General features: G+C 49.6%; 1 protein-coding gene across 1 annotated transcript; it reads left to right on the top strand.

Annotated features, from left to right (window-relative positions):
- The first annotated feature begins 13,227 nt into the window (after positions 1–13,227).
- On the top strand, positions 13,228–59,758 carry cdh15 (cadherin 15, type 1, M-cadherin (myotubule)). The gene is made up of 14 exons (XM_070898363.1): positions 13,228–13,527; positions 30,703–30,864; positions 33,876–34,028; positions 34,108–34,252; positions 35,891–36,048; positions 39,549–39,677; positions 41,052–41,237; positions 42,755–43,008; positions 46,614–46,756; positions 47,786–48,022; positions 50,154–50,393; positions 54,227–54,363; positions 55,352–55,519; positions 59,258–59,758. The coding sequence occupies exons 1-14, from the start codon at positions 13,318–13,320 to the stop codon at positions 59,456–59,458; spliced, it is 2,523 nt and encodes an 840-aa protein (XP_070754464.1). The 5' UTR covers positions 13,228–13,317; the 3' UTR covers positions 59,459–59,758.
- The last annotated feature ends 6,734 nt before the right edge of the window (positions 59,759–66,492 follow it).

Raw genomic sequence — 66,492 nt, forward strand, 5'->3', positions numbered from 1 at the left:
CAGTTTATCATGAGGTGTGACCGTTGGCTGATGCAATGGAATGTCCTGAGGATGGGCTATCTATAAATGTAGCTTGTTTCTCCTCCTACCCGGAGCTGTTTGCGGTGAGGGTTACAGATTGAGGCGATGCTGCAGTAATACCCACTGTAGAGTGGGGTTAGTGGGAGAGAATGGCCAGCCGGTCAGTTGTCTTCATGCTCTCGCTGTGAGCAGCGTCACACAGGAAGTATGTGATCTTGCTGTGCATGGTGTGTGTTAAACTCCCCGAGCATCACTGCCCAGTTCCACCCACTCACAGACTGGTCAATCCTGACAATTCTCAGCACGGGCTGGGGAGGGGAGGGGACTGAGGGTGAGGGGGAGGGAGGGGAGGGGGCTGAGGGCGAGGGGGAGGGGGCTGAGGGAGGGGAGAAGGGAGGGGGCTGAGGACAAGGGTGAGGGAGAGGAGGGGGGCTGAGGGCAAGGAGGGGTGAGAGGGGAGGGGGCTGAGGGCAAGAAGGGGAGGGGGCTGAGGGAGGGGAGATGAGGGGGCTGAGGGCAAGAAGGGGAGGGGGCTGAGGGTGAGGGGGAGGGAGAGGAGGGGGGCTAAGGGCGAGAAGGGGTGAGAGGGGAGGGGGCTGAGGGCTGGGGAGGGGAGGGGGCTGATGGAGGGGAAGGGGCTGAGGGCAAGGAGGGAAGGGGGCTGAGGGTGAGGGGGAGGAAGTGGAGAGGGGCTAAGGGCGAGAGGGGGGGGAGAGGGGAGGGGGCTGGGGAGGAGAGGGGGCTGAGGCCGAGGAGGTGTGAGAGGAGAGGGGCGCAGTGGAGGGGGCTGAGGGAGTTGAAGGCGAGGAGGAGTGAGAGGGGAGGGGCAGAGTGGAGAGGAGCGGGGTGAGAGGGGAGGGGGCTGAGGGTGAGGAGGGGTGAGAAGGGAGGGGGCTGAGGGGAAGGAGGGGTGAGAGGGGAAGTGGCGGAGTGGAGGGAGGGGAGGAGCGGGGGGTGAGGGGCGGAGGGGCAGTTCCTGACCACATGTAGAGTCTCGGCTCCAGGGAGCAGTGGGGACGGGACAGGTGCTGGCCTTCAGCTTACAGTGAGGAGAGGGAGATCAGACAGCAGCTCCACTGTCAGACCGTTACTGCCGGCACTTCTGATAAACAGCTGCATGTGGGAGAAATAAAATCCTTTAAACCACAAGCAGCGGGATTGTGTGGACAGCTGAGGCAATGCTCGCCCACTTCCTCACCATCGAACCTCGCGCTTTCCTGGCCAGCCGCAGTTTGCTGAGCTCCGCCCAGCTTTCCCCACCCAGTCGGAAAGCTCAAGGTCTCCGAGACACTCCTGCAAGGAATGGCCCCCGGCTGGTTCTGCTTCGAGCTGCTGCCCTGCCCGCTCCCTGGCACCTTTGGGGCAGGGTGGGGGAGTGGGGTGGGGTGGGGGAGTGGGGCGACTGAGTGCGGCAGGGCAGGGTGGGAGTGGGGGAGTGGGGCAGGGGAGTGGAGTGGGGGATCCAGGCCTGCCCTGCTCTGTGGGTGGGAAAACCCCCATGTCCCAGTGACATCACTGAATCCCCTCGAGCCTGTTACACAGGAACAGGAGGAGGCCATTCAGCTCCTCGAGACTGTTCCCCTATTCAACTAGATCATTGCTGATCTGTACCTCAACCCCATTCACCTGCCTTATCCCATCTCCATTGATACCTTCAGTACCAACGGAATCCCTCCTAACCGACCCTCACTTTTCCTTTTGTGATGATTTTAATTTATTCCCACTAGTTGCCAACTCCCCGTGGGAATCATTTGTTCCTATTCCCTTTATCATAAACCCTTTTATCAGAGATGCTTTGAACCATATTTGTTCGAATGAACAGATCCTCAGTATCTCTAGTCTCCCTGGAGTCCTCTCCGTGACTCCCCATCTCCCTCCCCCCGCACCCTCCATGTTCCTAACATCCCTCCTACAGTTGGGTGACCAAAACTGGACACATTATTCTAACAGCAGCCGAGTCAGTGATTGTACAAGTTTAGCGAAACCTTTTTACCTTAATACCCTATACACTATTTACATGAATATCCTATATCCCCAATTTATAAAACATAGGACCAGATATGCTTTTTTTAGTTTTATAAACTGCCCTCCCACTTTTAAACATTTGTGTATCTGACCTCCGAACTCTCTCTGTAATTCACTATCTCCACTCCTTATTCGTCCTCCCAAAATCTAACATCTCACATTAAATGTTATCTACCTGTCCAATCTACGGACCCACCTATGACCTCCTGAGTCACTAACAGTCCTCGTTAACCACACTCCTTGTTCAATGTCTTACTGCCAGGTCGGCCGACAATGATGGCCCCGGGTTCGGCCGGGCCGCCAACAGGCAGCCTGGTACCCCCTCTTGGGTGCCAGGCCACTGGCCGGGCCGAAACTCTCCCTGGTGGCCCAGTGGACCTAACTAAAATAATCTCAGAGCTCGTAGCGGCTCTCCGCTTTAAGTGAAGGGGAGAGATGTGGTGACACACACATTTAATAAGATCAAGGCTGATCTGATCATGGACTCAGCTCCACTTCCCTGCCCGCTCCCGTAACCCCTTATTCTCTTATCGTTTAAAAATCTGTCTATCTCCGTCTTAAATATATTCAGTGATCCAGCCTCCAGAGCTCTCTGGGGTAGAGAATTCCACAGATTTACAACCCTCAGAGAGAAGAAATTTCTCCTCATCTCAGTTTTAAATGGGCGGCCACTTATTCTGAGACTATGTCCCCTAGTTTTAGTTTCCCCTAGGAGTGGAAATATCCTCTCTGCATCCACCCTGTCGAGCCCCCTCATTATCTTATGTGTTTCGATAAGATCAGCTCTCATGCTTCTGAACTCCAATGAGTATAGGCCCAACCTACTCAACCCATCTTCATAAGTCAACCCTCTCATCTCCGCAATCAACCTAGTGAACCTTCTCTGAGCAGCCTCCAGTGTAAGTATATCTTTCCTTAAACACGGAGACCAAAACTGTACATAGTACTCCAGGTGTGACCTCACCAATACCCTGTACAGTTGTAGCAGGACTTCCCAGCTTTTATACTCCATCTCCCTTGCAATAAAGGCCAACATTCCATTTGCCTTCCTGATCACTTGCTGTACCTGCATACTAACTTTTTGTGTTTCATGCACAAGGACCCCCAGGTCTCTCTGTACTGCAGCACTTTGCAATTTTTCTCCATTTAAATTATAATTTGCTTTTCTATTTTTTCTGCCAAAGTGGATAACCTCACATTTTCCCACATTATACTCCATCTGCCAAATTGTTGCCCACTCACTTTGCCTGTCTATATCCCACCTATCTTTGTATCATCAGCAAACTTGGCTACATTACACTCAGTCCCCTCATCCAAGTCCCGCCTCTATTTCTATCTCCATTATGACCGACTTCTGGTCCGCTCGAAAAAAAATGACAAAGAGCTGAATTTCGCGCAAGCAACCACCTCATCCACCGCGGTGGTGAAAAGCAGTCGGTGTGACCCGTTTCAGGCAGCGGTGAATTTTAGCCCCAAGAGCTCATGGTGTTGGGGGTAATATATCAGCATACATAGAGGATTAGCTAACTAACAGAAAACAGAGAGTCGGGATAAATGGGTCATTTTCCGGTTGGCAGACAGTGACTAGTGGGGTGCCGCAGGGATCAGTGCTGGGACCTCAACTATTAACAATCTATATTAATGACTTGGATGAGGGGACCGAGTGTAAAGTAGCCAAATTTGCTGATGATACAAAGATGGGTGGGAAAGCAAATTGTGAGGAGAACACAAAGGGTCCTCCTCACTAAGTGAGTGGGCAAAGATTTGGCAGATGGAGTATAGGGGCCGAAATTCATCACCTCAGCACCCGCTGCCACACTGCTAAAAACATTCCTCTGCAAGATCTGCCCAGTGCCACTTTTGGGGTGGCCTGGAGAGGGAGGGAGGAGAGAGCCGCCAGGAACTGCCCGCTAACGTCAGCCGACGGTCGAATGGCGCAACTGACCTCCCGCCCCCTGAGCTCCCACATTCCTGTGGGTGGGAGTCGGCAGCAGATCTGTAGTGGACCGCTGCTTGGAGGCTGGTCTGTCCCCAACGGTAAGTGGGAAGAACCCAAAAAAAGGTACGTGAACATTTTTTTGTTAATTTTCAACAGCGACTTACCCGGATGGGGTCCCCTTAAGGCTTTCCGATAGTTTTTTTATTTTTTACGGTTGATTTTTTTTCAGGTCTTCGACCCTCCGTGGGCCCGACTCCATCCTCGGCGGCACTTGGACGGCAAGCGCCTCTGCCGCCGAGAATGAGAGCTCCCGCCCGCTGCCACCCAGATTGGCGGCATACGCCGATCATGTTCCGCCCACCGATCTTCGAGGGACCTCAGCGATGAATATCCCGCCCAAAGTACCATCCGGTGGTCATCGGCGACACTTGGGCGCGCGGAGGCCTTGATGAACATCGGCCCCATTATGTGGGAAAATGTGAGGTTATCCACTTTGGTAGGAAGAATAGCAAAGCAAAATATTATTTAACTGGGGAGAGACTACAGAATGCTGCGGTACAGAGAGACCTGGGGGTCTTCGTACATGAAACATAAAAAGTTAGTATGCAGGTACAGCAGGTAATTAGGAAGGCAAATGGAATGGTGGCCTTTATTGCAAGGGGGATAGAGTATAAAAGCAGAGAAGTCCCGCTACAACTGTACAGGGTATTGGTGAGGCCACACCTGGAGTACTGTGTGCAGTTTTGGTCTCAGTATTTAAGGAAGGATTGGAGGCAGTTCAGAGAAGGTCCACTAGGTTGATTCCTGAAGGGGTTGTCTTATGAGGAAAGGTTGAACAGAAGAATGAGAGGTGATCTTATTGAAACATATAAGATTGTGAGGGAGCTCGACAAGGTAGATGCAGAGAGGATGTTTCCCCTTGTGGGAGAATCTAGAACTAGGGGACATAGTCTCAGAATAAGGGGTTGCCTATTTAAGACAGAGATGAGGAGGAATTTCTTATCAGAGGGTTGTGAAACTTTGAAATTCTCTGCCCCAGAGAGCTGCGGAGGCTGGGACATTGAATATATTCAAGGTTGAGGTAGACAGATTCTTGAACTATAGGGGAGTCAAGGGTTACGGGGAGTGGGCAGGAAAGTGGAGTTGAGTTCGAAGATCAGCCAAGTTAAGTATCGAATAACTCCACGAGGCTAAGTACGGTGAGCTAGTTCAGGCATGACCTTACTCCGGTTTATTTATTCTCAAAGTGAGGATTCAACATGGCTGTCAACATTATATACACGGCTTGTACGTGTCTGCCAGTGACCATTAGGACTCCGACAGTTGCGCCCTCCGGTGGCAGGTAAAACCCAGTTAACATGCATAACATCATTCCCTCCAAAGTCCTTGGTACAGGTTGTAATTATAAGTTGAGACGGTTCAGGGCCTTCCGCTCCCTGGTTGATCTTCTCAGTTCGAACCCAAGCTTGGGTGAATTAGTAGGACTATTGCTACGCTGCGGAGCAGTCGGTCTGACAGGACTGTTGGGGATGGTAGGTTCGTCTTCGTGAATGACACAAGGGTCAACTGATGGTTAGATGTGTGTTGGTTGGTCGATGATGATGTTCTGGGTTGTCTGTGAATCGCAGTTCGGTTTGGTCAATGTGCCTCTTGCACGTTTGGCCATTTAACAGTTTGACTACAAACACCCTGTTCCCCTCCTTGGCCAAAATCATGCCAGCAACCCACTTTGGACCATGACCATAATTCAGGACAAACACAGGGTCATGAACAGCAATGTCACGTGATACGGCCACGCGATCGTGGTACCTTTGCTGCCGTTGCCTTCTGGTTTCGACGTGATCATTGAGATCCGGGTGTACAAGGGAGAGCCTGGTTTTGAGGCCTCTCTTCATGAACAGCTCGGCAGGAGGAACCCCGGTGAGTGAGTGGGGTCTCGTCCGGTAACTGAGCAGAATGCGGGACAAGCGGGTCTGTAGGGAGCCGTGAGTCACGTGTTTTAGGTTCTGCTGAATGGTTTGTTCAGCCCGCTCCGCTTGACCGTTAGACTCGGGTTTGAAAGGGGCAGACCTGACATGCTTGATGCCATTACGGGTCATAAACACGTGAAACTCCGAACTGGTGAAACACGGTCCGTTGTCGCTGACAAGGACGTCGGGCAGGCCATGGGTGGTAAACATGGCCCGGAGACTTTCAATAGTGGCTGTGGACGTGCTAGATGACATGATTACGCATTCAATCCATTTGGAGTAAGCGTCCACTCCCACTATAAACATTTTGCTGAGAAAGGGGCCGGCAAAGTCTATGTGGATCCTTGACCACGGTTTGGATGGCCATGACCACAGACTCAGCGGAGTCTCCACAGGTGCGTTACTCAGTTGCATGTAAGTGTCACATTGGTGCACGCATGACTCCAAGTCCGAGTCAATGCCGGGCCACCAAACGTGAGACCTGGCAATGGCCTTCATCATGACAATGTCTGGGTGGGTACTGTGTAAATCTCACACAAAAGTTTCCCTGCCTTTTTTTGGCATAACAACGTGATTACCCCATAACAGACAATCAGACTGAATAGACAATTCATCTTTGCGGCGGCTATAAGACTTAATTTCATCCTGCATTTCCGTGGGAATGGCAGACCAATTTCCATTTAGGACACTCCTTTTTACGCTTGACCGTACAGGATCCTGGCTGGTCCAGGTCCTAATTTGGCGAGCCGTGACGCGTGACCCCTCGCTCTCGAAGGCGTCCGTGACCAGCAGCAAGTTTGTGGGCTGCGGCATTTCCACCCCAGTTGTGGGCAATGGTAGCCAGCTAAGCGCATCAGCACAGTTTTCAGTGCCTGGTCTGTGGTGGATGACATAATCATAAGCGGATAATGTCAGTGCCCATCTCTGGATGCAGGACGAGGCATTGGTGTTTATACCTTTGCTCTCAGAAAACAATGAAATGAGAGGCTTGTGGTCTGTTTCAAGCTCAAACCAAAGCCCAAACAGGTATTGGCGCATTTTCCCAACCCCATATACGCATGTTAAAGCCTCTTTCTCTGCCATACTATAGGCTATTTCAGCCTTAGACAGACCTGTGGATGCATATGCAACTGGTTGGAGTTTGCCTGATACATTGGCTTGCTGGGGCACACAACTGACCCCATATGATGAGGAATCGCAGGCCAGCACTAACCGCTTACATGGGTCATAGTGTATCAGTAATTTATTGGAACATAGCAGGTTCCTGGCCTTCTCAGAGGCTCTGTCTTGAGATTTGCCCCAAACCCAGTCGTTACCCTTTCTCAGCAACATGTGCAAGGGCTCTAGCAATGTGTTCAAACTAGGTAGAAAGTTACCGAAATAGTTGAGAAGACCCACGAATGAACGCGCTCTGGAGTCTGGGTGCATTCTTGATGACCTCTGTCTTCGAGTTCATAGGCCTGATGCCATCTGCTGCAATCTTTCTCCCCAGGAATTCGACTTCTGGTACCATGAAAACGCATTTGGAGCATTTTAGCCTGAGTCCCACTCTGTCCAGTTCGTTGGGTATATTCAAAAGGGAGTTAGATGTGGCCCTTATGGCTAAAGGGATCAGGGGGTATTGAGAGAAGGCAGGAGTGGGGTACTGAAGTTGCATGATCAGCCATGATCATATTGAATGATGGTGCAGGTTCGAAGGGCCGAATGGCTTGCTCCTGCACCTATTTTCTATGTTTCTATGTTTCTATGTCCAGACGACATAGTACCTCTTCCAGGTTGTGCAGGTGTTTGGTGGCGTCGCGACCGGTGATCACGATGTCATGTTGGAACACAACAGTTCTCTGGACTTCAGCAAACTCTCCATGTTTCTCTGAAATAAGGCTGCCGCGAGCGAATTCCGAAAGGGCATCTGTGGTATATAAACAGTCCTTTGTGCGTGTTGATGCACATCAGTTTTTTCGAAGATTCAACCAACTCCTCTGTCATGTAGCAGAGGTCAGGTCCAATTTGGTGAACGACTTCCCCCTTGCTAGCATTGCAAACAGGGTTGGGTAACGGGTACTGATCCTGTAGCGAGACTCGGTTGATCGTTACCTTGTGGTCGCCACAGGTCCTGACCGTGCCATCACTTTTCAACACCGGAACAATTGGACTGGCCCAATCGCTGAACTCGACTGGTGATATGATTCCTTCCCGTTGGAGTCTGTCCAGTTCAATTCTCGACCTTCTCCCTCATCATGTACGGAACCACCCGAGCCTTGTGATGGACGGGTCTTGCATCCGGGCCTAGGTGGATCTGCACCTTGGCTCCCGTGAAGTTGCCGATGTCTGGTTCGAACAACGAGGGAAACTTGCTCAGTACTTGAGCACACGAAGCGTCATCCACTGATGATAAGGCTTTACTATCAGTCCAGTTCCATTTAATTTTCTCAAGCCAACTCCTGCCGAACAGCTGTGGGCCATTGCCTGGAACGATCCACAACAATAAATCATGCACAGCTCCATCGTATGATGCCAATGACTGGTATGAGCTCTTTGGTGTAGGTCCGTAGCTTCGGATTGAAAGGTCTTTTTGCCTCAGTGTCCCACAGCTTTTCGAAAGCCCTCTGGCTCATTATTGACTGACTCGCACCCGTGTCCAACCTCATTTAATTTAACTTCCAGCATTATCGGAGGACTTTTGGTAAAATAATGTACCCCATACACATCTTCGTCCCGTGCCTCGGGTTGAGTTGCCGGTGCCGCTTGATCCACGCTGGATCAATCATCCTCAGCCACGTGGTGTGTCGCAGCACGCTGCTCAGTTACGGACACATTCACTGAAGGTGCCCCATTGTTGCACAGCCTTTGCACATGTATCGCTTGAATTGGCATTGATGGGCCCGATGATAGCCCCCGCAACGCCAACAAGGCGAGATTTGATTCACCCCCCGATGGCGGACTTTGAGCAGTTACAGGTCGTACGAACGCGGACGAGTAGGCCCTGCCATGTGCAGCTCTGCCTGCCGACGATATTATTTTATGCACAGTAGTTGCCGGTGAGTTTCGATGCTGGGACGATATCTGTTTTGAGTTTTCATCCGTGGACATGCATGCCTGGGCGATCGTGGTGGCCCTGCTCAGGTCTGGAGATTCAGCAGCCAGCAGCTTTCGAAGGATGACCTCGTGGCCAATGCCAAGCCCGAAAAAGTCCCGCAGCATTTCCTCCAATGTAGCTCTGAAGATGCACGGCCCAGTTGCACGGTCTCAGGTCGGCAACAAATTCCGCCACGTCCTGGCCCTCGGAGCGATTGTGTGTATAGAAACAATACCGCGCCATGATGATGCTTTCCCTCGGCTTAAAGTGGTTCCGAACCAGCGTACACACTTCATCGTCAGTCTTATCCATTGGTCGAGTCGGTGAGAGTAGATTCTTGATAAGGCCATAAATGTTTGACCCACAAACGGTGAGGAGAACTGCCCAGCGCTTAATTGCGTTATCGGTTCCTTCCAATCCATTGGCTACGAAGTACTGGTCGAGGCAATCAGTGAAATCCTCCCAGTCTTCCCCTTCCACGGGTCTCTCCAAAATTCCAACAGACATGGTTGCGTGAAAGTTCATATTTTTAACTTGTCGCCAATTGTTAAGTATCGAATAACTCCACGAGGCTAAGTACAGTGAGCTAGTTCAGACATGACCTTACTCCAGTTTATTTATTCTCAAAGTGAGGATTCAACATGGCTGCCAACATTATATACACGGCTTGCACGTGTCTGCCAGTGACCATTAGGACTCCGACAGTCATGCACTCCGCTGGCAGGTAAAACCCAGTTAACATACATAACAATGACGTTATTAAATGGCGGAGCAGGCTCAAGGGGCCGTATGGCCTACTCCTGCTCCTATTTCCTATGTTCTTATTACTGCGTGAAGCTACGTATCCGCTCCACCCCTCAGCGCGAGTCTGGTCCGCTGGTCATGATCCGGCCTCAGCTCCAGCCACAGGCACCCGAACACTCACTTGCAGGAGCTCGAGGTTCCTGGAGACCAGCTTTAACTTGGATGCTTTCAAGAATCTGGATAATTAGGACCTTGTCTTGGATTCATTCGACATCTGAAACTTGACCCTGGGCTGGGGAACGAGGCTGTTACTGAGGGACTGAGACCATTTCCCTGCACAGTTGGCGAGAGGCTGGTTTCTGCAGCATTTATTTCCGATAAAGAGAAAAAAAAACTCGCATCAGTCCAGGAATGATGAAGCAGAAGCCAGCTATGTATAAACAGGCCACGGACAGACGAGCCTTTGCTTCACCTGCTCCACGTTTACAAGTCATGTTTAGTTTAACTGAGCAAGTGTGGTCTGTAAATTTTGTGAATAAGGAATTTTTCTATTTCTGAACTAGCTGTGGGCTGTAGGTCAATTTTAGCTGTGCCCGAAACTTGGACGGGTTATTGTTTGGAGAAGACAGTGCATCTTCAGTGCCAGCCAGTGGCTCAGTGGGCAGCACACTCGCCTCTGAGTCAGAAGGTAGTGGGTTCAAGTCCCACTCCATGGACTTGAGCACAAAAATCTAGGCTGACGCTCCAGCACAGTGCTGAGGGAGCGTTGCACTGTCGGAGGGGCAGTACTGAGGGAGCGCCGCACTGTCGGAGGGACAGTACTGAGGGAGTGCTGTACTGTCGGAGGGGCAGTACTGAGGGAGTGCCGCACTGTCGGAGGGGCAGTACTGAGGGAGCGCCGCACTGTCGGAGGGGCGGTACTGAGGGAGTGTTGCACTGTCAGAGGGGCAGTACTGAGGGAGCGCCGCACTGTCAGAGGGGCAGCACTGAGTGAGTGCTGCACTGTCGAAGGAGCAGTACTGAGGGAGTGCCGCACTGTCGGAGGGGCGGTACTGAGGGAGTGTTGCACTGTAGAGAGGCAGTACTGAGGGAGCGCCGCACTGTCAGAGGGGCAGTACTGAGGGAGCGCTGCACTGTTGGAGGTGCCATCTTTTGGATGAGACGCTAAACCGAGGCCCTGTCTGCTCTCTCAAGTGGATGTAAAAGATCCCACGGCCACTATTTCGAAAAAGGGCCAGGGAGTTAAACCTGGTGTCCAGGCCAATATATATCCATCAACAAACATTACTAAAACAGAATATCTCGTCAATATTACATTGCTGCTTGTGGGAGCTTGCTGTGCGCAAATTGGCTGGCACGTTTCCCACATTACAACAGTGACTACACTCCAAAAGTACTTCATTGGCTGTAAAGTGCTTTGAGATGTCCGGTGGTCATCTTTGCCTTTCTTCAGCCTGTGTCTAAGTCAGGATGACGATGTTTCATTCACCTCTCTGTGAGGGGAATTTTATTTTGATTCCCTAAAGGACATTAGTGAATTGGTTGGGTTTTCACGACAATCCGACAGCTTCATGGTCACTTTTACTGACTCCAGATTATTATTTCCATTTTCTTTAAACTGAATTCAAATTCTCAACTTGCCCTTGTGAGATTTGACACTCACCTTCTCGGGATTATTAGTCCAGTGAAGAACTACTACACTCACATTCCCCCCTGTAACACTCACAGCCCCCCTGTAACACTCACATTCCCGCCTGTAACACTCACAGCCCCCCTGTAACACTCACATTCCCCCCTGTAACACTCACAGCCCCACCTGTAACACTCACATTCCCCCTGTAACACTCTCAGCCCCCCTGTAACACTCACAGCCCCCCTGTAACACTCACATTCCCCCTGTAACACTCACATTCCCCCTGTAACACTCACAGCCCCCTGTAACACTCACAACTCCCCCCTGTAACACTCGCATTCCCCCTGTAACACTCACATTCCCCCCTGTAACACTCACAGCCCCCTGTAACACTCACAACTCCCCCCTGTAACACTCGCATTCCCCCTGTAACACTCACATTCCCACCTGTAACACTCACAATCCCCCCCTGTAACACTCACAGCCCCCCTGTAAAACTCACATTCCCCCCTGTAACACTCACATTCCCCCCTGTAATACTCACAGCCCCCTTGTAAAACTCACATTCCCCCCTGTAACACTCACATTCCCCCTGTAACACTCACAGCCCCCCTGTAACACTCACATTCCCCTCTGTAACACTCACATTCCCCCCTGTAACACTCACATTCCCCCCTGTAACACTCACATTCCCCCCTGTAACACTCACATTCCCCCCTGTAACACTCACATTCCCCCCTGTAACACTCACATTCCCCCCTGTAACACTCACATTCCCCCCTGTAACACTCACATTCCCCCCTGTAACACTCGCATTTCCCCCTGTAACACTCAAATTTCCCCTGTAACACTCACATTCCCCCCTGTAACACTCACAGCCCCCTGTAACACTCACAGCCCCCCTGTAACACTCACTTTCCCCCTGTAACACTCACAGCCCCCTCTAACACTCACAGCCCCCTGTAACACAAACAGCCCTCCTGTAACACTCGCAGCCCCACCTGTAACACTCACATTCCCCCCTGTAACACTCACATTCCCCCCTGTAACACTCACAGCCCCCTGTAACACTCACATTCCCCCCTGTAACACTCACAGACCCCTGTAACACTCACAGACCCCTGTAACACTCACAGACCCCTGTAACACTCACATTCCCCCCTGTAACACTCACATTCCCCCCTGTAACACTCACAACTCCCCCCTGTAACACTCACAGCCCCCTGTAACACTCACATTCCCCCTGTAACACTCACATTCCCCCCTGTAACACTCACAGCTCCCCCCCCCACCCCTTCCGTGTAAGCACAGACAGACTCCCATCAGTCTAATTTGATGACAGTATGCTTTGGCTGGGGGCAGCAGTTGTTGGATCCTGTCACAGGACGGTTAATAATCAGTAACTGTGAATATCAGTGTGTGCATTAATAATCAGACAAATTCATCATCCTGCTCATCAAGTTAAAATGTGAAAATCTGAGAGGTTGGCTGTGTGTGCAATGAGTGCTGGGCTGGAGCGAGGCAGGGTGGGAGGCTGGAGCTGGGGGCTGGGGGCAGGGAAGCTGGAGCGGGGTGGCAGGGTGGGGAGCTGGAACGGGGGGCAGGGCGGGGAGCAGGGTAGGGGGCAGAGGGCTGGAGCGGGGGCAGGGTGGGGGCTAAGGGCGGGGGGCATGGTGGGGGGGGGTAGGGTGGGGAGTAGGGCGGGGGGCATGGTGGGGGGGCCGGAGCGGGGGGCAGGGGGCTGAAGCAGGGGGCAGGGGGAGTTTGGGGGAAGGGCGGGGGGCAGGGTGGGAAGACTCCGGGCCCTTTGCTGGGAGCAGCTGGTTCCTGTCTGTCTGTCTCTCCACAGTTGCTCGGACTGTGTCAGGGCACTAATATTTCAGTCCGCCTCTCGCTCTCCCCTCAGCACATGTGCCGTCACTCAATTGGTTTTCCTGCACCCTGGGCAGCTCGTCAGCTGTCAGTGAATTGGTGTCCCAGAGCAGCAGCCTCTCACACCCGCTCCCACTCAGCATTTCTGTGGGGCTTTCTCTCGCTCTCTCCGATGATCCGTCTCTCCAGCATTGGGATGTGGGCTCAAATCTGCCTTATTCTCCTGGCTGTGGTGGCACTTCTCCAGGTATGTGCAACGTGTGTGTAAGGTGTGTGTGTGTTAAGGGATGTGTGTATTAACGGGTGTGTGTGTGTGTAAGAGGTCTGTGTGTGTGTTAAAGTGTGTATGTTAAGGGATGTGTGATTTAACGGGTGTGTGTGTTAAGGGATGTGTGTAAGGGGTATGCGTGTGAGTGGTGTGTGTTTGTTAAGATGTGTGTGTAAGGGATGTGTGTGTGTGTTAAAATGTGTGTAAGGGGTGTGTGTGTGTTAAAATGTGTGTAAGGGGTGTGTGTGTGTGTTAAGATGTGTGTGTAAGGGGTGTGTGTGTGTGTTAAGATGTGTGTGTAAGGGGTGTGTGTGTGTGTGTTAAGATGTGTGTGTAAAGGGTGTGTGTGTGTGTGTTAAGATGTGTGTGTAAGGGGTGTGTGTGTGTGTTAAGATGTGTGTGTAAGGCGTGTGTGTGTGTGTGTTAAGATGTGTGTGTAAAGGGTGTGTGTGTGTGTGTTAAGATGTGTGTGTAAAGGGTGTGTGTGTGTGTGTTAAGATGTGTGTGTAAAGGGTGTGTGTGTGTGTTAAGATGTGTGTGTAAGGGGTGTGTGTGTGTGTGTTAAGATGTGTGTGTAAGGGGGGTGTGTGTGTGTGTTAAGATGTGTGTGTAAAGGGTGTGTGTGTGTGTTAAGATGTGTGTGTAAGGGGTGTGTGTGTGTGTGTGTTAAGATGTGTGTGTAAGGGGTGTGTGTGTGTGTGTGTTAAGATGTGTGTGTAAGGGGGGTGTGTGTGTGTGTTAAGATGTGTGTGTAAGGGGTGTGTGTGTGTGTGTGTTAAGATGTGTGTGTAAGGGGGGTGTGTGTGTGTGTTAAGATGTGTGTGTAAAGGGTGTGTGTGTGTGTTAAGATGTGTGTGTAAGGGGTGTGTGTGTGTGTGTGTTAAGATGTGTGTGTAAGGGGTGTGTGTGTGTTAAAATGTGTGTGTGAGGGGGTAGTATGGTCTTTACATGTGTCAGATATTAAGGTTACTTGGGCGATGCCGAGGGTTCCCTGGCAGTTTGTGAATGTGTTTGAACAGATCTATCACGGTCTGAAATATCTGCGTTGTGAGGCAGATTGTGACTGTGGATCGTGTAAAACGGGCGATCGTGAATCGACAGGCAATTTTACTTCTCTCCACAATTGTATTTCAATTGATTTCAATGGAAGCAAGAATGGGGAGATGTAAAACGGGCGGTCGATTGGCTGCTGCCTGGTTCACACCAATCCCGATGTGCCCCCTGTGTCCGAACTAAAGGCAGGTGAGAGCACTCGCTGTGAGTAGACACTTGGAGTCAGTGCTGGATGTCTGCACTGAACTTTTACAATCCCAAACTCCAAACCCCACTCTCTGACTCAAGTCCCGAGGCAGACTCGGAGAGACCTACAATATATCTGGGAAAGATCAGCTCAGTGACACACTGCATCCTGCTCTGTGTTAGGGACAGGAGGCCATCCAGCCTTCTCCGCCATTCAGTGAGATCCTGGCTGATCTATATCTTAACTCCATCTACCCACCTTTGTTCCGTAACCTTTAATACCCTTACCCAACAAAAATCTATCAGTCCCAGTTTTGAAATTGTCAATTGACCCCCAGCCTCAGAAGCTTTTGGGAGAGAGTTCCAGATTCCCACTGCCCTTTGTGTGAAGAAGTGCTTCCTGACATCACCCTGAACGGCCTGGCTCTAACTTTAAGGTTATTTCCCCTGGTTCTGGACTCACCCACCAGAGGAAATCATTTCTCTCTATCAACCCCATCAATTCCTTTCACCATCTCTAACACCTCGATTAGATCACCCCTTAATCTTCTAAACTCGAGGGAATACAGGCCTCGTCTGTGCAACCTGTCCTTGTAATTTAACCCCTTTAGCCCCCTTACAGTCAGAGAATGTTTAAAAGTCAGTGAAAGCCTCCATGTTGGGTTTTGAGGGGCACCTTCCCCCTCACAGACTGATCTCCACAACAGGCAACCCACACAGAGCCTCTCACCGGGAGGCTAAGGGCTGGAGTTAGGTCATTCGTAGCCTTTACACCCACCCCACCCTCACTGCCATCCTCACCCTCACCCCCCACCCACACCCTCACCCTCACCCTCAACCCCCACCCACACCCTCACCCCCCCAAACCCTCACCCCCCACCCACACACTCACCTACACTGCCATCCTCACCCTCACCTTCACACCCCCCCCACCCACACCCCCATCCTCACTCCCACCTTCACTCACACACCCAACCCTCACCCACACCCCCACTCTCACCCTCCACCCACACCCTCACCCACACCCTCACCCACACCGCCATCCTCACCCTCACACCCACCCACACCCCCACCCTCACTCCCACCTTCACCCACACACCTCACCCACCCACCCACCATCATCCCCACCCTCACCCACACCGCCATCCCCAACCATACCCTCACCCACACCTTCACCCCTTTTCCTTGCTCCCCTCCCTCTCCCTCATCCTCTTCCTCACTCCTCTCCCTCATCCCTCCCCCTCGCTCCTTCCCCTCTCTAGCAAACATTTGGACAGAGGCATTGAGGAAACACTCAGTTCCGCCGTTGACGCATAGTATTGTGGTGGAGTCGGGAATGTAGGCATAAATAAAGTGCTGGTGATCTGGATTCACTGGGGGAATGGCTCTATCTGAATGCAACAGCTGCCTTCAATGTGGATAAATGCTGTGTGATGGGTAATTCCAGGATTAGCAATTAGGCTGCAGAGCGGGAGACTGGAGGAAGTTGCTGACAAAACATTGATGGTCCATAACCAGAGCCAAGAGGCCACAGGAGCAGCCAATGGGCCCACAGGAGCAGCCAATGGGGTCACAGGAACAGCCAATGGGCCCACAGGAGCAGCCAATGGGCCTACAGGAGCAGCCAATGGGGTCACAGGAGCAGCCAAAGGGGTCACAGGAACAGCCAATAGGGTCACAGGAACAGCCAATGGGACCACAGGAGCACCAATGGGGCATCGGGTGTGTGGCTCAGATACTTCAGTATGAGGCAGACTTGATGCAGGTCCTCAGTAAAGCCACACCTCGAATTCTGTTTCCAGTTTAGGCCTCTCACTCGGTGAAGCACCGCGTGGCTCTGGAGAAGATCCTGAACAGGGGAACCAGAACCACCATGGCAGCTGGGGAATTTAAATTCAGTTAATTAAATAAATCTGGAATAAAAAGCTAATATTAGTAATAGTGACCATGAAACTACCAGATTGTTGTAAAAAAAACCCATCTAGTTCACTGATGTCCTTTAGGGAGGGAAATCTGCTGTCCTTACCCGGTCTGGGCCTCTATGTGACTCCAGACCCACAGCAGTGTGATTAACTCTTAACTGCCCTCTGAAATGGCCCAGCGAGACACTCAGTTGTAAAACACCGCTACGAAAAACAATAAGAAGAATAAAATCGAACGGACCACCCAGCATCGACCTCGGCACCGGCTACAGACATGACAATGGTCCACCCAGCCCAGTCGACCCGGAAAAATCCTCCTCACCAACATCTGGGGACTTGTGGAAAAATTGGGAGAGCTGTCCCACAGACTAATAAAGCAACAGCCTGACATAGTCATACTCACAGAATCATATCTTTCAGCCAATGTCCCAGACTCCTCCATCACTATTCCTGGGTAAGTCCTGTCCCACCGGAAGGACAGAGGCACCAGAGGTGGCGGCACAGTGTCGGGATGAAGTGGCCTTGGGAATCCTCAACATTGACTCTGGACCCCATGAAGTCTCATGGCTTCAGGTCCAGCAGCGGCAAGGAAACCTCCATTTGTAACCATCTTCAGCTAGAAGTGCCGAGTGGATGATTCATATTGACCTCCTCCTGTCAGAGCATGTCAGAGGCTGGGTATTCTGCAGCGAGTGTCTCACCTCCTGACTCCCCAAAGCCTTTCCACAAGGCACATGTGATGGAATACTCCCCACTTGCCTGGATGAGTGCAGCTCCAAAACCACCATGATTGGTCCCTCATCCCCCACCTTCAACATTCACTCCCTCCACCACCAGCGCACCGTGGCTGCAGTGTGTACCACCTACAGAATGCACTGCAACAACTCGCCAAGGCTTCTTCGGCAGCACCTCCCAAACCCGTGACCTCTACTGCCTCGAAGGACAATGGCAACAGGTGCATGGGAACACCATCGCCTGCAAGTTCCCCTCCAAGTCACACACCATCCTGACTTGGAAATATATCGTCATTCCTTATCGTCGCTGGGTCTAAATCCTGAAACTCCCTCCCTAACAGCACTGTGGGAGCACCTTCACAACAAGGACTGCAGCAGTTCAAGAAGGCGGCTCACCACCACCTTCTCGAGGGCAATTAGGGATGGGCAATAAATGCCGGCCTTGCCAGCGATGCCCTCATCCCTGGAACGAATTTTTGAAAAACAACCCAACCGACACCAGTAACACTACTGACAGGCAGGGACAGAGCTGTGGGTTTTTACTGTGAACATAACGACACAAGTGCAGATTATTCCCAGGAAAAGTAAGGAATGCAGCGTGGGGCAGGACAGGTGTATTGCTTACAGAATGTGGAATAGTCAGTGGTCAGAAATAGCTGGGGGTTTGTGCTGTCTCCTGGCCCTCTCCTCACTGTATTGTGGCTGCTGTGATTCTTACTGCACAAGTGCTGCTGATGTAAGATGTCACTTCTAAAACTAGAACGTAGACAAATACTTCATGTAAAATCTCTTGCTAATTTTACAGAGATTGCCCATTGAAAGTGTTTGTGTCACAGTCACGGTCTACATTAACCAGGAATCCAGACTTCCTCGCTCACAGTCGCTTCTGATCCTTACCCAGAGTCTCAAGGTCTGCCTCCATATTCCACCTAGTCATTTGGCTGAGAATTACTAAATTTCACTCTAAACACTGGAAGGCTCAGGAATATTTAGATGATTCTCCGAGGCACTACGGTATTATTTTAGGTAATTAAGAAGTTCCAGTAGCTAGAAATAAGCTCTGACCTTTGCAAAGGTTTATTTCCCCTCCCTGATAAATGTCTCCCCATCGGTCCTCGGACTCTGTGATGTGCAGCTCCTCTGGTATCCTCGGCCAAAGAGCCATTCTTCATGTCTGACCCCAGGCCCTGAGGGGCGGTTGGATATTCAGTGCAGCCGCCACTAAACCAGCCCTGTTACTTCACATATAAAAGTTTTTACCCTCTTCAGCCCAGGGCCACTGGAACTAACCGTAGCTGCCGCAACATCTAATAACACCAGCTTATAGACACACAGGTACCAGAATCTTTCCCGGTCTCTGTCAGTCAGTGTCCCACTAAGCACTACATTTTATAGAATCTTACAGCACAGGAGGATGCCATTCGACCCATCGTGCCAGTGCTGGCTCTTTTGTAGAGCGATCCAATTAGTCTCTCTCCCCAGCTCTTTCCCCACAGTCCTACAATTTGTTTCCTTCAAGTATTTATCCAATACTCTTTTGAAAGTTACTATTGAATCTGCTCCCACCGCCCTTTCAGGCAGCGCGTACCAGATCACAACAACTCTGGTTCTTTTGCCAATTATCTTAAATCTGTGTCCTCTGGTTACCGACCCTCCGGCCACTGGAAACTGTTTCTCCTTATTTACTCTATCAAAACCTCTCGTAATTCTGAACGTCTCAGTTAAATCTCCTCTTAACCTTCTCTGCTCTCAGGAGAACAATCCCAGCTTCTCCAGTCCATCCGCATAACTAAAGTCCCTCAACCTTGGAACCATTCTGGTCAATCTCCTCTGCTCCCTCTCCAAGACCTTGATATCTCTCCTAAAGTGCAGTGCCCAGAATTGAACACAATACTTCAGCTTTGGTTTAGCAGAACTTCCTTGCTTTTGTCCTGGATGCCTCTGTTTATAAAGCCCAGGAGCCCGTAAGCTTTTTTAACCAGTTTCTCACCCTGCCCTGTCACCTTCAATAATTTGTGCACATATACCCCCAGGTCTCTCTGTTCATGCACCCACTTTAGGATTATACCCTTTAGTTTATATTTCCTCTCCTCATTCTTTCTACCAAAATGTATCTCTTCACACTTTTCTGCGTTAAATCTCATCTGCTACGTGTCCGTCCATTCCACCAGTCTGTCTATGTCCTCCTGAAGTCCTCCTCATTTGTTTTACTACATTCTCGTCAGCTTCTTGAGTTTTGTGCTGAGGGCAGTTTAAGACTGAGAGGTTTGTGATAACAGGACCCCGCTGTGTATTATATTCCACCAACAGTGGGCAGATATTTCACAGTGGGGCGGTACCACAGGCAGCACAAACAGTCTGTGCGTAAATCTTTCAAAGGGAGCAGAGGATGTCCGCCTGCGACAGGCTGTATCTGTGAGTGTGCGGCACAGTGTGATATTCTTATATTACCGCCTGTGGGAGGTGGCCTGATTCCACTGCTAAAAATACTGAACACAGAGCAAAGAAAAGTCATCTTAAACTAAATTTAAAACGTTTATTAGTACTTTATGTTCAGATTCAAATTGTCCCTATTTCTAATGAGTGCCACAGTTTCTCCTGAACGTTGTGATCTGTCCCAGGGATCTAAACAAGTGTCTCCCACATCACTGACTCACTGCTCACTGCACTGTTTCCCAAGGGTATCTACGTCAACACCAAGCCCACCTCTCAGTCTGACACCGCTGTGTTTGAAACTTTCCACCTTTATATTTTAACATATTTTTGAACCTGTAATAAGATGACCTGAGTAAGAACAATAACTCACATTTATATAGCGCCTTTAATGTAGTAAAACGTCCCAAGGTGCTTCACAGGAGCGTTATCAGACCACATTTTCCACCGAACCACATCAACATCATCATCATAGGCAGTCCCTCGGAATCAAGGAAGACTTGCTTCCACTCTAAAAATGAGTCCTTAGGTGATTGAACAGTCCAATACAAGAACCACAGTCCTTGTCACAGGTGGGACAGACAATTGTTGAGGGTAAGGGGTGGGTGGGACTGGTTTGCCGCACGCTCTTTCTGCTGCCTACACTTGATTTCTGCATGCTCTCGGCAATGAGACTCGAGGTGCTCAGCGCCCTCCCGGATGCACTTCCTCCACTTCGGGCTGTCTTTGGCCAGGGACTCCTAGGTGTCAGTGGGGATGTTGCACTTTATTAGGGAGGCTTTGAGGGTGTCCTTGTTATGTTTCCTCTGCCCACCTTTGGCTCGTTTGCCGTAGAGGAGTTCCGAGTAGAGCGCTTGCTTTGGGAGTCTCGTGTCTAGCATGCGGACAATGTGGCTGAGATATTGGTGACCAGAGTTCGGTTTTAAGGAACATCTATAGGGAGGACAGAGAGATGCAGAGGTTTAGGGAGGGAATTCCAGAGCTTAGGGCCCAGGCAGCTGAAGGCACGGCTGCCAAGAATTAGAGGAGCGCAGAGATCTCGGAGGGTTGTAGGACCGGAGGACGAGACAGAGTTAAGGAGGGGGCGAGGCCACGGAGGGATTTGAAGCCAAATTTGAGAATTTTAAAATTGAGGCATTGCCAGACCGGGAGCCAATGTAAGTCAGCGAGCACAGGGGTGATGGGTGAATGGCACTAAGATATAGGCATCAGAGTTTTAGATGACCTGTAGTTTATATCGGTAGAATGTGTGAGGCTGGCCAGACGAGGTAACAAAGACATCGGTTCCAGCAGCAGATGAGCTGAGGCGGGGTGGAGACGGGCGATGTGACGGAGGTGGGAGTAGGCGGTTTAGGGGATGGAGAGGATATGGGGTCGGAGGCTCATATTGATTGGGAGCGCTCAGCTCTGATGGGTTTAAGCTGCTTGTTGATTAATGTTTCATCAACATAGTGAGATAGGTAACATTGCAGCAATTGTAATTTTAACGATCAGTAACAGGCACGACAGCAAATTATCCCCAACACTCTCGGGAGCCAGTGTGAGCTGTGTGTGTGGAATGGGGCCAAGCGTAATGAGTGGGAGGTTAATCTGCTTTTAATTTGACGTGTAGCTGTCAGGAGCTGGAGTCTTGGACTGTGGTACGGCAAGAGACAGATTGAAACAGAGTATCGGGTTTGTCTAAAGAGTAAGTGTTTGAACAGAAACTATTCACCACTCAAAAGGGGAGGTTCACTAAAAGAGACAAGTCCGCGCCACGCAATAAACATTACCCCGGAACTGTGGCTGTGCTTTCTCACGGCGGAGCACTGTCCTCTATTCTGGGGGAGTTGGTGCTGGGGGCACAAACTCACTCAGAGTTGGGTTCCCTGTCTCCAATCAGCCCATTCCGTGTTGCTGTTGCTCCAATTTACTCCAGTGCACCAGTGCAGCCTTTGACCTTCGGCTGTCTGTTCGAAATGACTGTTCGAAGACCAGGCCCTCAAATCTGCCACCCTCATGGTCTACAGGGCTGTAGTGATATTGCGCTCCTATATGGCTCAGAAACATGGACCATGTACAGTAGACACCTCAAGTCGCTGGAGAAATACCACCAACGATGTCTCCGAAAGATCCTGCAAATCCCCTGGGAGGACAGACGCACCAACGTTAGCGTCCTCGACCAGGCCAACATCCCCAGCATTGAAGCACTGACCACACTCAACCAGCTCCGCTGGGCACGCCACATTGTTCGCATGCCTGACACGTTCTCCCAAAGCAAGCGCTCTACTCGGAACTCCTCCATGGCAAACGAGCCAAAGGTGGGCAGAGGAAACGTTTCAAGGATGCTCTCAAAGCCTCCCTGATAAAGTGCAACATCCCCACTGACACCTGGGAGTCCCTGGCCAAAGACCGCCCTAAGTGGAGGAAGAGCATCCGGGAGGGCACTGAGCATCTCGAGTCTCAATGCCGAGAGCATGCAGAAACCAAGCGCAGGCAGCGGAAAGAGCGTGCGGCAAACCTGTCCCACCCACCCTTATCCTCAACGACTATCTGTTCCACCCATGACAGAGTCTGTGGCTCTCGTATTGGACTGTTAGCCACCAAAGAACTCACTTCAGGAGTGGAAGCAAGTCTTCCTCGATTCCAAGGGACTGCCTATGATGATGACGATTACTTGTCCAATAACCCAGGTTACCCGTTGTGTGAGAGATGGGAGTCAGCTTCGGGAAGGGTTGTTTTCCAGACAGAGCCAGAGATGAGGGGGGTTAAGGTTTGGAGGACTCGATCTGTGAGAGCCTTTAGCTGTCCAGCTGCAAACCTCAACACGGCCACAGAAACGGGGTGACTCAGGTGGTGGAGCTGGCTGCGTTTGTCTAGGACCTCGAGGCTCTTGTCTAGTTTGGGAATGGATCCAATGTCATTACAATAGAAGACATCAATAAACTTACAGAATGGGCATATCATTGGCAAATTAATTTCAACATCGATAAATGTGAGGTATTATATTTTGGTAAGTAAAATAAAGAGGTCACATCAATGCTCCTCTTAAGTTGTGTGGCCATGCAATGGTCTGGAGGTCACACACAGGCCTCTCAGCAGCATTTAAATTGAAAAACCGCACATGTGCCGAAATTTGAATGTGCCGCACAGCCTGTTAAAAGGACCGCCCACTCTAAGAAAAAATTTAGAGGGAACATTGGGTCACATATTACAGGTACTTGGAAAATAAGAATCTAAATGGGATAGCTAAGCAAAGGGATAAGAACATAAGAAATAAGAACAGGAGGAGGCTATTCAGCCCCTCAAGCCTGCTCTGCCATTCAATAAGATCATGGCTGATCTTCTACCTCAACTCCACTTTCCTGCACTGTCCCCATATCCCTTGATTCTCTTAATATCCAAAAATCTATTGAGTTCTGTCTTGAATATACTCAATGACTGAGCCTCCACAGCCCTCTGGGGTAGAGAATTGCAAAGATTCACCACCCTCAGAGTGAAGAAATTTCTCATCTCAGTCCTAAATGGCCGACCCCTTATTCTGAGACTGTGACCCCTGGTTCTAGACTCCTCAGCCCGGGGAAACATCCTCCCTGCATCTACCCTGTCGAGTTCTGTAAGAATATTGTATGTTTCAATGAGATCACCTCTCATTCTTCTAAACTCCAGAGAATATAGGCCTAGTCTACTCAATCTCTCCTCATAGGACAATCCCCCCATCCCAGGAATCAGTCTGGTGAACCTTTGTTGCACTCCCTCTATGGCAAGTATATCCTTCTTTAGGTAAGGAGACCAAAACTGTACACAATACCCCAGGTGCAGTCTCACCAGGGTCCGATATAATTGCATTAAGACATCTTTACTCCAGGTCCCTTTGAACACCAACATTTCCCAATCTCTCACCATTTAAAAAATACTCTGCTTTTCTATTTTTCCTCCCAAAGTGGATAACTTCACATTTCTCCACATTATATTCCATTTGCCATGTTCTTGCCCACTCACTTAGCCTGTGTATATCCCCTTGAAGTCTCTTTGAATCCTCCTCACTACTTTCATTCCCACCTAGCTTTGTATCGTCAGCAAACTTGGATACATTACACTTGGTCCCCTCATCCAAATCATTGATATAGGCTGTGAATAGCTGGGGCCCCAGCACCGATCCCTGTGCACCCCACTAGACACATCCTGCCAACCTGAAAATGACCTGTTTATTCCTACTCTCTGTTTTCTGTCTGTTACCCAATCCTCAATCCATGCTAGTATATTACCCCCAATCCTATTATTACTTTCTAAGTGCCCTGTAACCACGTCCTTTATAATAGATTCTGTTAATAGGATCTCGGGAGTACAAATGTACAAATCACTAAAAGTAGCGACACAGGTTAATAAGGCCATAAAAAACAAGCACTAGGGTTTATTTTTAGAGGGATAGATTTGAAATGTAGAAAAGTTATGCTAAACCTGTATCGAACCTTGGTTAGACCACACTTAGAGCACTGTGTGCAGCGTATAGTGGTGAGAATGTGGAACTCACTACCATTCATTCATAGGCAGTCCCTCGGAATCGAGGAAGACTTGCTTCCACTCCCAAAGTGAGTTCTTTGATGGCTGAACAGTCCGATAGGAGAGCCACAGACCCTGTTACAGGTGGGACAGACATTCGTCGAGGGATGGGATCGGTGGGGCTGGTTTGCTGCGCGCTCCTTCTGCTGCCTGCGCCTGGCCTCTTCATGCTCCTTGCGTCAAGCCTCAAAGAGCTCAACGCCCTCCCGGATGGACTTTCTCCACCTCGGGCGGTCTGCGACCAGGTTCTCCCAGGTGTCGGTGGTGATGTCGCAATTTACCAGGGAGGCTTTGAGGGTGTCCTTACCACAAGCAGTGGTTGAGGTGAATAGTATAGTTGCATTTAAGGGGCGGCAGATAAGCATATGAGGGAGAAGGGAATAGAGGGTTATGCTGATAGATTTAGATGAGGAAAGACGGGAGGAGGCTCGACTGGAGCATGAATGCTGGAATGGACTGGTTGGGTTGAATGGCCTGTTTCTGTGTTGTATATTCTAAGAAATTCTAAGTCTACCAGAAAACCACAAAATAAACCTTCTGATCCACTGACAGCTCCCAAAACATCTTCAAACTCCTTGATCACAAGCTCTGGTCGTGCTAACAGACCCAGGAAAACAGTGATTGCTGTAGAGAATTACATTGCATCATTCAGCAACCTCCTCTGTAAAACTGCACAAACAGAACAATAGGAATTATTGAGGCTCAGGTTCCTCACAGAGCTGTGGATCAGCCCAGGCGGTCAGGGCCCACAGGAGTTTTACTCTGTATCTAACCGTACTGTACCTGCCCTGGGAGTGTTTGATGGGGCAGTGTAGAGGGAGCTTTACTCTGTATCTAACTCCCTGTACCTGCCCTGGGAGTGTTTGATGGGGCAGTGTAGAGGGAGCTTTACTCTGTATGTAACCCATGCTGTACCTGCCCTGGGAGTGTTTGATGGGACAGTGTAGAGGGAGCTTTACTCTGTATCTAACCCATGTTGTACCTGCCCTGGGAGTGTTTGATGGGACAGTGTAGAGGGAGCTTTACTCTGTATCTAACCCCATGCCCTGTGAATGTTTGGTGATGACACTATTTTCCACTCGACGATCAAACATAACACAAATATATAGTTAAAGTGAAATTTTCGATGTTGTAAATTATTTTAAATTGTTTTTCCGTCTCTCTAGTTCTGGGCTACTGGGGGCTGAGGTCAGTTAACGCAGCTCAGGCTATGAATTAAACTTGCGATCTCTTTCTGCTTCTCCCTCTGACCCTCTCTGTCTCTCTCCCTCTCTCTGTCTGTCTCTCTCTCTCTCTCTCTATCTCCCTCTCCCTGTCTCCCTCTCTTTCTGTGTCTGTGCCAACTTTCATATAGTGAGTGGCGGGTGTCACATGTTCCATGTACCGAGCAGCGTGATCCACCAAACTCCAACACACTCCGTACAGAACTCTGTCTCATCATTTGCCCCTCTACCATGATACAGCCAGCGATGGCACAGCTCCTGCCCCCCAGCGCTCCCCTCCTCCAGCCTCATGGTCCCTGCCCCCTGCCCCTTGGCCTCTTACCCCAGCCCCCCCTGGCCTCTTGCCCCTGTCCTCCGGACCACTGGTCCCTGCCCCTGGTCCCAGATCCCATTATGGGCCAGTTTATTCCGAGTGCAAGGTTGGATCATTCCGTTGGGCAGACGATGGTGTATATTTAGCCCCGGACTCGCTCCTGCCGGATTTGCTCCAACAGCTGAACCCATTTTCAGCATTCCAGAGTTTCTCCGGAGTCTGTTCCGCAGTGTGCGGCTTTCAGCTTCCTGTTTAACTGTTGGAGTCTCTGTTAGTTCTGCATGGGACAGGCTGAATAATGTACAGTAAGGACAATGCATTCACTGTGGGCTTGAACCTGTCTCTGTCACACACCCTGATGTAACAGCCATCTTGCCCAGCCTCTCTAGTCCTGGGCACTGAGGCTGTGAGATCAGTTCATGCAATATAAATAAAAACTAAATGGTACAATTTTAACTGGGGTGGAGGGACAGAGAGACCTGGGGGTGCATGTACACAAGTCTTTGAAGATGGCAGGATAGGTTGAGAATGCTGTTAAAATAGCTTATGGATTCCTTGACTTTATAAACAAAGGCACCTTTATAACCACTGGTTAGGCCCCAGCTGGAGTATTGTGTCCAATTCTGGCCACCACACATTCAGAGAGTGTGCAGGAGAGATTTACCAGAATGGTATCAGAGATGCCGTAATCGTGACCATCTTCAAAAAAGGGGCCAAGTCCCACTGCAGTAACTACAGAGGAATCTCCCTGCTGTCGGCCACTGGGAAAGTCATCACAAGAATCCTCCTCAACTGTCTTCTCCCTGTGGCTGAAGAGCTCCTCCCAGAGTCACAATGCGGATTCCGTCCACTGAGGAGTACAACGGACATGATCTTCACCAAGCGACAACTACAAGAGAAATGCAGGGAACAGCACCAACCCTTGTACATGGCCTTCTTTGACCTCACAAAGGTTTGACACTGTCAATCATGAGGGACTATGGAGCATCCTCCTCCGTTTCAGCTGTGCCCAAAAGTTTATCACCATCCTCCGCCTGCTCCACGACTACATGCAAGCCATGATCCTGACCAACGAATCCACCACAGACCCAATCCACGTCCGGGCCGGGGCCAAGCAGGGCTGCATCTTCGCACCAACGCTCTTCTCGATCTTCCTTGCTGCAATGCTCCATCTCACTATCAACAAGCGCCCTGGTGGAGTGGAACTAATCTGTAGAACCAATGGGAACCTGTTCAACCTTCGTCACCTCCAGGCTAGATCCAAGGTCGTCCCAACCTCTGTCATCGAACTACAGTATGCAGACGACGCTTGCGTCTGCGCACACTCAGAGGCCGAACTCCAAACCATCGTCAACTCTTTCACCGAGGCATACGAAAGTATGGGCCTTACGCTAAACATCGTAAGACAAAGGTCCTCCACCAACCTGACCCTGCCGCACAGCACTGCCACTCGGTCATCCAAATCCACGGCGCGGCCTTGGCCAACGTGAACCATTTTCCATACCTTGGGAGCCGACTATCAACAAAGGCAGACATCGACGATGAGGTCCAACACCGCCTCCAGTGCGCCAGCACAGACTTCGGTCGCCTGAGGAAGAGAGTTTTTGAAGACCAGGACCTCAAATCTGGCACCAAACTTATGATGCACAGGGCAGTAGTGATACCTGCCCTCCTATATGGCTCAGGGACAGCAGACACCTCAAAGCGCTGGAGAAGTACCACCAGTGTTGCCTCTGCTGGGAGGATAGGTTCACCAACGTCAGTGTTTTCGCTCAGGTTAACATCCCCAGCATCGAAGCACTGACCACACTCGACCAGCTCCGTTGGGTGGGCCACATTGTCCGCATGCCCGACACGAGACTCCCGAAGCAAGCGCTCTACTTGGAGCTCCGACACGGCAAGCGAGCCCCAGGTGGGAAGAGGAAACATTTCAAGGACACCCTCAAAGCCTCCTTGATAAAGTGTAACATCCCCACCGACACCTGGGAGTCCCTGGCCCAAGACCACCCAAAGTGGAGGAAGAGTATCCGGGAGGGCGCTGAACACCTCGAGTCTCATCGCCGAGAGCATGCAGAAACCAAGCGCAGGCAGCGGAAGGAGCATGTGGCAAACCAGGTTCCCCAGCCACCCTTTCCCTCAACCACTGTCTGTCCCACCTATGACAGAGACTGTAATTCCCGTATTGGACTTTTCAGCCACCTGAGAACTCACTTTTAGAGTCCTCGATTTTGCGGGACTGCCTATGGTGATGATGGTGACCAGGGGTGACGGATTTCAGTGATGTGGAGAGACTGGAGAAGCTGGAGTTGTTCTTCATAGAGCAGAGAAGATTGAGAGGAGATTTGATAGAGGTGTTCAATATCTTGAAGGGTTTTGATAGAGTAAATAAGGAGGAACTGTTTCCAGTGGCAGAAGGGTCGGTAACCAGAGGACACAAATTTAAGGTGATTGGCAAAAGAACCAGAGGGGGACACGAGGATAAACTTTTTTTTACGCAGCGAGTTGTTGTGATCTGGAACGCGCTGCCTGAAAGTGTGGTGGAAGCAGATTCAATAGTTACTTTCAAAGTGAATTGGATAAATACTTGAAGGGAAAACATTTTCAGGGCTATGGGGAAAGAGTGGAGGCACGATGGGCCGAATGGCCTGTGCTGTATCATTCCATAAACCCAGCACAGACCACGGGTCAAACTTGGGCTCTCTTAACTTGTCTCTCTCGTCTCTCTCTCTCAATTTGTCTCTCGCTCTGTCTCTCCCTTTCTGTCTCTGTCTCCCCTCTCTGGCTCTCGCTGCTCTCTCTCTCGCAGTTTCTTGTTCTGATTTTCTCTCTTTCTCTACTTCGATCACTTTCAACCCTTTTGTCTCTGTCACTCTATTTTCCTCTGACCCTCCTCGTACGTATCTCTTTCTCTTTCTGTCTGTCTTCCTCTTTGTCTCGCGCGCTCTCTCTCTCTTGCTCTTTGCCACCTCCGTTGTCTCTCCCCCTTTCTCCATTCCAGTTAGTTGGAAACTGTTAATTTGAATGAATGTGGAAGCTGCTCTCCTGGGATACACAGATGGGAACACCATGGGATTGTTTATTGGCCGTTATTTAAAGCAAATGTTGGCAAAACTGCCCAGGTCAGAAAAGGAGCCCCTCAGCATCTAAATATTAATCATTGAGAAGCAGGAAATGAGTGTTGCTAATAATCTGCGACACACTTGGATCATTAAAAGAGATTGCTTGGAATTTTAGGAAAGGTCCAGGAATATATAGCACAGTAACAGCTGCTGGTTATCAGCCCCTCCCCCTCTCGCCTTGCCTCTAACCCCACAGAGAATCGAGGAATGTTCCATTTAACTCCCTACAGTCAGCTCCCAGCTCCTGAATTCACTTTGATTCTCACTAGCCCCCTTACAAACCCCCACCCCCCTCCTCCAACTCCCTCGTCCCCCCCATCCCACTCCCCACCCTCCCCCAGTTCCCCCTCCCCCTTACCCCACTCCCTCCCCTCCCCCAGCTCCCCCTTCCCCCCCATCTCACTCCCTCCCCTCCCCCAGCTCTCCTTTCCCACTCCCTCTTTCCCCATACCATGCCTCCCCCTTCTCCCACCCTCCCAGCTTCTCCGATTTCCCTCCAGCTCCCCTTCCCTCCTCCTCCCCCTCTCCGTGCACTGTGGTGTTTAGTGTGCCAGTGGACCGCGCACCATCTCCGCGTACATCAGGCAACGCGTGGCTCAGCATTCTTGACATAGGAGGGAACAGGAGGAGGCCATTCAGACCTCCAAGTCTGTTCCGCCTTCTCATTCCATCTAACCGCCTTAGTTCTGTAACCCTTAATACCCTTACAAAAATCTATCTCAGTTTGAAATTTTCAATTGACCCCCAGCCTCACAGCTTTTTGGGGGAGAGCGTTGCAGATTTCCATTTTGACCTTGTTCCCCGCTGACAGGTGGACAGTAATTGTGGGCTGGAATGTGAGGACACGCCTCCTCTCACAAACTCATGCTCAATGTGATTTTTCCAGCCTCTTATTAGAGTCAGACCGGGCTCTGATCTCCCGATGGTTCAGTACCTTCGTCTGAGTGTTACTTCCAAACACTTCATTAGCACATACACCATAAACATCCTGAGACAGACACCCCGGGATAGACAGACACCCCGGGATAGAAAGACACCACGAGATAGACAGACATCCCGGGATAAATAGACATCCCGAGATAGATAGACATCCCGAAACAGATAGACATCCCCGGATAGATAGACATCCCGAGATAGATAGACTCCCCGGGATAGATAGACACCCCGGGATAGATAGACATCCCGAGATAGATAGACACCCCGGGATAGATAGACACCCCGGGATAGATAGACATCCCGTGATAGATAGACACCCCGGGATAGATAGACATCCCGAGATAGATAGACACCCCGGGATAGATAGACATCCCGAGATAGATAGACATCCCGGGATAGATAGACACCCCGGGATAGATAGACATCCCGGGATAGATAGACATCCCGTGATAGATAGACTCCCCGGGATAGATAGACACCCCGAGATAGATAGACATCCCGGCCCGGCAGAGGTGCTCAGGTTATGTTTCAAGTTTGGTCACAAAATATTCACTGAAACAAGTAAAAGATGCGCGCTGTTTACATACCTTGTGACGTTGAATGAAAGGGCGTGTGCTGGTGTTGGGGGCTGGGGGTTTGCTTCAGTCAACAGGAAACTGCAGAATATTTCCATGTTTGTGTTTCTTTCTCCAGGTTGCCAGTGCTCAGGAGCCGCTGTCAGAGAGTGTCCCGGTTCTGTATCCGTGGAGACTGAAGTCAGGAGTCGAAGGGTTAACAAGAGTTAAACGGGCCTGGGTCATCCCTCCTATCGCAGTCTCCGAGAACAGCAGAAAGATCCCATACCAACTGGTTCAGGTACAGAGGCATGGTCAGTCACTGGGAGGGATGTGGGCTCAGAGCCGGGTGGGCTCATCCAATCCCTAGGCCCTCCCATGTCATCTCGGCTGAGTTGGCAGTACTTTCAGTACTTATCCCACCAACACCACCAAAAAAAGATGAATTTGTCATTCATCTCATTGCCGTTTGTGGTATCTTTCTATGCACAATAATAGCTGCTGTGCCTTCCTGCACTTCAAAGCATTTGAGACATTTTCTTTCTCTCCTGGAAGTCAGTGGCTCGTTGAGCCTCGATCTTCCAACAGAGATCTGCTCTGCCACAGACTCTCCCAGTCATATAATCATAGAGCGGTTACAGCACAGAGTGGGGCCATTCAGCCCGTCAAGCCCGTGCCAGCTCTCTGCAAGAGCACCTCAGCTTTAGCCCCACTCCCCCGCCATTTCCCCTAGCACTGCAAAAAATGTTCCTTCAGGTATTTATCCAACTCCCTTTTAAGAGCTATGATTGAGTCTGCCTCCACCACCTTCTCAGATAGTGTATTCAAGATCCTAACCACTCGCTGTGCAAAAACGTTTTTTCTTACATCGCCTTTGGTTCTTCTGCCGATCACCTTAAATCTGTGCCCTCTGGTTCTCCACCCATCCGCCAATGGGAACAGTTTCTCTCTATCTACTGTCCAGACTCCTCATGATTTTGAACACCTCGATCAAATCTCCTCTCAACCTTCTCTGCTCCAAGGAGAACAACCCCAGCTTCTCCACGTAACTGAAGTCCCTCATCCCTGGAACCATTCTCGTAAATCTTTTCTGCGCCCTCTCTAAGGCCTTCACATCCTTCCTAAAGTGCGGTGCCTGCCCAGAGTTGGACACTGTACTCCAGTTGGAGCCGAACCAGTGTTTTATACAGGTTCATCATAACTTCCACGTTTTTGTACTCTGTGCCTCTGTTTATGAAGCCCAAGGTCCCGTAAGCTTTGTTAACTGCTTTTTCAACCTGCCGTAATTATTTATTCATTGCGAAGTCCAGTGTGGAGTTGAGGCCCATGGCACCACCAAGGCTGATAAAATGAGTGATTCGGTGATTGCCAGCCTCACCTCCTGAGGGGGATCAGTAAACACAGGGCTTTACCTGACCCTGAAGGTTATGGACTGAAATTCCTGGACCTCAGTTAAGGTCACAATTGACCAGTCAAATTCCACAGTGGGACTGAATCCCTCGTCTCCCATGGCGCTTTTCACTGTGTCTGATTTTCAACAACAGTTTGCATTTATATAGCGCCTTTAACGTACAAAAACATCCCACGGCGATTTTCAGAGACATAAGGAAAATTGGACAATAAGCTGCAGGAAATATTAGGAGAGGTGACCAAAAGCTTGGTGAACGAGATCAGTTTTAAAGGAGGAGAAGGAAGTGGAGTGGTGGGAGGTGGGGCAGGGGGTGATGGGGCAGGGGGAGGTGGGGCAGTGGGGAGATGGGGCAGAGGGAAGGTGGGGCAGGGGGAGGTGGGGCAAGAGGTGGGACAGGGGGAGGTGGGGCGGGTGGGGGAGGTGGGGCAGTGGGAGGTGGGGCAGAGGGGGAGGGGGGCAGGGGGAGGTGGGGCGGAGGGAGGTGTAAGGAGGAAATTCCAAAGTGTGGGGCTCAGTGCTGTTTGTTCCTATCAATTGTTGACGATGTTCAAAGGGTCATCTTATGGAAGGGAAGAGAAGGGAGCTGAGACGCGCGGTGTAATGTATGCACCTGTGAGGCGAGGAGGCTCAAGCACGTGGGGAGATCCCGTCTGAACTGACCCCCGTCCGGACGGAATTCCTCATCGGTGCCAAACCCCGGAACCTCCCTCGGGAGCCAGCGCCTCACAACTTGAGCCGCCTCGGGGAAATCCCCTCCGTGCCTTTCAGTTCTGCGCGGAGGGGTTTCCTGTACGGGCTGCTCCCGCACACTCTCAACCTTGCCATCCTCGTCTGCCGTCCAGACACACCATGGCGTATCATCTTGCCGTCCGGAGGACGGAGGATGGTATCAGGGACTTGGCCTGGAGGGTGGTGCATGGAGCAGTCCCGTGCAACAAATTTTTAAGCCGGTTCACGGGCTCCCAGGCCGCCTGCAATTTCTGCGGTCTGGAAGAGTCCATGTTCCACGTTTTTATGGAGTGTGCGAGGTTGCAGCCCCTGTTCCATTATTTAAAGGGGCTGCTCCTCAATTTCTGGCTGCACTTCAGTCCCACACTCCTGATCTTTGGGCACCCTATGCGGAGGGGAGCAGGTAGGTCCGAGGGCCTCCTCGTAGGACTACTCCTGGGCACAGCCAAGGGTGCCATCAGCCGGTCCAGGCAGCAGGCAGTCGAGGGGGTCGTTCAGCCCGACTGCCTGCCTCTCTTCCGCGCCTACATCCGGGCCAAGGTGTCCTTAGAGATGGAGCACGCGGCCTTCCGCGAGAGGTGGGCGCCGGAGGGACTGGAGTGCATAGTCACCCCCGGCAACCAAATTTTAATTTGATTTTATATGTTTTAAAGTTTAATTTGTTTTAATTGCCGGTTTTAGTGTCCCCCTCCCCTTTTATAGGGGGCACTTGTAAATTATAGTTTTAGAGCCCCCCCAAAAAAACTACAAAAATACAAAAAACAAAAAAAAAGGGCCTTGGGAAATGTTTGGAGTGTCCCCCAGATCGGGGGGGGGGGGGGCACGATTTAATGTTTAATTTTGTTTACTCCAAAAAGAGTTGTGGAGCTGAGGCACTGTGAGTGGCTTAGCCAGTCAAGTGATGTGCACAAGACTCAATAAAACCCCAGTCTGTTGGGTCTAGGTCATCCACAACGAGGTATGCAGTTGTGAGCCTAGTGGATGAACTGGTAATGTGTAGTGTGATTGTTAAACCTTTGTTAATAAACTGACTAGTTCTTAATAGCAATGTGTTGCTACAAATTCTTAAGCAAGAATCCAGGAAGCAAATACATTACACAGGAACAATAGGGGAAGGGGGAAAAGCAATGCAAGTAGAGGATGGAGATAAATTCCATTCATTTTGTCAACAGATTAAATCAGACAAGCTTCCCAGCAAGGTGATCTACAGCATTAAAGGACCAGGAGTCGATGAAGAGCCAAAGGGAATCTTCACTATCGACCCTGACACGGGACTTGTCTTCCTGACCACAGTGCTAGACCGCGAGGAGAAGAGCAGTTACAAGGTAGGAAACCCGAGACAGTGACCAGAGGCTGCAGCAGCTCAGGAAACCCGAGGTAACAGACTGGGTTTGTTTTACACAGATCAAAGCTTACGCAGTCGGTGACACTGGCGCTCCACTGGAAGAACCCACAGATCTGGAGATCATCGTTATCGACCAGAATGACAACAGACCCATCTTTGACCAGCAGTATTTCATCGGACATGTCCTTGAGGGTTCAGCTCCAGGTCAGTACCTGGAAGCCCATCATTTGGGCTGACACAAACTGAAGTAGTTGAAATGTGCATCAACGTGTCTCTTCCAGCGGCGACAGAGCGGGACCTCCAGATCTTAGGGGAACTTTGATGTGTGTATATAAAAGTCTTGCTTTTTGCATTTGGTATCCATCTTTCACACTTCAGCAAATAGACGCAAAACCAGTCATTTTCTGCTAGTTTTTCTGACCTTGATAACCTGACTTCCACCAAGGCCAGAAACTAGGGACTTACAAGCAGCTGCCAATCTACACAAACTTTTTTCCAGCAATTAGTCTCTCAATGACCTCAAGGTGTGCCTATTTATACTTGTGCAGTGGTGTTACTGTGTAACTGCAAGCCTTCTTTCTCTCATCTCTAATTCTCAACTCTTACCACCTCGGAAGGTAAGTGGTGCATTGACCTCGTTCTGCCAACAGAGAACTCCTCCATCAGACACCCTCTGGTGTGAGTTGAGACTCAGAGAAGGAATGAAAGATTTGCAGTAAAACAGCACCTTATCACATCTCAGAAATGTCTCATTGTCCTTCATGGCCTGGTTAAACAAAGCTCCATCCTGGGAGCGACATGTAACTCCAGATGCCGAATAATCCACAGGAGACCAGTTAGTTCTGTTAAATTGTGTGAGATATAACGGCCCAACAAAGCTGTGGAGAGGTGTGCCGGCTTCAAGCTGCTGTGTACTCCACAAGATGAGTTCCCAATCTCAACCACATCCATTCTAGAAACAATGACTGGCAACAAGAGAGTTTAATTTGTCTAAGGTATGACCAGAGAGAGCCAAGTATTGTTTTTTGGACCCAAACATCAGCTCCGTAATTTTAAGACCTTACCAACGTGCTTTATGGTCACCCCTCCCCACATCTCCTTCCTTGGCCCGCTAGCCATTTCTGTCTGATTGCACCACTGTGAAGCTCCTGGAATGTTCTCGTCATTGGAGGTGCTTTATCCAGATGTAAGTGTGCCCTTGACTGGTGAGAATTGGAGCTGTTGGAACAGGCTTGGCCTGTGTTCCCTTGAGTTTAGAAGACTGAGAGGTTATCACATCGAGGTGGTTCGAATGATAAAGGATTTAATTGGGTAGAGAGAGAGAAACAATTTCCTCTGGTGAGAGTCCAGAACAAGGGTACATAACCTTAAAATTAGAGCCAGGGGTGATCACAGGAAGCACTTTTCACACAGAGGGGAATGGGAATCTGGAACTCTTCCCCAAAATGCTGTGGAGGTTGGGGGTCAATTGAAAATTCAACAACTGAGTTTGATGATTTTTGTTGGCCAAGGGTATTAAGGGTTATGGAACCAAGGCGGGTAAATGGAGTTAAGATACAAATCAGCCATGATCTAATTGTATGGCGGAACAGGCTCCAGGGGCTGAATGGCCTCCTCCTGCTCCTAGACATGGGCCAGTGAATACAGGTAGGTTGAGGCGGGTTTAGGAGGCTCTAGGAGCGTTCAGGTGGGTTGGCGGGTTTAGGCGGAGTGCACTGCGACGTGCCCAGGGGCGGAGAAGCGAGTTCACTTGCTGCACACCTGAGTGCCGGTTGCAGATTGCCGATGTTTGGGTGGAATTGCTTTGTCGACACTTGCTGAGCTGTGTGTGCAATGTTCCAGGCACGCGGGTAATGCGAGTGACCGCCTCCGATGCTGATGATCCTCAGACCGACAATGCTGCCCTGGGCTACTCAATAGTGGGTGATGGAAGAGGAATTTTCCGAATCGATCCCGTGACAGGAGAGATCCGTACAGTCGGAGTGGGCCTGGATCGGGAGGTGAGTAAAGAGTTAATAAGAACCCAGTCACTACGAGCGATTGGCACAATGGTGGCGCTGGGGTCAGAGGCACTTCAAATGGGAATTAATGTAGGAATGGTCTTGGATCAGAGACTGGGGCCACAGTGCAGGCTATGCCCTCAGCCCTAAACATCAGTATAAAGTGGGATAAGGGGGTTTGGGTTTAAGATCCGGTGTGGAAACGAATCGGAAATGGTGAACTTGTGAAAGACCTCTAGCTGTGAATTGGGGAAAGATGATGATTTGGCTTTCTGGTGCACAGTTAATATTAAAACCTTCCATCCTTAGAGAGGTTTGAACAAGATTCCATCTGGGTGATTAATTGCAAAGGATAATAGGGGAATCAAGGGATATGGGGACAGTGCAGGAAAGTGGAGTTAAGGTGGAAGATCAGCCATGATCACAATGAATGGTGGAGCAGGCTCGAGGGGCCAAATGACCTACTCCTTCTATTTCTTATGTTCTTATGATAGAGGTCAAGGAACAGGAGATAAAGTTGGGACCTGGGTACAAAATGTGGTGACTAAAACGGGAACTTCTCATGTTGGAAAGAATTTAGCCTGGCTTATCCCAGGGCTGCGTTCAGGGCAGGGCTCAAACAGGTGTTGAGTCTCAATGGGTTTCAGGTGTCTGCTCTGGGCGCCTCTTTTCTACCTTTACCAATATGGCGGGCGGTGCTTTGGAGCCCCTGCCCGCCATATTGGATGTTTTGGCAGATGAAATTTAACACATTGAAGCATGAATGAGAGGCAGTATAAACTAAATGGTCCAATTTTAAAGGGTGCGGAAACAGAGAGACCTGGGGGTGTATTATCACAAATCCTTCAGGGTGGCAGGACAAGTTGAGAAAGCTGTTACGATGCATATGGGATCCTGGGCTTTATTAATAGAGGCATGGAGTACAAAAATAAACCTTTGAAAAGGGTGCAAAGGATATTTACCAGAATGGTTCCAGGGATGAGGGACTTCAGTTACACGGATAGACTGGAGTAGCTGGGGTTGTTCTCCTTAGAGCAAAGAAGGTGAAGAGGAGATTTTATAGAGGTGTTTAAAATCACGAGGGGTTTTGTTCGAGTAAATAAGGAGAAATTGTGTTGGGGAAATTGATGGGATTGAAGGCCGATAAATCCCCAGGGCCTGATGGACTGCATCCCAGAGTACTTAAGGAGGTGGCCTTGGGAATAGTGGATGCGTTGACAGTCATTTTCCAACATTCCATTGACTCTGGATCAGTTCCTATGGAGTGGAGGGTAGCCAATGTAACCCCACTTTTTAAAAAAGGAGGGAGAGAGAAAACAGGGAATTATAGACCGGTCAGCCTGACATCGGTAGTGGGTAAAATGATGGAATCAATTATTAAGGATGTCATAGCAGTGCATTTGGAAAGAGGTGACATGATAGGTCCAAGTCAGCATGGATTTGTGAAAGGGAAATCATGCTTGACAAATCTTCTGGAATTTTTTGAGGATGTTTCCAGTAGAGTGGATAAGGGAGAACCAGTTGATGTGGTATATTTGGACTTTCAGAAGGCGTTCGACAAGGTCCCACACAAGAGATTGATGTGCAAAGTTAGAGCACATGGGATTGGGGGTAGTGTACTGACATGGATTGAGAACTGGTTGTCAGACAGGAAGCAAAGAGTAGGAGTAAATGGGTACTTTTCAGAATGGCAGGCAGTGACTAGTGGGGTACCGCAAGGTTCTGTGCTGGGGCCCCAGCTGTTTACACTGTACATTAATGATTTAGATGAGGGGATTAAATGTAGTATCTCCAAATTTGCGGATGACACTAAGTTGGGTGGCAGTGTGAGCTGCGAGGAGGATGCTGTGAGGCTGCAGAGCGACTTGGATAGGTTAGGTGAGTGGGCAAATGCATGGCAGATGAAGTATAATGTGGATAAATGTGAGGTTATCCACTTTGGTGGTAAAAACAGAGAGACAGACTATTATCTGAATGGTGACAGATTAGGAAAAGGGGAGGTGCAAAGAGACCTGGGTGTCATGGTACATCAGTCATTGAAGGTTGGCATGCAGGTGCAGCAGGCGGTTAAGAAAGCAAATGGCATGTTGGCCTTCATAGCAAGGGGATTTGAGTACAGGGGCAGGGAGGTGTTGCTACAGTTGTACAGGGCATTGGTGAGGCCACACCTGGAGTATTGTGTACAGTTTTGGTCTCCTAACCTGAGGAAGGACATTCTTGCTATTGAGGGAGTGCAGCGAAGGTTCACCAGACTGATTCCCGGGATGGCGGGACTGACCTATCAAGAAAGACTGGATCAACTGGGCTTGTATTCACTGGAGTTCAGAAGAATGAGAGGGGACCTCATAGAAACATATAAAATTCTGACGGGGTTAGACAGGTTAGATGCAGGAAGAATGTTCCCAATGTTGGGGAAGTCCAGAACCAGGGGTCACAGTCTAAGGATAAGGGGTAAGCCATTTAGGACCGAGATGCGGAGGAACTTCTTCACCCAGAGAGTGGTGAACCTGTGGAATTCTCTACCACAGAAAGTTGTTGAGGCCAATTCACTAAATATATTCAAAAAGGAGTTAGATGAGGTCCTTACTGCTAGGGGGATCAAGGGGTATGGCGAGAAAGCAGGAATGGGGTACTGAAGTTGAATGTTCAGCCATGAACTCATTGAATGGCGGTGCAGGCTAGAAGGGCCGAATGGCCTACTCCTGCACCTATTTTCTATGTTTCTATGTTTCTAATGTATGTAACTATATAATACTTGCCACCAGAGGGCGCAGCTGTTAGAGTCCTAATGGTCACCTGCACACACGTGCAGGGCCAGTATAAAAGGTTGGCTGCCATGTTGTTTAGGCACTCTGGAGTTGTAATAAAGAAGATTACGGTCACACTAAGTTTAGCTCACAGTACTCAGCCTCGTGGAGTTCTTCTGTACACGACAGTTTCCAATGGCAGGAGGGTTGGTAACCAGAGGACGCAGATTTAAGGTGATTGGCAAAAGAACCAGGGGTGAGACGAAAAGAATTATTTTACGCAGCGAGTTGTTGTGATCTGGGTGGAAGCAGATTCAGTAGTAACTTTCAAAAGGGAATTGGATAAATACTTGAAGGGAAAACATTTACAGGGCTATGGGGAAAGGGCAGGGGGAGTGGGACTAATTGGATAGCTCTACCAAAGAGCTGGCAAAGGCATGATGAGCTGAATGGCCTCCTTCTGTGCCGTACTGTTCTATGATGCTAAGATAAATTTTACGCCTGTGAAACGAGCTGGTCACAGCCAATTACTAGGCTAAGGATGATGGAGAGAGGGGACTGAGGAGTTTGTAGATTCAGGACTGAGGGATATGCTGAGAAGGGATCGAGGGAGATGGAGAGATGGCAGGTAAGTGGGGTTTATCTATGGACTTGTTGGGCCTGTTGGGTATTCCCAGCTCCTGAAATCTCTCCACTTGTTCCGATCGAGTCTGTGCAGCAATTCTTTCCTGAATGTTGTCTTTGCGTTTGCAGAATATTTCCGTGTACAATCTGACTCTGCAAGTGGCAGATCTCTCAGGCGAAGGACTTTCCACCACTGCCACCGCCGTCATCTTCATCGATGACATCAATGACAATGCTCCAGAGTTTGTTGCCACTGAGGTTAGTGATGTCAGTCTATCTGTCAGCTGTGTCGATTATTGAGAAACTTAGGCAAAGGGTCAAACTCAGGACAAGGGCGAAGAGCAAGTTATTATTTAAATGGAGAAAGATTGCAAAGTGTCGCAGTACAGCGGGACCTGGGGGTACTTGTGCATGAAACACAAAAGGATAGTATGCAGGTACAGCCAGTGATTAGGAAGGCCAATGGAGTCTTGGGCTTTATTGCAAAGGGGATGGAGTATAAAAGCAGGGAAGTCTTGCTACAGCTATACAGGGTATTGGTGAGACCACATCTGGAATACTGAATGCAGTTTTGGTTTCCATATTTACGAAAGGATATACTTGCTTTGGAGGCAGTTCAGAGAAGGTTCATTAGGTTGATTCCAGGGATGAGGGGGTTGACTAGAACTAGAGGGCATGATCTTAGAATAAGGGGTTGCCCATTTAAAACAGAGATGAGGAGGAATTTCTTCTTTCAGAGGTTGTAAATCTGTGGAATTCGCTGCCTCAGAGAGCTGTGGAAGCTGGGACATTGAATAAATTTAAGACGGAAGTAGATGGTTTCTTGAACGATAAGGGGATAAGGGGTTATGGGGAGCGGGCAGGGAAATGTAGCTGAGTCCATGATCAGATCAGCTATGATCTTATTGAATGGCGGAGCAGGCTTGAGGGGCCATATGGCCTACTCCTGTTCCTATTTCTTATGTTCTTATGACATGATCAAGGTGAAGGTTCAAGACCAGGAGGAAGAGCCAAAGCACAGTGCAGGACAGTCCAGGTAAAGAATATCTGCAGTATGGCGCTGCTTGGTTTAATTGCTAAGAGCCCAACTTGAACACCTTCTGCTGACCCTGCCAAACATCATGGGGTTGGGGGAAGCCTCATGATTTCAATGCCTTTTAGTGGATCTGTGAGCCTCTCCCAATGAAGAGGCCTAGTCAGGGGGTTGCTGGGGTCGCCCAGGATGAAGCCTTCAGTTGCCTCCATGGCTTCCTTCACACAATGGCTACTTACAGAGGTCCCAACCTTGATGCAGGACTGGACCCTGTGCTGCCTCTCACCCCCATCCCTTGATTGGGTGGATTGGATATGCCCCGATCATGTGACATGTCTGCTTGGAGCCCTAGCTCTGGCCCAACCCCTCATTACGATGGAAATGTTAAGACGAGGTTGGGACTAGTTTAGTGTAACTAGGTCCAGCCCAGTTTCTGGCCAATCTGATGCACTCCCACCAAAGTTACAGGGATACCCTGTAGATTTTTACGGCCAAGGTATTTAGCAACTTTGCTCACACTTATTGAACAGATAAATATAACATTTTTAAATAAATGTTAATCACAGTTCCTAATAACCTCTGAACTTTTCCCCTTGCAGTTCACTGCTGAAGTGTCAGAGGACATGGTGGGAGCAGAGATCGGCAAAGTCAGCGTGGAGGACAAGGATCAACCTGGGACGTCCAACTGGTTGGTGAACTACACGATCGTTGGCGGCAATGACCATGGACTCTTCAGCATCCGGACTGAGCCGCAAACCAACACAGGCATCCTATTCGTTGAAAAAGTAAAGGGGAAACACCCAATCGAGAAGTAGTTTAGCAATTAGATTTATATTTAGAAAGCGGTGAATCATTGGTTTGAGGAGACACGGACAGCATTCTGGTCTGCGTCTGAACCTCGCCCAGGGCGAAGGGCTCCTCTCTCTCAGTCTATCAGAGCTGTGACAGGTGTGGGTAACAGGCAGAAGAAAGGTCATGTCTGGAGAGGGCATAGGGCAAATTCCAATGAGCAAAACCACTCCTGATTGGCGTAATTCTTTAGCCAGGAGTTGGCCTCCAGATCGTGTTTCTTCTTGAAGCTGACCATCTAGAAGCGAAAGGATTGGATTACCCAGTGGTCTGGAGTCAAGGGTCAACTTCCCTGGTGGTCTGGGGTCAAGGGTCAGATTTTCTGGTGGACTGGGGTCGAGGTTCAGATGTTCTGGTGGACTGGGGTCGAGGGTCAGATTCCCTGCTAGTCTGGCCAAATGCCCAAACTGATGAAAGTCTGGTGAAGGGTCTGACCCAGAACGTTAACCAATCTTTTCCTTCTCAGTTGCTGCTCTGTGTCTCCGGCATTTTCTGTCTTTATTACTGAATTATTCCTCACTGTTACTGAGGAGAGCCCAGGAGGGTCACTGTCCATCTGGCAATGTGAGAGAGAATAACTCACAAATCGAGCCAGGGTCTGAGCTCTGGGCTTGGAAATGATAAAGTGCCAATTTGGACCAATGCCTCGCTGGGCAGGATCCTGTCCAGTGTGGTGTGAGCCAGGATCAGTCCCAAGCTCCGCTGTTAGGTGCTCTCAGCGGTGGCACAAAGTGGGGGGCGGGGGGGCTACAATTCCCATGTTCCACCCTCCGTAAACTTGAGGTCATCCAAAGCTCGGCTGCCCGTGTCCCAACTCGCACCGAACCCCATTCATTCATCAGCCCCCTCTGCTCGCTGAACTACACTGGCTCCCGGTTAAGCAACGCCTCGATTTTAAAATTCTCATCCGGGTTTACAAATCCCTCCATGTCCTCATCCCTCCCTATCTCTGTAACCTCCTCCAGCCCTACAATCCCCCGAGATATCTGCGCTCCTCCACTTCTGGCCTCCTGAGCATCTCCCGATTTCCATCGCTCCACCATTGGTGGCCGTGCTTTCAGCTGTTGAGGGCCTAAACTCTGGATCTCCCTCCCTAAACCTCTCCGCCTCACTACCTCTCTCTCCTCCTTTGAGACGCTCCTTAAAACCCACCTATTTGATCAAGATTTTGGTCACCTGCCCTAATATCTCCTTGTGTGACTTGGTGTCAAATTTGATTTAATAACACTTCTGTGAGGCGCCTTGGGACATTTTACTACATTAAAGGCGCTATATAAATGCAAGTTATTATTGTTGTACAATTGACCTCAGTGAGTCTAGACTCAGGACAGGAACTGACCTCTAGCAAGGGTCAGGGTTCAGGGGCATCCGGGAGGAGGGGAGAAAACTGAGGAAACGGTTGGAGACACCAAGGAATTACCGTGGGGGTTTATTTTACCGCCGTCTGTTTCAGAGTCTGGATTATGAAAAGGCCGAGAAACACGTACTGACTGTAGAAGCCAAGAACCAGCAGGAGGTCAGTCCCGGAGCACCACAAACTCTCCTCTCCTCGGCTAAGGTCATCGTGACAGTGACCGACGTGAATGAAGCCCCCCGCTTTGTGGAAGACCCTCGAGAGCTGAGTGTGCCGGAAGGTTTGAGAGCCGGGAGCATTCTGACCGTCTACACAGTCACTGACCCCGACACAAAGCAACGGCAGAATATCAGGTCAGAATCCGAGTGTGAATGGCTCAATACTCCCCCTGCCCCAAACTCCCCCACATCCCAAACTCCGCTCTCCCCAAACTCCCCCCCACCCCCTCTCTCCGGGTGATTTCCCCCCTCTCTCTCTCTCTCTGGGTGATTTCCCCCCTCTCTCTCTCTCTCACTGGGTGATTTCCCCCCCCTCTCTCTCTCTCTCTCTGGGTGATTTCCCCCTCTCTCTTTCTCTCCGGGTGATTTCCCCTCTCTCTCTCTCTCTCTCTGGGTGAGGGGCAGGTTTGGCAGATTACTATTTCTGCTTACAGGATTTTTAGACAAGACAGAGAGGGGGGTCGCGGTATTAATTAAAGAAACTATTACAGCGGTGAGGAGGGATGATATGTTAGAGCGATCATCAAATGAGGCCATATGGGTCGAATTGAAAAATAAAAAAGGGGCGATCACACTGCTGGGTGTGTATTATAGACCACCAAACAGTGGGAGGGAGATAGAGGAGCAAATATGTAGGCAAATTGCTATGAAGTCCAAAAACCATAGGGCACTAATAGTAGGGGATTTTAACTATCCAAATATTGATTGGGACAAATATAGTGTGAAGGGTATAGAGGGTGCGGAATTCTTGAAATGCATTCAAGAGAATGTTTTTTGTCAGTGTGTAACAAGTCCAACATGAGAGGGGGCGGTTTTGGATTTAGCTTTTGGGAAATGAAGCTGGGCAGGTTGAAGGGGTATTAATGGGAGAGCACTTGGGTGCCAGTGACTATAATTCAGACAGATTCAAGTTAGTTATGGATAGGGACAAGGATAGACCAGGAATAAAAGTCCTAAATTGGAGAAAAGCTAATTTTGCTAATTTGAGGAGTGATTTGGCCATGGTGGACTGGAAACAGCTACTTGTGGGTAAATCATTGTCGGAACAGTCAAGGAGGAGATCCAACAGGCTCAGGCCAAACATGTGCCCTTAAAGAAAAAGGATGGGAATAAAAATTCTAGAGCCCCTGGGTGTCTAGGGACTTACAGGGGAGGATAAAGAAAAAAAGGGAAGCCTATGTCATATACCAATAGCTAAATACTATCGAATCTTTGGAGGAATATAGAAATTTAAGAGGCAAAATTAAAAAGGATATTAGCAATGCTAAGAGAGAGCATGAAAAATTCTTGGCTAGCAAAATTAAGGAAAACTCAAAGATGTTCTATAAATATATTAAGAGTAAGAGGGTAACTAAAGAAAGGGTATGGCCTATTAGAGACAATGAGGGTAATTGTTGTGTGGAGGCGGAAGATGTTGGTAAGGTTCTTAATGAATACTTTGCATCTGTTTTCACAAAGAAAAGGGGCAATGCAGATACTGCTATCGAGGAGGAGTGTGAAATTCTGGATGAAATAAATGTTATGTATCTAACTAATACTTGCCACCAGAGGGCGCGACTGTTGGGTGTCCTAATGGTCACCTGCACACATGTGCAGGGCCAGTATAAAAGGTTGGCTGCCATGTTGTTTAGGCACTCTGGAGTTGTAATAAAGACTAAGGTCACACTAAGTTTAGATCACAGGACTCAGCCTCATGGAGTTCTTCTATAGCCAACAATAAACATAGTGAGAGAGGAAGTATTAAGGGGTTTAGCAGCTTTGAAAGTAAATAAGTCCCCAGGCCCGGATGAAATGCATCCCACGCTGTTGAGCGAAGTAAAAGAGGGAAAAGCAGAGGCCTTGACTATCATTTTCCAGTCCTCTTTGGATATGGGCATGGTGCTGGGGACTGGTAATGTGGTACCCTTGTTTAAGAAGGGAGAAAGGGATAGGCTGAGTAATTACAGGCCTGTCATTGACGATGGGAAAATTATTGGAAAAAATCCTGAAAGACAGGATAAATCTACATTTGGAAAGGCAAGGATTAATTGGGGACAGTCAGCACGGATTTGTTAAGGGAAGATCGTGTTTGACTAACCTGATTGAATTTTTTGAGGAGGTAACCAAGAGGGTTGATGAGGGTAGTGCGTACGATGTAGTGCATATGGACTTTAGCAAAGCTTTTAATAAGGTCCCACATGGCAGACTGGTCACGAAGGTTAAAGCCCATGAGATCCAGAGCAAAGTGGCAAGTTGGATCCAAAATTGGCTGAGGTGTAGGAAGCAAAGGGTAATGGTTGATGGATGTTTTTGTGACTGGAAGGATGTTTCCAGTGGGATTCCGCAGGGCTCAGTACTGGGTCCCTTGCTTTTTGTGGTATATATCAACAATTTAGATTTGAATATAGGGAGTATGATGTATGATTAAGAAGTTTGCAGAAGGCACTAAAATTGGCTGTGTGGTTGTTAATGAAGAGGAAAGTCATGGGCTGCAGGAGGATATCAATCTACTGGTCAGGTGGGCGGAGCAGGGGCAAATGGAATTGAATTCGGAGAAGTGTGAAGTAATGCACTTTGGGAGGGCTAATAAGGGTATACACATTAAGCGGTAGGCCACTTAATAGTGTAGATGAACAAAGAGACCTTGGAATGTTTGTCCACAGATCCCTTAAAGTAGCAGGCCAGGTGGATAAGAAGGCATATGGAATGCTTGCCTTTATTGGCCGAGGCATAGAATATAAGAGCAGGGAGGTTATGCTTAAATTGTATAATGCTCTGGTTAGGCCACAGCTGGAGTACTGATCGCCATATTATAGGAAGGACGTGATTGTACTAGAGAGGGTGCAGAGGAGATTTACTAGGATGCTGCCTGGAATGGAGAATCTTTGTTATGAGGACAGATTGGCTAGGCTGGGTTTGTTCTCATTGGAACAGAGGAGGTTGAGAGGAGATCTCATTGAGGTGTACAAAATATTGATGGGCCTGGATATAGTGGATAGTAAGGGCCTATTTCCATTGGTGGAGGGGTCTATTATGAGGGGGCATAGTTTTAAGGTGGTTGGTGGAAGGTTTAGAGGGGATTTGAGGGGGTGGGCTTTTTCACGCAGAGGGTTCTGGGGATCTGGAACTCACTGCCTGGAAGAGTGATGGATGCAGAAACTCTCACCACATTTAAAAGGTGGTTGGATGGGCACTTAATGTGCTGTAACCTGCAGGGTTACGGACCGAGAGCTGGTAATTAGGATTAGACTGGATAACCTCTTGTTGTCCGGTGCAGATATGATGGTAAGTACTGCAGGGAATCGAATACAGCCAGGGTGATCTCCTGGGCTAGTTTCAATCGCCTGGATGGGTCGGAGAGGAATTTTCCCAGATTTTTTCCCCCAAATTGGCCTGGGTTTTTATCTGGTTTTTGCCTCTCCCAGGAGATCACGTGGCTCCGGTTGGGGTGGAGTGTAGAATGTTTCAATGTAAGGGGTGTTATAGTTGAGTGGGGTGGACTGGTTGGGCTGGGTGCTCTTTACCTTTCCGCCATTATTCATAGGTTTATATGTAACCTTCAGGGCTGCTGACCGAGGGCCGAACGGCTCTTTGTTGACCGGCGCGGACATGATGGGCCGGAATGGCCTCCTTCCGCTCTGTCGATTTCTATTTCCCTTCTCCCTCTCTCCGGGTGTTTTCCCCCCCTCTCTCTCTCCGGGTGTTATCGCCCCTCCGTGATTTTCCGCAGACCATTAACTCCCCCCTTCTCTCTGTTCCAGTTACGGGATCCAGTATGACCCGGCCGATTGGCTGCTGGTTGATGAGATCACCGGGGAGATCGTTGTCCGGCAGGATATTGAGCGCAGATCACCATTCCTCCGCAACCATCGCTACACCGCCGTCATCACCGCCACGGACGACGGTAAGAGACGAGAGGACGAGAGGCAAATTACCAACAGAGGAACAGAACAGTGATCTGGGAGTGATCATTATTGCCATAAAATAGTAATACAGCAATGAACAGGGTATTAAAGTATTGACAGCCAAGTAGAAACAGGCCATTTAGCTGAATAGGTCAATGCCAGCATTTAGAAATAAATAATAAACATGACCCTGGGATAAAAGGTCAGAAATCCAGCAACTAACCTGGATAATAAAGGGTGTAAATTCTCTCCCAGCCCAGACACAGGACTCTCGCTGTTTTCCAGTGAGTTTTGTTTACAGTTGTGATATTTTATCTTCCCCCACCCTCCCCTCTCTCTCCACCCCTCTCCTTGCTCTCCCTCTCGCTCCCCCACCCTCCCCCTCTTCCCTCCCTCCCTCTGATGAGATGTGACCACTCCGGGCCATGGGCACCTGTCCAGAATAATTCCAGGTGCCCTGACCCTGGAAGCGGTATTGGGGCTTGGGGATCTTGTCCCCACGTACGGTTTGTGGGAGAAGGATGGGGGTATTTGGCTGGGGAAGGATGAGGATATTTGATAGGGGGAGGACAGGGAATATTTGACGGGAGAAGAACGAGGATATTTGGCGGGAGATGGACGGGGGTATTTGGTGGGAGAAGGATGGGGATATTTGGCAGGAGATGGACGGGGATATTTGGCTGGAGATGGACGGGGATATTTGGTGGGGAAGGACAGGGGTATTTGGCGGGGGAAGGACAGGGGTATTTGGCGGGGGAAGGACAGGGGTATTTGGCGGGGGAAGGACAGGGGTATTTGGCGGGGGAAGGACAGGGGTATTTGGCGGGGGAAGGACAGGGGTATTTGGCGGGGGAAGGACAGGGGTATTTGGCGGGGGAAGGACAGGGGTATTTGGCGGGGGAAGGACAGGGGTATTTGGCGGGGGAAGGACAGGGGTATTTGGCGGGGGAAGGACAGGGGTATTTGACGGGGGTTTGTTTCCTGTTTGGGGATCTGTGATGTTTAAGTTGTGGTGTCTGTACCCACAGGCGAACCGCCGCACACCGTGACAGGGACCCTGGAGATTCATGTTACTGAGGTGAACGATTTCCCCCCCGTCCTGTACCCGCGTCTCGGCTTCATGTGTAGTCAGTCGGACACTGATGGCGGGCTCCTCCTCTGGGCTCTCGATGCTGACCTGGAGCCTCATGCTGCGCCCTTTCATTTCGAGATTGTTCCTGATGATTCCGAGTATCCACAGAACTGGACACTCAGACTCCTCAACGGTAGGTGCTGGGCTACGTCTCTGGGAGTATCACCCACACAGCAGCAGAACCGCTGGTTTGAGATGGGAGGCTGGGCCCTGGGTGTGGCAGTGGGACAGACATCTGTGCAATCCAGGGGTGAATCCAACCCAAACTAACAGGCTGACAGTCCCGTCCGGTAGTCCAAGTGAAATGAGTTGCGGCCTTTGTACTTGGAGATCTGTATCCTAACCCGTGCTGTACCTGCCCTGAGAGTGTTTGATGGGACAGTGTAGAGGGAGCTTTACTCTGCATCTAACCCCATGCTGTACCTGCCCTGGGAGTGTTTGATGGGGCAGTGTAGAGGGAGCTTTACTCTGTATCTAACTGTGCTGTACCTGGCCTGGGAGTGTTTGATGGGACAGTGTAGGGGAGCTTTACTCTGTATCTAACCCGTGCTGTACCTGCCCTGGGAGTGTTTGATGGGACGGTGTAGAGAGAGCTTTAGTTTGTATCTAACCCGTGCTGTACCTGGCCTGGGAGTGTTTGATGGGACAGTGTAGAGGGAGCTTTACTCTGTATCTAATCCATGCTGTACCTGCCCCGGGAGTGTTTGATGGGACTGTGTACATAAGAACATAAGAAATAGGAACAGGAGTAGGACATTTGGCTCCTCGAGCCTGCTCCGCCATTCAATAAGATCATGGCTGATCTGATCTTGGCCTCAGCTCCACTTCCCCGCCTGCTACCCACAACACTTTACTCCCTTAACGCTCAAAAATCTGTCTATCTCCGCCTTAAATATATTCAATGACCCAGCCTCCACAGCTCTCTGGGGCAGAGAATTCCACAGATTTATAACCGTCTGAGTGAAAAAATTCCTCCCCATCTCAGTTTTAAATGGGCGACCCTTATTATAAAACTATGCCCCCTAGTTCTAGATTCTCCCATGAGTGGAAACATCCTCTCTGCATCTACCTTGTCAAGCCCCCTCATTATCTTATATGTCTCAATAAGATCACCTCTCATTCTTCTAAACACCAATGAGTACAGGCCCAACCTGCTCAACCTTTCTTCATAAGTCAGCCCCTTCATCTCAGTAATCAACCGAGTGAACCTTCTCTGAACTGCCTCTAATTCAAGTATATCCCTCCTTAAATAAGGAGACCAAAACTGTACGCAGTACTAGGTGTGGCCTCACCAATATCCTGTACAGTTGTAGCAGGACTGCTCTGCTTTTATACTCCATGCCCCTTGCAATAAAGGCCAACATTCCATTTGCCTTCCTGATCACTTGCTGTACCAGCACGCTAACTTTTTGTGGTTTATGCACAAGGACCCCCAGGTCCCTCTGTACTGCAGCACTTTGTAATTTTTCTCCATTTAAATAATAATTTGCTTTTTTATTTTTTCCACCAAAGTGGATAACCTCACTCTTTCCCACATTATACACCATCTGCCAATTTTTTTCTCACTCACTTAGTCTGGCTGTATACCTTTGCAGATTTTTTGTGCCCTCCTCACATCCGACTTTTCTACCCGTCTTTGCATTAGCAAAAAACTTGGCTACATTACACTCGGCCTCCTGATCCAAATCATTAATATAGATTGTAAATAGTAGAGAGGGAGATTTACTCTCTAACCCCATGCTATACCTGTCCTGGGAGTATTTGATGGGACAGTGTAGAGGGAGCTTTACTCTGTATCTAATCCGTGCTGTACCTGCCCTGGGAGTGTTTGATGGGACAGTGTAGAGGGAGCTTTACTCTGTATCTAACCCGTGCTGTACCTGCCCTGGGAGTGTTTGATGGGACAGTGTACAGGGAGCATTACTCTGTATCTAACCCCGTGCTATACCTGCCCTGGGAGTGTTTGGGACAGTGTACAGGGAGCTTGACTCTGTATCTAACCCATGCTGTCCCTGCCCTGGGAGTGTTTGATGGGACAGTGTAGAGGGAGCTTTACTCTGTATCTAACCCGTGCTGTCCCTGCCCTGGGAGTGTTTGATGGGACAGTGTAGAGGGAGCTTTACTCTGTATCTAATCCGTGCTGTACCTGCCCTGGGACTTTAGAACGCTGGTAATTATGGAGTTAACATTGCTCCCTGAGTGCAGGATTTGGGAGCTCGGTTACAGAGTGACTCTTGAGTTTTCAACTCCTCCGCTCTCCACAGATACACACGCTGAGCTGGGAGCGCTGCACGCTCTCAGCGAGGGAACCTACAGCCTGCAGATTCGGGTCAGTGACTCGGGAGAGCCAAGTCTGAGCCAGGAGCACACCCTGAACGTGACCGTGTGTTACTGCAGCACGAGAGGGGATTGTACCGGAGGGATAGCGGCGATGGTCGGGACCCGTGTGGGGCTGGGCTTCGGAGCCTTGATGGTGATTCTCGCCAGCGTCCTCCTCTTACTGCGTGAGTATCAGAGTCTCCTCGCACTCGCACTCGGGGCCTATGCTCCCAGCTCTTGCTTCACATGATGGGGCCGGGCATTGAGCAGGTGAAGTGGGGCCCTTGGGTATGGCCCTCGGTGTCCTGGGCCCCAGTGATGTCCCCGGGGCAGATGGCCAGTGGGGAAATGGGGCAGAGCCCAGCTAACGCCAGTGCGCCATCAGAGTAATTCTTGCCAGGGGTGGGGCATTGGTTCCATCTGCCCTGGGGGAGGGGATGGGGGTGGGGTGGGGGCAGTGAGGTGGGGGGGATGGGGTTCGATAGGACGGAACCGCCCACTGCTGCCCCAACCTGAACCCGATTGTACCAGCAGGATCCCGGGGCCCAGCCTCTACCGACACCAACCCGCCCACTTCCGGTTTTAACGGAGGCAGGTGACCAATCCGCTCCCAGGAGTCGGGTCGGTCATTTGAATATTATAATGAAGCTGGGTGCCTCAGATTTAATCTCCACTTTAATCTTCACGGTGGCTGGCTGGCTGGGTTTCCCGGGCCTCGGAAAACCAACATCTAAAAGGGAGGCGAGGATTGCTGGATCCCGCTGACCCGCATCCCTCACCCCGTCCGCAATTTCCCACTGACCCAACTCCAATCACCTGCCTCCCCTGATTTTTATTTATTCGTCACTGACGAGGCCGGCAATTATTGCCCTTGAGAAGTGGTGGTGAGCCGCCTACTTGTACTGCTGTTCCTTGTAGCGGTTTGGTACAACAGAGTGTCTCGCTGGGCCATTTCACAAAGCAGTTAAGAGTCAACCACATTGCTGTGGGTCTGGAGTCACATATAAGACCAGACCGGGTAAGGGAGGCAGATTTCCTTCCCTACAGGACATTAGTGAACCAAATGCGTTTTTCCGACAATCCGGTAGTTTCATGGTCACCATTACTAGTACTAGCATTTTAGAAAGATAGAAACATAGAAACCTACAGCGCAGAAGGAGGCCATTTCGGCCCATCGTGTCCGCACCGACTGACAAAGAGCCACAAGACCCTCGGTCAGCAGCTCTGAAGGTTACATATAAACCTATGAACAATGGTGGAAAAGTAAAGAGCATCCGGCCCAACCAGTCTGCCCCACACAACTGCGACACCCCCTGCACCACAACATTCTACACTCCACAACAGATTTTATTCCAGATTTATTTAATTAACTGAACTTAAATTTGTGGTGGGATTTGAACTCACGTCTCCGGATTATTATAGTGATAAACATATTGAGAATGGAAGTTTTAAGGGGCTTAGAAGCTTTGAAAGTGGATAAATCCCCAGGCCCAGATGAAATGTATCCTAGGCTGTTAAGAGATGCAAAAGAGTAAATAGCAGAGGCTCTGACCATCATTTTCCAATCCTCTCTAGCTAAAGGTGCGGTGCCAGAGGACTGGAAGACTGCTAATGTTGTACCTTTGTTTAGAAAGGGACAGACCGAGTAATTACAGGCCAGTCAGCCTAACTTCAGTGGTGGGAAAACTATTGGAAAAAATCCTGAGGGACAAGATAAATCTTCATTTGGAAAGACATGGTTTAATCAAGGACAGTCAGCATGGATTTGTCAACGGAAGGTCGTGTCTGACGAACTTGATTGAATTTTTCAAGGAGGTAACCAGGAGGGTCGATGAGGGCAGTCCGTATGATGCAGTGTATATAGATTTTAGCAAAGCTTTTGATCAGGTCCCACATGGCAGACTGGGCACGAATGTAATAGCCCATGCAATCCAGGGCAAAGTGGTAAGTTGGATCCAAAATTGGCTCAGAGGCAGGAAGCAGAGGGTACTGGTTGACGAATGTTGGGGGTATGATTAAGAAGTTTGCAGATAACACTAAAATAGGTTGATAATGAAGAAGAAAGCTGCAGACTGCAGGAAGATATCAATGTACTGGTCAGAACAGTGGCAAATGGAATTCAATCCGGATAAGTGTGAGGTAATACATTTGGGGAGGTCTAACAAGGCAAGGGAATGCACATTAAATAGTATGACACTGAAAAGTGCGGAGAAACAAAGGGACCTTGGAGTGCAGGTCCACAGATCCCTGAAGGTAGCAGGCCAGGTAGATAAGGTGGTTAAGAAGGCATATGGAATACTTGCCTTTATAAGTCAAAACATGGAATATAAGAGCAAGGAGATTATGCTTGAACTGTATAAAACACTGGTTAGGCCACAGCTGGAGTACTGTGTGCGGTTCTGGTCACCACATTACAGGAAAGAAGTGATTGCACTGGAAAGGGTGCAGAGGAGATTTACGAGGATGTTGCCAGGACTGGAGAATTTTGGGCTCTGAGGAAAGATTGGAGATGCTGGGTCTGTTTTCTTTGGATCAGAGGAGGCTAAGGGGAGACATGATTTGAGGTGTATAAAATTATGAGGGGCCTGGATAGAGTGGATAGGAAGGACCTGTTTCCCTTGGTAGAGGGGTCAACAACTAGGGGACATAGATTTAAAGGAATTTGGAGGGAGGTTTAGAGGAGATATGAGGGAAATTTCTTCACCCAGAGGATGGTGGGGGTCTGGAACTCACTGCCTGAAAGGGTGGTAGAGGCAGAAACCCTCACCACATTTAAAAGATACCTGGATGTGCACTTAAAGTGCCGTAACCTGCAGGGCTACGGACCAAGAGCTTGAAAGTGGGATTAGGCTGGATAGCTCTTGGTCGGCCTGCGCAGACACGATGGGCCGAATGGCCTCCCACTGTGATGTAAATTTGTATGATTCTATTTGTCCAGTAACATAACGACTCTGCTCCAGTACCCAGTACCCGAGCTATGATCCCTCCCTCCCTCCACTTCTGGCTGCGAAAGAGAGTCAAAAACTGCTAATCAGGTCGTGCTGGCAAATTCGTCAGGTCCTGAGGGAAATCCGTTGGTTGAGTGATAAATATTTGCCGGGACACCGGAGAGACCTCCCCTGCTCTTCGAATACTGCCATGGAATCTTTTACATCCACCCGATTGGGCAGACGGGGCTTCATTGAAAAGATAGCACCTCCGACAGTGCAGCACTGCCCCTCCGGCAGTGCAGCGCTCCCTCAGTACCGCTCCTCTGACAGTGCAACACTCCCTCAGTACTGCCCCTCCAACAGTGCAGCACTCCTTCAGTACTCCCCCTCCGACAGTGCAGCGCTCCATCAGTACCGCCCCTCCGACAGTGCGGCGCTCCATCAGTACCGCCCCTCCGACAGTGCAGCGCTCCCTCAGTACTGCCCCTCCGACAGTGCAGCGCTCCCTCAGTACCGCCCCTCCGACAGTGCGGCGCTCCATCAGTACCGCCCCTCCGACAGTGCAGCGCTCCATCAGTACCGCCCCTCCGACAGTGCGGCGCTCCATCAGTACCGCCCCTCCGACAGTGCAGCGCTCCATCAGTACTGCCCTGGGGTGTCAGCCTAGATTTTGTGCTCAAGTCTGTGGAATAGGACCTTCTGACCCGGGGAGGGAGTGCGACCCACTGGGCCTCGGGTGATGAGGTGTGACCTGTGACCTGGGTAAATAACACCTTTGCACAGTTCTGGGGATTTTCCAGTGGGGACAGTGGGCCTTGGAGCAGTGGATGTGTATATGTGGCGTAATGAGGAGGGAGTGATGGCAACGAGCAGCTCGCCTCATCTTCCTGGGCTCTATTGGATGGGGGAAAACACCCCTCCCCCCACAACAAGTGGAGATCAGTCCAGCTCCATCCGGGCAGGGATCCGGAGTGATGGGAACTCTTCGGCCCCCCTGCCCCGGGCCCTGGGTGCTGTGTGGGGTCCATCTCACCGATCATGCTGACTCTCCATCTCTCTCTCTTCTCCTCATGCTCTCACTCTCCCAGTTCTCATCCTGCTGGTTGCGGTTACTGAGTGTCTCCACCGCCGACTCCACCACAAGGGACTCCTGGCGGCTTCCCAAGATGACATTCGGGACAACATTTTAAACTATGACGAGCAGGGAGGAGGAGAAGAAGATCAGGTCAGTGAGCAACGTAAAAACTGCAGCAACAACATAGCTCAAAACAAGCAGCGTAATCACCACCCTCTGTATAATCCCCACCCTGTGTGTGTATATTCCCCACCTGTGTGTAAGCCCCGCCCTCTGCATATCAGCCCCGCCCTCTGCATCTTGTCCTCAGACTGGTTATATAATCTGCATAAAGAATTTCTCAGCCTATCTTATTCAAATTGCAAGATAGAGACAGAGAGAGGGAGAGACACAGAGCGAGGGAGAGGGAGAGACATAGAGAGAGACAGAGCAAAGGAGAGAGAGACAGACAGAGCAAGGGGGAGACAGAAAGTGCACTGCATATATTTGGACAGGGCACCTATAATCCAGGTCTTTTAGAAATATAGTAATGTGGAATTGAATTATTGTACCAGGTCATACTCCCAAAGCACAGTAGCTTAACGTGTATGGCTTTATAGGGCAGAAAGAATTCACCATCAGAACTAGATGGCATCACTATTATTAATACATTATCCATTGCACGATATCGCAACTCCTCTAAGCATTTACAGGTCAGGAGTTTAGCGAAAGAAACTATGTCCAGTTTCAATTTCATCCAGGAACTTTGGGAAATCGGAGAAAAAGAGAGAGATATCCGAGAGACCCACTAGATGACAGTAGCCAACCCTTGTGTCTGGTCAATCTATATTAATGTTTAGCACAGCAGAAATCCCTAATATTGAGGGATGAGTGAACCTCTAAGCGCTGCAATTCTATGGTGAGATTGCTTCTGACCGCTTATCCATTTACTGGCCAATTAACCTGTTAGTTTACAGTCTTTCCGAAGTTGAGGAAGATCATGTGATCGTGTGTGAAATAACCAGTTGCCAAAGTCCAGTAAGAAGAGTTTTCTGATCGTCTCTCAGCGTGATACAATCCTCAGTGGGAAATATACTCTCAGATTTCCGCACAACATGCTGCTGTTCTGGCCTCTGTGTAACTGTTGCTGTTTTCCCAGGATGCCTATAACATTGACCAGTTAAGGAACCCAAATGAAGTGCTGCCCCAAACCCCAAGCAGAGGAAAACAACCAATCAGGAGAGACGCTCCCTTCAACTATGGGCAGCCGCACTATCCCAGGAAACCCCCGACTGACCCCAATGACATCAAGGATTTCATCGATGAGGTGGGTGGCAGAGAGCGAGCTTGAAGGCGAGGGCAAACCTGAAATCCTCGCAGTGCGGCTGTATACGGAGTTAGTTCTTGTTCATTGTAAATAGTCCGGCACCTGTGTTATCAGCTCAATGCTTGCTGTACAGCCACTGGGGGACTTGTACTAATAACATAAGAACATAAGAAATAGGAACAGGAGTAGGCCATACGGCCCCTCGAGCCTGCTCCACCATTCAATAAGATCATGGCTGATCTGATCATGGACTCAGCTCCACTTCCCCACCCACTCCCCATAACCCCTTATCATTTAAGAAACTGTCTATTTCAGTCTTAAATTTATTCAATGTCGCAGCTTCTACAGCTCTCTGAGGCAGCAAATTCCACAGATTTACAACCCTCTAAGAGAAGAAATTTCTCCTCGTCTCAGTTTTAAATGGGCAGCCCCTTATTCGAAGATCATGCCCCCTAGTTCTAGTCTCCCCCATCAGTGGAAACATCCTCTCTGGATCCACCTTGTCATAACCCCCTCATAATCTTATACGTTTCGATAAGATCACCTCTCATTCTTCTGAATTCCAACGAGTAGAGGCACAACCTACTCAACCTTTCCTCGTAAGTCAACCCCCTCACCCCCAGAATCAACCTAGTCTGAGTAGCCCAATGGGAAAAGAGTTTGTTGAGGAAAGGAAACCAGCTTATTAACTGAAGTTATTGTAAAAGTATTCTAATTAAATTATCCTTATATGCAGTAATTTAACTTTTTGTATAATCACGTCATATAGTAACACGGATTGTCACATCGAGGTGCTGAGAGAAATGTATAAAAAGTGGCATCTTGTACAGATCTATAATATTGGGAAAGGGTTGCTTTCCCTTGTACTGAGCACAGAACTGTGATGTGTTTGAGTCCCCAACCTATCCATGCTCTGGTTTGGGTGTAAGGTCTATCCGTTAAAAATCTATGACGCTTGATCTCAAATAATAACTTCACGGTGGGGCGGGCAATAATCAAGGGAATAATGGAGGCATGTGAAAAAGGAACGGCAGTAATCATGGGGGATTTTAACCTACATATCGATTGGTCAACTCAAATCGCACGGGGTAGCTTGGAGGAGGAATTCATAGAATGCATACGGGATTGTTTCTTCGAACAGTAAGTAACAGAACCTACAAGGGAGCAAGCTATCTTAGATCTGGTCCTGTGTAATGAGACAGGAAAAATAAACGATCTCCTAGTAAAAGATCCTCTCGGAATGAGTGATCACAGTATGGTTGAATTTGTAATACAGATTGAGGGTGAGGAAGTTGTGTCAGAAACGAGCGTACTATGCTTAAACAAAGGGGACTACAGTGGGATGAGGGCAGAGTTGGCTAAAGTAGACTGGAAACACAGACTAAACGGAGGAACAGTGGAGGACTTTTAAGGAGCTCTTTTATAGTGCGCAACAAAAATATATTCCAGTGAAAAAGAAAGGCGGTAAGAGAAGGGATAACCAGCCGTGGATAACCAAGGAAATAAAGGAGAGTATCAAATCAAAGACCAATGCGTATAAGGTGGTCAAGGTTAGTGGGAAGCTAGAGGATTGGGAAAATTTTAAACAACAGCAAAGAATGACTAAAAAAGCAATAAAGAAAGGAAAGATAGATTTTGAAGGTAAACTTGCGCAAAACATAAAAACAGATGGTAAAAGCTTTTACAGATATATAAAACGGAAAAGAGTGACTAAAGTAAATGTTGGTCCCTTAGAAGATGAGAAAGGGGATTTAATAATGGGAAATGTGGAAATGGCTGAGACCTTAAACAATTATTTTGCTTCGGTCTTCACAGTGGAAGACACACAAACCATGCCAAAAATTGCTGGTCACGGGAATATGGGAAGGGAGGACCTTGAGACAATCACTATCACTAGGGGGGTAGTGCTGGACAGGCTAATGGGACTCAAGGTAGACAAGTCCCCTGGTCCTGATGAAATGCATCCCAGGGTATTAAAAGTGATGGCGGAAGTTATAGCAGATGCATTCGTTATAAAATTCTCTGGACTCTGGGGAGGTACCAGCGGATTGGAAAGCAGCTAATGTAACGCCTCTGTTTAAAAAAGGGGGCAGAAAAAAGGCAGGTAACTATAGGCCGGTTAGTTTAACATCTGTAGTGGGGAAAATGCTTGAAACTATCATTAAGGAAGAAATAGCGGGACATCTGGATAGGAATAGTGCAATCAAGCAGACGCAGTATGGATTCATGAAGGGGAAATCATGTTAAACTAATTTACTGGAATTCTTTGAGGATATAACGAGCATGGTGGATAGAGGTGTACCGATGGATGTGGTGTATTTAGATTTCCAAAAAGGCATTCGATAAGGTGCCACACAAAAGGTTACTGCAGAAGATAGAGGTATGCGTAGTCAGAGGAAATGTATTAGCATGGATAGAGAATTGGCTGGCGAACAGAAAGCAGAGAGTCGGGATAAATAGGTCCTTTTCGGGTTGGAAATCGGTGGTTAGTGGTGTGCCACAGGGATCGGTGCTGGGGACCACAACTGTTTACAATATACATAGATGACCTGGAAGAGGGGAGAGAGTGTAGTGTAACAAAATTTGCAGATGACACTAAGATTAGTGGGAAAGCGGGTTGTGTAGAGGACACAGAGAGGCTGCAAAGAGATTTGGATAGGTTAAGCGAATAGGCAAAGGTTTGGCAGATGGAATACAATGTCGGAAAGTGTGAGGTCATCCACCTTGGGAAAAAAAAACAGTAAAAGGGAATATTATTTGAATGGGGAGAAATTACAACATGCTGCGGTGCAGAGGGACCTGGGGGTCCTTGTGCATGAAACTCTTTTTGGTTTTAGTTTGCAGGTGCAGCAGGTAATCAGGAAGGCAAATGGAATGTTGGCCTTCATTGCGAGAGGGATGGAGTACAAAAGCAGGGAGGTCCTGCTGCAACTGTATAGGGTATTGGTAAGGCCGCACCTGGAGTACTGCGTGCAGTTTTGGTCACCTTACCTAAGGAAGGATATACTGGCTTTGGCGGGGGTACAGAGATGATTCACTAGGCTGATTCCGGAGATGAGGGGGTTACCTTATGATGATAGATTGAGTAGACTGGGTCTTTACTCGTTGGAGTTCAGAAGGATGAGGGGTGATCTTATAGAAACAATTAAAATCATGAAAGGGATAAGACAAGATAGAGGCAGAGAGGTTGTTTCCGCTGGTAGGGAAGACTAAAACTAGGGGGCACAGCCTCAAAATACGGGGGAGCCAATTTAAAACCGAGTTGAGAAGGAATTTCTTCTCCCAGAGGGTTGTGAATCTGTGGAATTCTCTGCCCAAGGAAGCAGTTGAGGCTAGCTCATTGAATGTATTCAAGTCACAGATAGATAGATTTTTAACCAATAAGGGAATTAAGGGTTACGGGGAGAGGGCGGGTGGAGCTGAGTCCACGGCCAGATCAGCCATGATCTTATTGAATGGCGGAGCAGGCTCGAGGGGCTAGATGGCCTACTCCTGTTCCTAATTCTTATGTTCTTATGTTCAATGTGTAAAACCTTAATGATTTGAGGAGTGGGTAGAACATCTAATCACAAATAAAAATTATCTTCTAACAGTACTGTATACCAAGCTCAATGCTTCCTGTGCAGTCACGCCCCGCTATGGTATATTGACTCCCGCGACAGTGTTCTGTCTCCCCCGGCAGTGCTGTGTGCTCTATTGCCGTGTTCACCAGTAACCCCTCTTTGTGCTTGTGTACAGGGATTGGACGCGGCTGACAATGACCCGAATGCCCCGCCGTACGACACTGCTCTGATCTATGACTATGAGGGCGAGGGCTCTCTGGCTGAGACACTGAGCACCATCACATCCAGGGCTTCGGACTCGGACCAGGATTACGACTATCTCAGTGATTGGGGCCCTCGCTTCAAGAAGCTGGCGGACATGTATGGCGATCACTAACCCGCGGCCGCTCCGAGATCCCCACAGCTTCAAACTCAGCAAATGTATTACTTTGACTGAATCACTAAATGTCTGGAATTATTCTCATTCTTTGCCAAATATTTGGACGGGTTCACAGCTGAACTCTGAGCCAGGGCTCAGTGACAGTGGGACAAGACAGACACACCTTTCACGGTCACTGGGTGCGGTGATATTGTGGTGATCATTCTGTAAACTCAGACTGTCACACTGCCATTTCTATCCGTACGAACAATCAAATGCTCAACAGGCTAACAGGGGGAGAGACACGGGGCGGGGGGGGGGGGGGGCGGGGAGAGAGAGAGAGAGAGAGAGATACAGGGAGCAAGAGAGAGGTACACAGCGAGAGAGATAGAGAGACAGGGAGACACACACACAGAGGGAGAGACACAGGGAGAGAGAGAGAGTGAGACAGGAAGACACACACACAGAGAGAGACACAGGGAGAGAGAAAGATACGGGGGAGAGACACACGGGGAGAGAGAGACAAGGAGACAGAGAGAGACATATACAGGGAGAGGGGGAGAGAGAGAAGAGATAGAAACAGAGAAAAAGAGACAAGAGTACACAGAGGAAGACAGAAAGAGAAAAAGTTCAGAGAGTGAGAAAAGGTACAGAGCGTGTGTGAGGGGGTGGGGAATTGGATGGGGGACAGTGTATGTGAGGGGGTGGGGAGTTGGATGGGGTAGAGTGTGTGTGTGAGGGGGTGGGGAGTTGGATGGGGTGCTGGGTGTATGTGAGGGTGGGGAGTTGGATGGGGTACATTGTGAGAGAGAGGGTGGGGAGTTGGATGGGGTAGAGTGTGTGTGTGAGGGGGTGGGGAGTTGGATGGGGTACAGTGTGTGTGTGAGGGGGTGGGGAGTTGGATGGGGTACAGTGTGTGTGTGAGGGTGGGGAGTTAGATGGGATACATTGTGTGAGAGGGTGGGGAGTTGGATGGGGTACAGTGTGTGTTAGGGGGTGGGGAGTTGGATGGGGTACATTGTGAGAGAGAGGGTGGGGAGTTGGATGGGGTAGAGTGTGTGTGTGAGGGGGTGGGGAGTTGGATGGGGTACAGTGTGTGTGTGAGGGTGGGGAGTTAGATGGGATACATTGTGTGAGAGGGTGGGGAGTTGGATGGGGTACAGTGTGTGTTAGGGGGTGGGGAGTTGGATGGGTACCGAGTGCGTGTGAGGGTGGGGAGTTAGATGGGGCACAGTGTGTGTAAGGGGGTGGGGAGTTGGATGGGTACCGAGTGCGTGTGAGGGTGGGGAGTTAGATGGGGTACAGTGTGTGTAAGGGGGTGGGGAGTTGGATGGGTACCGAGTGCGTGTGAGGGTGGGGAGTTAGATGGGGTACAGTGTGTGTAAGGGGGTGGGGAGTTGGATGGGGTACAGTGTGTGAGGAGTTGGATGGGGTACAGTGTGTGAGGGGGTGGGGCGTTGGATGTGGTACAGTGTGTGTGTGAGGGGGTGGGGAGTTGGATGGGGTACAGTGTGTGTGAGGGGGTGAGGGTGTTGGATAGGATACAGTGTGTGTGTGTGAGGGTGGGGAGTTGGATGGGGTACAGTGTGTGTGAGGGGGTGGGGAGTTGGATGGGGTACAGTGTGTGTGAGGGTGGGGAGTTGGATGGGGTACAGTGTGTGTGAGGGTGGGGAGTTGGATGGGATACAGTGTGTGTGAGGGTGTGGAGTTGGATGGGGTACAGTGTGTGTGAGGGGGTGGGGAGTTGGATGGGGTACAGTGTGTGAGGGTGGGGAGTTGGATGGGGTACAGTGTGTGTGAGGGTGGGGAGTTGGATGGGATACAGTGTGTGTGAGGGTGTGGAGTTGGATGGGGTACAGTGTGTGTGAGGGTGGGGAGTTGGATGGGGTACAGTGTGTGTGAGGGTGGGGAGTTGGATGGGGTACAGTGTGTGTGAGGGGGTGAGGGTGTTGGATAGGATAGTGTGTGTGTGAGGGTGGGAAGTTGGATGGGGTACAGTGTGTGTGAGGGGGTGGGGAGTTGGATGGGGTACAATGTGTGTGAGGGGGTGGGGAGTTGGATGGGGTACAGTGTGTGAGGGGGTGGGGAGTTGGATGGGGTACAGTGTGTGAGGGGGCGGGGAGTTGGATGGGGTACAATGTGTGTGAGGGGGTGGGGAGTTGGATGGGGTACAGTGTGTGAGAGGGGGCGGGGAGTTGGATGGGGTACAGTGTGTGAGAGGGGTGTGGAGTTAGATGGGGTACAGTGTTTGTGAGGGGGTGGGGAGTTGGATGGGGTACAGTGTTTGTGAGGGGGTGGGGAGTTGGATGGGGTACAGTGTGTGTGAGAGGGGGTGGGGAGTTGGATGGGGTACAGTGTGTGTGAGGGTGGGGAGTTGGATGGGGTACAGTGTGTGTGAGGGTGGGGAGTTGGATGGGGTACAGTGTGTGTGTGTGAGGGGGTGGGGAGTTGGATGGGGTACAGTGTGTGAGAGGGTGGGGAGTTGGATGGGGTACAGTGTGTGTGAGGGTGGGGAGTTGGATGGGGTACAGTGTGTGTGAGGGGCTGGGGAGTTGGATGGGGTACAGTGTGTGTGAGGGTGGGGAGTTGGATGGGGTACAGTGTGTGTGAGGGGCTGGGGAGTTGGATGGGGTACAGTGTGTGTGAGGGTGGGGAGTTGGATGGGGTACAGTGTGTGTGAGGGTGGGGAGTTGGATGGGGTACAGTGTGTGTGAGGGGGTGGGGAGTTGGATGGGGTACTGTGTATGTGAGGGTGGGGAGTTGGATGGGGTACAGTGTGTGTGAGGGTGGGGAGTTGGATGGGGTACAGTGTGTGTGAGGGGCTGGGGAGTTGGATGGGGTACAGTGTGTGTGAGGGGGTGAGGAGTTGAATGGGGTAGTGTGTGTGTGAGGAGGTGGGGAGTTGGATGGGGTACAGTGTGTGTGTGAGGGGGTGGGGAGTTGGATGGGGTATATAAGAACATAAGAATTAGGAACAGGAGTAGGCCATCTAGCCCCTCGAGCCTGCTCCGCCATTCAACAAGATCGTGGCTGATCTGGCCGTGGACTCAGCTCCACTTACATGCCCGCTCCCCGTGACCATTAATTCCCTTATTGGTTAAAAATCTATCTATCTGTGATTTGAATACATTCAATGAGCTAGCCTCAACTGCTTCCTTGGGCAGAGAATTCCACAGATTCACATCCCACTGGGAGAAGAAATTCCTTCTCAACTCAGTTTTAAATTGGCTCCCCCGTATTTTGAGGCTGTGCCCCCTAGTTCTAGTCTCCCCGACCAGTGGAAACAACCTCTCTGCCTCTATCTTGTCTGTCCCTTCCATTATTTTAAATGTTTCTGTAAGATCACCCCTCATCTCATCCTTCTGAACTCCAACGAGTAAAGACCCAGTCTACTCAATTTATCATCATAAGGTAACCTTCTCATCTCCGGAATCAGCCTAGTGAATCGTCTCTGTACCCCCTCCAAAGCTAGTATATCCTTCCTTATGTATGGTGACCAAAACTGCACGCAGTACTCCAGGTGCGGCCTTACCAATACCCTATACAGTTGCAGCAGGACCTCCCTGCTTTTGTACTCCATCCCTCTCGCAATGAAGGCCAACATTCCATTCGCCTTCCTGATTACCTGCTGCACCTGCAAACTAACCTTTTGTGTGTGTGAGGGTGGGGAGTTGGATGGGGTACAGTGTGTGTGTGAGGAGGTGGGGAGTTGGATGGGGTACAGTGTGCGTGAGAGGGTGCGGAGTTGGCTGGGGTGCAGTGTCTCTGCATTCAGTGGAGAGTAAAATCGAGCAGGTTGTAAATGTGGTGCCCTCCCCGCGCACAACGTGGTGAGGTTTAATTGACCCCCAATATACGATGTGACCCCAGGTTCCTGACGGTTTGATCTTGACGTGCTCTGACCTGTGTTTCATTGTCTATTTGTCCGGTTGGCCATGTTGGGCGTTTAGTTTATTGAGACTTGAGAATTTTCCATTTTTATCTGTAATTATTTCTGCACCTTTCATGGTGCGTGTCGCCCATTTTCCTTTACACACGTCTGTATTAAACTCCATCGGCCTTTGGTTTTTCCAACTCACACACTGTGCAAATTATTCTGTCATTTCTTAGCTGCCTCCTTCAACTGCTGATCCTCCGAGATTGGTATTATCTGCAAATCTGACCAACTTGCCTTTGGCTTCGGAATCCATGTCATTGATGTCAATTAAAAACTGTACTCGTGCCAATCCGGAGTCCTGAGGCCCCCACTCAGTACCTCCCCCTCCCAGTGTAACTCCCCTACCCTTCAACTAATTTCTGATCCATTCTCAAGTGGAATGAGAGGCAGCATGAACCAAATGGTGCAATTTCAAAGGGGTTTGCAGGAATAGAGAGACCAGGGGGGGGTGTACGTACATAAATCTTTGAAGGTGGCAGGACAATTTGAGGAGACTGCTAAAAAGGCATATGGGATCCTTGGCTTTATTGACAGAGGCATAGAGTACAAAGGCAAGGAAGTTATGCTAAAACTATATAAAACACAGGTTAGGCCCCAGTTGGAGTATTGTGTTCAATTCTGGGCACCGCACTTTAGGAAGGATGCGAAGGCCTTGGAGGGGCAGACCAGAATGGTCCCAGGGATGAGGGACTTCAGTTACGTGGAGAGACAGGAGAAGCTGGGATTGTTCTCCTCAGAAGAGACAAGGTTAAGTGGAGATTTGATAGAGGTGTTCAAAATCATGAGGGGTTTTGATAGAGTAAATAAGGAGAAATAGTTTCCAGTGGTAGGAGGGTGGGTAACCAGGGGACACAGATTTAAGGTAATTGGCAAACGAGCCAAGGGGAAGATGAGATTTTTTTTTGCAATGCGCTGCCTGAAAGGGCGGTGGAAGATTGAATAATAATTTTCATAAGGGAATTGGATAAATACGCGAAGAAAAATATGCAGAGCTGTGGGGAAAAGAGGTGATGTGGGATTAATTGGATCGCTCTACCAAAGAGCCGGCACAGGCGCGATGGGCCGAATAGTCTCCTTCTGTGCTGTGTCATTCTATGATTCCATGATTACATGAACCCTAAATCGCCACACTTTGAGTTGAACAAACTGCCTTCCATCTGGAACTTTATCAATACCTTCTGGAAGTAAGTGTGCAATGCTATGGGGATTACCTGTCAACCTGGGGTGAAGTCGAGGAGTTTGTTCAGGGGCTGAGCCACCCTTGGGCCACGCTGGCTACTCTTTACTAAGTTATTGTTACACCGATGATCTGAAGTTTACTGCTGATTACTGATTCCAGTGCCTTACATAGAATTGAACAGAGTCAGTCGGTGCGTGTTTCTAACATGGGTACCACATTATCTAGTTTCCAATCTACTGGCTACCTTATAAGTGCCCAGTTTTCTGTCTCTTATTTTTTTCCTCCTTGTCCATCTCACTCTGTACATAGTGTTCTCATTTTATCTCGCTCACTCTCTCACACTATCTCCCTTTCTCTATTGCTCTCTATCTCTATCACACTCTCTCTCTCTTTGTCCCTGTCACACACCCTCTCTCTTTGTCGCTCTGTCACACACCCTCTCTCTTTGTCGCTCTGTCACACACCTTCTCTCTTTGTCGCTCTGTCACACACCCTCTCTCTTTGTCACTCTGTCACACACCCTCTCTCGGCCACTCTCTCTCTTTGGCTCTCCCTCACTCTCTTCTTCACTCACTCCCTCCCTCCCTCTCTATCTAGAGACTAGAGCCTCCTGGCAGTGTTACAGGTTACAATTTGGATTCATGGCCAATCCCAACAAGCTTAAATGAAACAAATTTATTTTATCACATGATTGGATAATAGAAAGCACCTAGAGCTGGTGTTAAACTCTTACACACTTCAGGTTTTAGTGGTTTTTGGGTATAAGTATTTATCAGTCATTGCCTGACTTTAAGCGAAACTCCCAGCCGGCGAAGTCTGAGTCAAGGGCACACAGGGTGTTGCACGGTAGCTCAGTGCTAAATGGTTACAGCTTGATGTCACAGCGATGGTGTGTGGTATTCCTGTAAACATTCCTGCCCCCCACCCCCCACAGCTGTTGGCAGTGGATGCCATCTGGGAACTCGACACCCCCGATCTTCCCTGCCCCGGATTACTGAGATATTTGTCTGAGGATGTGACAGATTCAGCATTGGAATGCATGCCCTGCCGCATCCCCTTTCTATCCCATAATATTAGTCCACAGTGTCCGACAGCTTGGGCCTCTTGAACTACAGAGGAGTCAAGGGTTATGGGGAGCGGGCGGGGAAGTGGAGTTGAGGCCAAGATCAGATCAGCCATGATCTCATTGAATGGCGGAGCAGGCTCGAGGGGCCGTATGGCTGCCTCCTGCTCCTATTTTATGTTCTTGCGTCTTGCGTGCTCGGTCTGTCAGTATCAGGTGTGAGGACGAAGGATCTGAAAGCCTGGCCTGACCATGTGTGATTAACACAGTCTATCCGGCTCCAAATAAGTGAGTTGAGTTATTGACATTTTATTTTGAATTTAAAGTTCACTCTCCGGTCCTGGTCCTTCAGCGCACACAAGTGGTTTAACTCGTGGGACCTGCGACTCCAATCGACAATCGGATTCCAATGAAAATATGGGAGTGTCTGAAATGCACTAGCCAACTATCGTTTGTCTAACTTACTTCTCCAGGATCTCAGCCATTCCGCTAAATCCGCTCTCTCTGTTCGAACCCGAAACATTCCAAGGGTCTCTGACTCTGCGAGGAGAAAAACCTCCTGCCATCTACCCTGATTTGATGCTTGTGTTACTAATACAGGGGACTCCTGGTACTCCGTCACCTGTCTAGTGGATACAGTCATAGAATAGAATCATAGAATGGTTACACCATAGGAGGATATTTTGCCCGTCCAGCCCGTGCCGACACTCTGCAAGAGTACTTCAGCTAGTTCCACACCTTCCCCCCGCCACCCATTTTCCTGTAGCCCTGTAATGTTTTTTTCTTTCCTTTTGAAAGCAGTGATTAAGTCTGCCTCCACCACCCTTTCAACTCTTTTGTTGTGAACAAAATAAAACATTAAATCAAGTGCC

Source organism: Pristiophorus japonicus, chromosome 13, assembly GCF_044704955.1.
Source record: "Pristiophorus japonicus isolate sPriJap1 chromosome 13, sPriJap1.hap1, whole genome shotgun sequence".
Lineage (NCBI taxonomy): Eukaryota > Metazoa > Chordata > Chondrichthyes > Pristiophoridae > Pristiophorus > Pristiophorus japonicus.

Bases quoted from the DNA above. Each gene is read 5' to 3' on its own strand.
- cdh15 (XM_070898363.1), top strand. From the start codon at position 13,318: ATGTGCCGTCACTCAATTGGTTTTCCTGCACCCTGGGCAGCTCGTCAG. The intron at 13,528-30,702 runs GTATGTGCAACG...TTCTTTCTCCAG, and splicing joins CTGTGGTGGCACTTCTCCAG to GTTGCCAGTGCTCAGGAGCC. The intron at 30,865-33,875 runs GTACAGAGGCAT...TTTTGTCAACAG, and splicing joins TCCCATACCAACTGGTTCAG to ATTAAATCAGACAAGCTTCC.